The 72,089-nt window shown below is 34.4% G+C and overlaps 2 protein-coding genes across 2 annotated transcripts in view; both read left to right on the forward strand.

Moving 5' to 3' along the window:
• Positions 1 to 2,713, forward strand: part of LOC138319918 (uncharacterized) — a 7,586-nt gene extending 4,873 nt beyond the window's left edge. The window contains exons 4-5 of the mRNA XM_069263033.1: positions 755 to 889; positions 1,108 to 2,713. Of these exons, the coding sequence (XP_069119134.1) occupies positions 755 to 889; positions 1,108 to 1,413 (441 nt within the window). The 3' untranslated portion in view covers positions 1,414 to 2,713. The remainder of the gene's footprint in view (positions 1 to 754; positions 890 to 1,107) is intronic.
• Positions 2,714 to 4,479: 1,766 nt separating this feature from the next.
• On the forward strand, positions 4,480 to 35,038 carry LOC138317552 (uncharacterized). The gene is made up of 22 exons (XM_069259304.1): positions 4,480 to 4,806; positions 7,041 to 8,204; positions 24,278 to 24,340; positions 24,648 to 24,779; positions 25,497 to 25,628; positions 25,835 to 25,963; positions 26,315 to 26,443; positions 26,748 to 26,876; positions 26,986 to 27,114; positions 27,950 to 28,078; positions 28,512 to 28,643; positions 28,825 to 28,953; positions 29,144 to 29,272; positions 29,866 to 29,997; positions 30,497 to 30,628; positions 30,901 to 31,023; positions 31,375 to 31,500; positions 31,986 to 32,117; positions 32,390 to 32,518; positions 32,818 to 32,943; positions 33,914 to 34,039; positions 34,257 to 35,038. The coding sequence occupies exons 2-22, from the start codon at positions 7,088 to 7,090 to the stop codon at positions 34,358 to 34,360; spliced, it is 3,609 nt and encodes a 1,202-aa protein (XP_069115405.1). The 5' UTR covers positions 4,480 to 4,806; positions 7,041 to 7,087; the 3' UTR covers positions 34,361 to 35,038.
• Positions 35,039 to 72,089: the final 37,051 nt, after the last annotated feature.

Genomic DNA, 72,089 nt, shown 5'->3' on the forward strand with positions numbered 1-72,089 from the left:
ATATACAGCAGAGACAAATAAAAACTGTATCTATGGACGAGAGAGGCAAGAAAAAGGGGGAGATAAGTAGTCTGATTAGGATTCAGATCCTTATTCTGACATCCATTCGCAGGAAATCTGACAACCTTCCAATAAGGTCACGTTCTGGTGACCTTTCAAATTACATTTTACATATTTCATTTTAGGAGATGAAATAGCTTAGAACTGTCAGAACCATTGTCGTGTATGTAGTCAGCTCGGCGATAGTGCACAACATAGCTAAATGCATATCCATGCTGTGATCAAATATTTTTTAATTAGGGGAGTAAAAACGTCATAGATACGTGACTCGGAATTAGATGTGGTCATATCCTATGGAATGATGTAAGAATAAGAACATGTTTGCTAATCAGATATAGATATGAGGGTTGACGAGAGGAACGAATGAGGTCGCGAAATACAGGATAGGTCTGATGGGACGAGAATGATACGAGTTAAATCGGGAGGGAGGACAGAGAACAGACGGAATGAGAAAAAGGGTCTGAATAATATTCTTTATGACACGAGCCAGTACTGTTTCATTGGCGTTGCGTGTATTTCTTGACTATGAAATGCACATAAACTGGTAAACTACTCATATTGCACCTATAACATGAGTTATGAATATAAATTATACACGCCAATTAGACTTTAATGTTGATTGCTGATAAGAATATGGAAAGACGAAGCGAATAAAATATTACAATGTTTAACAACTTGCGTTTGTCTTATACAGAGACACACAATGGAGGCCGAGACGTATCGATGGCTGATCCCAATCCTGACAGCTTTCTTCTCCTTCAACGAGATCGCATTCGCTATATTGTCAGCTTCTATCTGCTGTTGTTGTTCCCCATTGAGAACAAATCGAGTGAGTCATACGGCATGACAGGAAAACAATTTCGAAATCATTTCGTGAAATATTAAGTATTCATCTAACTGAGTTTAATTATAAGTGTATGTTATACAGAGTATGTCTTTTTCGGGATTATTTAAAAAAACACTGTATGTGTGTCACTAAATACATGATTTATCTGTTCTGTGTTTTAATTTAGATGTAAATGACATAATATTTTTACTTTAATTCAGGTGAAAGTCCTTTTGGCTACACAAAGAGAAGATAGTAAATTGTTTACCGTTACCAACAAGTTTACTGAACCGGAACCGGAGCCGATCAGGAAGCCTCATAATGTCAACAAAAAAGCGGATCGGTGGCCGAAAAAAGAAAATAAGCCGATACAGGAGGAGCCCATGGTTATGGAGGAAGATCCGTATTTCCCCAATGACAATGTAACAAACCACAAAGATAGACCAACAACAAAGGATTCAGTGGCAAGCTACGTCAGGCTGAAGCGTCTAGCACTCCCATCCTCGGAGCCACTGGCTACATTCTAAGGGAGATAACTCCCTTTGAAGTAGATGATTGAACATTTAAACCATATACAAAAAGAGCGATAGGCTTGTCATTGCGTTTTTGAGTTTGAACGGAGTTATTCGTTGTGTTTTGAAATCAATATGAACATACTGACAAAAACGACGACTGATCAAATCGGAATACATTTCTACTTTGTATTACTGTTACATAGAATAACGAGCTGAAGTATTTGTGAATCATGCATCATTATATAATTAACCAACCACTATTCGAGTATCCCCTGTGCCATTTTGGTTTAATTTAAAAGGGTAATGGTTTCGAATGCCATCATGACCATAAAGACTAACGAAAGTAATTAAATCGTTGGTGCCGTTGATGAAGGTAACATCTAACCCTAGTTCATATGAAATAACCAATAAAGCAGCAAGCTATTATTAAAATTATAAATGTTCTCCAACAAGTGACTTGTTTATTATGTTTATAAAACTTGAGTTTGATTAACTAAATGGAATTTAGATGAACATAATAGATAGCAGTCACTTGTTGGGGAACTTGTTTATACCATAACTGTAATGTGTCGATTATTTTGTTTTCCATTTCCATTCATGCATGCAACTACCACATATTGCGTCATATATATCTTTCTACTATAACATGTCTCCTGTAAAGAGAGATTCAATATTTTTTTTAGATAAGCAACAACCTGTTATAAATGCACTTTAAACGAAATTGTTCTATGAAATGCAGTCCGAAGACGAAATATACATCCAAAACGGAAACATGATATATGAGATGGCCAACGAAGAGTGTCGAAGGTGTTTACACACCGGGTTGCCAATCATAAACAGTAATGAACTGTTATATAATTCATCTCATTTTCATTGTGAAACATACATAGTAATATAGGACAAATAACATGTCTCTTATCTTGTTACTTTGATACCTTCAATCTTTACCAATATGTGTGACTTTTTTTTCAAAAGAAACTTGAATATATCCTTCTGATACATTAAATGCCTCTTAGGATTAAACGTGGCCATGTTACCTTAATTTGAACTCAATTTTAATGGAATTATGAATAGATATCTAAGCAATATAAGCTTCGTCAACATCTGAACAATGTGTTTTTATATGAACATTTTCAAATAACATTTAAAGAATTGTTTGTATAGGCCGTTTATTTGCTATTGAGGAAAGCCAGATAATGTTCACATCTGCCGACAAAGGACCTTTATCCTACAATTAAATCTAATGTGGATCACAATTTTACAATTTTACTTTGTCATTGATTGTAATTAATAAAAGATATTACTTTTCGTATGTTTGACTTTTGCATTGTTTAATCATCTCAAGGTTTTCTTTTTTTCAAATTTAAATAATCCAAGACCACTGAATATAGTTTATGTGCTCTTTTTACAGTTTTTTTATTCAGTTTTATCCAATGGATTATGACTGCCTTAAATGAAAAACAAATTAGTTGTTTAACATGTTTCCGGCATCAAATCAATTGTCCTATGAAGAATTCCGATTGCATATGCAATTTAGCGACCCGTCAAAACAATAGCGAGATGATACATTCAATTCAAGTCCAATAAACAACATTTCTACTTACCTTCCCATGTGACTTGGACACGCAGTCTCCCAATACACACACCCGTACTTGATACACACAACACACCGCATACATAGAAGGCCGTCCTTACATGACCCTTGCTATTTGTATGACGTTAATTTAATCAAATAAACAAACAAATAAATTGTGCCGTCATCAACATTCACTAGATTCAACAGTTGTTACAAATATACCGCTGATCACACCTACAACTAGATGACAATCTAACATTTATATTTTGTATCAAGCAAAGTCAAAACGGCGACCATTTTCAAATCGCCAGTTTGACAGGAGGGCATTAGAACGACCACCAAAAAGATGACGAAACGTGGGCTGTTTTAATTTCAACTCCAGTCCAGAAGTGAGGCGGTATTAACGAAGGTAAAAGTCAGTTAGGAAGAAAAATAAAGATTCTATCTTAAATTAAATTGCCATTTGCAACCATGAAGGAAACTCCTCACCTGTGGAAGACAGCAATCGATTACAGAACACTTACATCGATTCCATAACACTACCTGATTATAATACGAGCGTCTTATGGATCGCGTCGTCAAACCAGTATCGGTCCGATCTGTTCATATACATTACTGTCATTTTGTTATCGGTTTTGAAGAATCCGTTCTTGGCCATTGTGTTAACGATTTAAAACTATGTGCATTGTATCTCTGGAAAACATTGAAGTCGACAACCACCCATATATTTACTTTGTACGGTCAATTAAGGAATGCTGTTATGTTGGTTTGAAGGGAGATAACGCTGGCACACTACAAGGACCAACGGATATAAGGGAAGGTAGTACAAGCAATTGAAACACCTCAGTTTTATGCAGTGATTCTTTGGTATCAATAAAAATGTTTATTAATTCATGATGTAAATATGTGTTATATATTCCTTTGAATAGATATTAGAAAATTGAAAACCTTACAATATAAATTTCACAAGATTAAACATCTATAATTTTAAAACAAATTTATTTTTACATGGATAGGAAAAGGATTCAGATTTAAGACTATTTTCACACGTAAGTTTTTGTCCTGGTAAAACGGTATTGTATTGGAATCATTTGAATATGTAAAGCTATGTCGATTATGAAATCTTACATTCGATAATGTTTTATTTACGAGTTATGCAAAATACATTTAATATGACAGTGTTATCGCAATTGTTTGGTCAATTTTACACTTGTCGTATAATTTATAATTACGTTACATACTTCGCTCGGGTTCAACAATATATTTCGACTATATGAACAGGATATGTGAGCGATTAACATACGTACATACTTTTTTGTATATCTACATAAATTATATCTATCTTGAGCGACAGATCAGGCAGCTATCACATAGAAACGATTCCTTTGACAAGGATACTGATACCTATAGTGTCATTCTGTCATAGTTTATTGTCCTTCTATTACTCTTCATTGTGTAGTATGATCTTACCTTACTATATAAGTGTGATACTCAACCCCACATCTCGCTCTACTGTGATAAATCTTCTGAAGTGGTGTTTCTCGGTGGTCTGTTGTGATCGTAATGATTTAACGAGCATACACAACTCCAAGTTTCACTTTGATGTGATAAAACGTTTCGTGACTGTCCGCTGTGATATAACTGCTCCGACCATACTCACTCTGACATTTTCTTTCGTCTTATTTCGCCAGTGTTTTTTACCTTTGCAAACTTCATTTTTTTCTTTATTGAACAATTTTCATCTTGAGATAAATATACAGAAATAGTTACTTTTCATCAGACAACAAATGTGTCACTTCTCATGTCAGCAGGATTGATGAAGTTTCGCTGTAAGTATGTGACAAAAAATATACTATTAACCTTCCCAACATACGTAAATGCAGTCGTTTTCGATGTTATTACGACTGCAAAGGCACCAATTGTCCAAAGATTTTAGGTTACGGTACAGTTTCTCTGGTTTGGTTTGTTGTGGTTTAAGGATTTACATCCTGTTGACAGTGAGTGCCGTTTAAGGACAGTTTCTATAATGTGTAATATGTTGCAGCGTGCGGGGGTATGCTTTAAGAGGCTGCGGTATCTGGTAAAATTTGTCAAAAATGTAGTCTATTAGTCTTTTTTTGCGTAGCAAATACCTACATTATCTTATTTAAAAAAAACTATTCGCGCATGAACTGAACCAAGGAAAAAATGCATATGCATATCCATAATAAAAGATAACGGAGGTATATCTAAGTGAACAGCCAGACTCATTTATTGTACCATGAAATAACCGTTATGTGTTCCTTTATTTCTTTGTTTTATTTTATATGGGATTAAACAACTTTAATTTCTGTGTTAATTTCAACAACAAATTGTAAGTGACGTTACCCGTAACATAGGTCCAAATATATTTAAATATTAGTCATTTTGATTTTATCCCTATTTGATCACATTAATATTTATAACTTGATCAAATTGATTCATAGTTACGATTCTATTGAAAAATATTTTCTATTTTAGTGTGTCACGTGTGTTGTAAATATAAAGTTTTAAATATTACCTCACCGCTCTTACCGAAACAATATTTGTAAGTCTGGGGTTCAATACACTTGTATTGCTAACTGACTAAAGTTCTAAGACCATGACCCTTGCTGTTAATAGGACTTTAATATAATAAAACAAACCAAACTAATATCTTTCGTAAGATAGTACTTCATTGCCTCCTGGGGCGACATCGTGACGTCACATCCTCTCCATCATGATCTTTTGGCCTTTATAAAACGTTCAAGTATCTTCATGATATAAGGGTAGAAGAACCTTGGTTGTTTTATCATTTTGAAACTGGCTTAGCGAGTATAATATACAGGTATGTTGAAATATTGTTAAGATATAAAACGTTTTATTCATGATTTTATTGTTTGTATGTAAACGATTAAATGTAAAAAAATGCATTTCATTTAGAATATATATAAAGTGGAAGAAAAAGTCTATTTACACAATGTATCATCCCTTTTTCCCCGAATTAGTTATTTAAGGATTAACTTGAATAGATTTTTTATGTTATGGAGATATAACACAAAAATCTGAGTGTACTCTAAATAAACCGCGAAGCGGTTTATGATGAGAGTACACTCAGATTTTTGTGTTATATCTCCATAACATAAAAAAATATATTCAAATTAATCCTTATAATTCAATTTACTAAAGATAATCTCTTCAATATTCAAAATTCATTTTGGGACTCTTTTGTCTATGAAATCATTACGCCGTCATCTCAGCCAATCAGAAGCAACGTTACAAACGGCCACGACATTTTTTCCTTTATGGGCTGATAAAGTAAATTTTCAAGCCAATGAAATTACTCGTAACAAGCAAAATTGAATTATATGTGCTTATATGATAATTTACGTCTGACTTAGTACTATTTTGATAGAAAATAGGGTAATGAATGCAATGCTCGATAGGCGATTGTATAGCTTTAAAGTCTCTTGTAACATTTGTTTGATTTCTTTAAAATATCAAAAATAGTTTTAAGAGTTATATGCTAAGAGGTACGTTTTAGTTGGCGATATGGCATAATCTGTTTCCGTAAATGTTAGATAGATTTGGAAGCAAAAACCAAAGGGTTGAGCCTTAAGTCATCACATATGTATGTATGTCGCCTCCGATTTATAAGCTATACTTTTGCAGTTATCAGTAAGGATAATAAATGTATTTTTTTAGAAATGTATATCTACAAACACAATTACTCAATCACGAAATTACTAGTGTGTAATGTTTTTTTTTTAAATTTGTTTTCTATATATTTTTTTAGATAGGGGGTTGTATAGCCTACAGTCACAATATTTTGTTAATAATTCAATCATAGCTGTTTTGAAATAAGATTTTTTTATCAATTTGCGCCGATATACTATAGACACATTTAGGTATGAATCAGAAACCCTACTACATGTATATCAAACGTCTAGATATGTGCAGCTATTTTAGCCTTATAAAGCATTAGACTTTTAATCTGGTGTAATGTTTACGAGACACTATAACAATGTTGTCTAATTTAACACACTGCTCTTTTGATAATTGACAGCTAAGGACCACGCCGGATTATCATAGTAAAGCTGTGACGTGGTAGCTATGGACTCCAGACCATACATTCATGACAGTCCGTATACGTCATCCGGACTCAGTCAGAAAGACATGACGAATGTCGCTACGGGATATCAAATTTCTGTCCAGGGCCGGGCCAAAACACCTAGTGAGGAGGAATTCACACAGCGGATACAGGTTTATCAAGAACAGGGTTCTGATGTATTGGATGTCGATTCTTTGAATCATACCTTTGTAGGCGAGCGTGTCGACAGTCTAAAACAAAATGCTAGCCGATCTGTCGCTGGTTCTCATACGGGAGAGTTAGTAAATACCGAAAAATCAGGTCTAAAGTCCGATTATAAAGTAAATCTGTCCTTGCCAGATAGTCAGGACACCAACTTTAAATCAGAACTTTTTAATTTGGACGACATGGATCGTATGAAATTGTTGCATGACAATTGCGCGGTTATATCCGAAACGGAAGAAATGGAAGACGTCAATCTAATCTCAAAAGAATCTTCGTACAGCAATGGATATACTGGATGTAGTATTGTCTCGTCAACAGAACGGAGGAAAACGTGTGGATTGCTGGAAAACCTTCCACGTGAATTTAATGTAAAACGGGACAACCACGATGGGAGTGAGCGGATGACAATGAGGAGAAATTCGATGATGTCTTTCAGCAGACAGAGAGAAAGTCGTGATTCAGTGGAATCGCTGGAGTCCCGTAAAACATCTGTGGCTAGTAGCAGAAAATGTTCGTATGACCGCAATTCTGGGCCATCACTTCGCCGTGCCAGTTTTGTTGTGCCTCAGTTTCTAAAACGAGATAACAGTGTGGCAGAAAGTGATTTTAATCGAAGGACAAGCCATACTCCTGAGGTACTAGAATCGAATAAAGATCAACAGGGGATTTTGAATCTTATGAAAGATGCTTCAGCCCGTTGGAAAAAAGTTGATGTTAAATTGAACATACCTATCCAAGAAATTCGGGGTGAATCAGAAGCGGTCAGGTTTACATATCTAGAGGACGTTCAAACTGCTCTTCAGGATCTGCTAGGAACGCGAGATCCTGTTGTCATTCTCAGGTCAAGGAAAAAGACCGAGGTTCTAACATCTTCAACGGATGAAAAGTACGGGCAAGGATTAAGGGAAAGTGAAGGTAAGTATTCCCTGCCAATTCTGACAAAATTAGAATAATGATATGCAAAATAGTGAGTCTAAGTTATGATAGAAACAAATGGGACATTAGATCCCTTAAATTTAGAAAACATTTTGCCATACATAATAAGGTATGTTGTCGATAGAGCGGAGACGTGATATGCTTGTCCATCTCTAGACTTTGTTCCAGTGCAGATGACTCTGGGTTCTGTCTCCTGGCCGAGACACGTCATAGTCTGTATCAATAGAAGTGTCTGCCCCTGCTTATCGCTCCGCATAAATGTACTTGGACAATTGGTTGTGTTCGTTGTCGGTATAATGTGATAGTAGAAGTTGTGCTATTTTAAAGTCCCCACTATTTCTACGAGATAGAACACAAATGTACTACAGCCTCCCAAAACATGGACACTCACATGCAACACATTGCATACAAGGGAGGCCGTTTTTAACTGGCCTTAACTTTTAATAGACCATGATGCCTGATAAGTCAAAATGAGTCTTTACCTATACCACGTATACGCTATGTTTAATATAACGTTTGGTCGTTTGTTTGATTAATCAACGTCCTATTTATAGTAATGGTAAGACCATGTAAGGTCTGCTTCCTATTTATGTAGAATGTAGAATGTGTGAAGTGCGAGGTGCGTGTTTTAGGAGACGGCGGTATGTTCGTGTAATATGACGCAAGATATGCATGTGTATAAGAAAACGGAAATAACAGCTCATACGCGAAACACGTTCCGGCAATCTGCAAAATATAAACATTGTCCAGGTAAAGGTAAATAACACACCGTGACACTTATGCTACTTTTAACAGCATTACATATGGATTGTGAAAATGACGATAGGAGTAAACAACATTCCCTCGACTAATTTGAAATCTTTTAATTACAAATTAAACGCATATAGTGTATGCAATTATATTATAATTAAGATAAACTATAATTCAGCATTTCTGTGCTAAAATCATATTCCAATGTAGATAATATATTTTACCTAAATAAGTACCTAAACCTACGTATTCAGTGTTTTTGTATTTGAAATACAAATTATACAGACTTTATAATCATGAGCCATTTTTCAATGATGTGATATTACTATTTATAAACAGATACTCACTAAACTCGTAGTTACTTAAAAAGCGTCTATTTATATACGTTATCAGCTTTAAAGACACCTGTCATTTATACCTTTTCCTACCATTGTGTCTTTATCTACTTGTCAGATAATACAAGGAAGGTGACGTTGTTCCATACTTTGGTCGAAATATCTGACGTCATTTCCTGTTCTCTAGCGATAGGCGTTTGTGATAAATACATATGATTTCTAAAAATAATCTGACTTCTCAGACTTAGGTTTATCGATTGTTGTTCTATTATCCGGACTACCTTCTGGTGGGGAAAACCCGATAAAAATATCTTAAAAGTTTTATACAAAGCATTTAAAACATCATAAGTTAAATCACCATTGCAAAAGTCCTGTGAACCTAATTGAGATATTTAAAGACATGGCAATTTAAGTTCATGGGGAAAAAATTGAGCATACAAATAGGGTATCATTAATCTTGCACTGTTCCTCCATTTTGTTTCTTGACAAGAATATAATCCATCATGGTGCCTATGCATTGTGTATTAAGATGCATTACATGTAGAGTTCTATAGAAGATTTGAATGATAGTCTAGACATGTACAGATTGACAGCTCCAACATATATCTACTTTTTATTAGCAGTAGACAAAGATGGATGACCAATGTGTATTCAGCATGTTACCGTAGACAACCTGTCACATGTTGACGATTTACCGTAAATTCGTGTGTGGTACAGAGATACCTGAATACAATGTCCTATTGGTATGGCTATGTATCATTCGGGCACTTCTTAAAGGGGTAGTTATGTTCCCCGAAACGAAGTTTGAGGGACATCTGTAATTGTTCTTCATTACAATCATTACTTGTTATTATCGTTATAGTTTAATGATATGTCTACTTTAACACTGAGATGAGATATGTAATGAAATTAACACATACGGGGGCGTGTCTATAAATTACCAGCCTATCCGATCTCTAATAGGCCGAGACGGTCTTGATCATCATGCCGTGTTCATCTGAACAAACAATGAATATTTAGAAGAAGAAAATTCAATGCTATTATGCTCTTCTCTTGTCAGATATAAATGCTGTGAAGTAGTTTTAAACATGTTCATAACGCACTGCAATAGACATAAACCATAATTGAAACATACAAATACAATTTAATTGAATATATATAGTATTTCTTAGTAGACACAGAACGAATATACCACTGTATCCTAAAACATACAAACGATCACACAAACATTCAGATGATGCCGTCTTTGAATTGCCTTACCTGATAACAGGACGTAAGCCTTGTCAACCAATTCAAAGATGACAACAGTCCCGAATTACATCCAGACATGGTGTACATAGGGATTACTAAGGGAGATAACTACCTGTTTATGTACACCAGGAGTTATTTATCTCAATACCAAAGACATAATAGCATGATTAATAACCTAACTTCACACCGGCGTGTTTACACCAAGCCTGTCGGATATTTCGCCTACTTGGGAGTGATAAGGACTTTACGGGGTAGTCTTGACATACATGTTTCTCGTTACAATAAAATAAACATCTAAACTATTGGAACGGACAATTAAATTAAAAAAGCATGAAAAAACAAACATACCGTTCGAAAACCACATACATGTTGCATGGGAACATAAAGCCGACAAAACTATTTACATTTTGTATTTAATTCTATATATTTGCTTTGTTCCCGATCATTTGTAAAAGAGAATCTCACAACGCAGGTTTCTTTCCCTGCTCAGTGCTCATCATGCAGGTAGTAGACCAACCATTAAGCTTTGATTGTCTGCAAATGTGTACAGTAACTTTTGACTTTATTGCAATTGTGAAAGGCGACTAAATCTGGGATCTTGTTTTGATATTTTTTCTACATGCTATGTGTCCTACATCACCTCGCTGCTGCTGTACGATAGACACGTAACTATGTTGAATTCTCCTCCTGCTTTTACGCTCATGTTCGTTATGAGTAAGGTGTAACCTGGTGTGTTGTTTTGTTGACACTATGCTTATTAGAGATAACCCTGTGACAAAAAGACAAAACATTAACATACTCTTGTATATCTAAAACACACATACTCTCCACTTGCAATATATCTTAGATGTTGATTGGACTGAAGCATAATATAATTAACAAACCTACCGACTAATTAAAACTGAGGAGTCGCTGCAAGTTTTTGTATATATATATATATAGAATGTATATTTTTATCAATTCGCTATATCATATTCATAAACGATTATCAAAACATAACAATGATTGATCCTAAAAGCTGCATACAAAAACTAAATGTCATTTATCATATTAGCTACGTACTTTTATAAATAAAAAAAATCGTGAATAACAACAAATATGCCTCCATTTTGTTCATTTTCTAGAGTGACTTTTTAGCAGGTGAACCCCTATTATATACAGACACAACATAATGGAGGCTTCAAACAAACACTATTTAATCAATGTAAGGAACAAAACAAAAAATATAATCCCTCATTTGGCACATTTAAGTGACCTTATATTTATAGTATCTACGGAAGCATTGCTATCCATAATGGCATTGGTTTATTGGAGATATCATCTCCGATTAAAATAAATTGTAGTTATCACTCATTTATATTAATCGGTGTTTTAAGCTTGAATACTGTCGATGAATGTCGACACAATTAATGCGAACCGATAATATCAATTATTTGAATCAGTGAAATCATTTGTAATTTTGTCTCACGTATAGCCATCCTTTAGGGTCAATACCCTGAGTCAAGGGAGCTAACTCGTACAATCTTATCTCCTATAAACTAAACTTGTCCTCGTATGCATGTATCTTACATTCAGCCTGTACGTCTTTGGTTATATTTCCGTGGAGATCAGACATATCTTTACTCTCTATTCCTTCTGTAGAGGATCTAACATCATTCTATTCGAGTTCAAATAAACAACAATTCTAATAACTCTTGCAAACTATCTCGTTTCCGTCAAGAAATATGAAGGTACATTTATTGGTTAATTTGAAATGTAATATTATAAGACTCTTTCATATGTGGATATGAAGGATAGGGATATTCTACCAGAGGGTCACAAAATGTAGTAAAACCCGAGGCTTGCCGAGGGTTTTGCAACATTTTGTGATCCCGAGGGTAGAATATCCCTATCCTTCATAGCCACTTATGAAAGAGTATTTTTCTTTCATACCTCGACGTTTTATTGCAATTTTACAACTATAATATCCCGCCATTTTGAAATAAATTCGAAGAAATCCACGACTGGAAGTCAATTTTCCATACATGAAAAATTGTGTGATATTTTCAACACAAATTTCATTGTGTGCATCTTTTATAGTAAAACCAGTCATATTTGTGAAAAAAAATGTTTAAATTTTACCGAGGAAATAGAGATTTTGTTGACGCCGTGACGTCACGAGGCTTTATTGCATGGGTAGCCATGCAATACAGCCTCAGCCGACATGAGTGTATTGCCCTGGACCAGCCAGTATTACACTTGTAGGTATGAAAGAATATAATTATATCAGTATAACTTCAAACTCATTACATATATTAAAACAGATGCAGATATAACAAACACTGTTATCGAGGAGTAATGGTTGTAATTACAGATGGATTGGAATGGAGGCAGGGGGTTTTACTGTAAGAGTATTTGTCAAAATATAAATTCCTTCTAATTTGTAAGATAGTATTGATAGATGGCATTGTGGTGCGCTTTTTTGTAGATTAAGAATCAATATACCAACACATGCTGATGACGTAAGTGTGTACCAAGTATGTTTTATGTATGTGAATAAAAGAGTAACACTTGTCTTCTTCACTCTATTTGTTCTACACTAAAATATAAGAAACGAAATGATGTTGGGAAAACTTTCTCCTTTTAGTTATCGACAAACCACATGTTCTTATAGTGTTAAATGATACGTTTAGAACGGGACGTACTCGTGATAAGCTCAAGTGCGATGTGTTATGAGGTGAATCTGTGTTGTCTTAAATCGGTTGGTTGTGAATTGTGGTGCTTTGTAAAATGTGAACTTATAAAATTAGAAAGAACAAAAATATTTATTTCAAAATCAATGCAGAGTTTTAATAGAAGACCTCGAATTGATACCATTCATTCGGGTCTGATGAAGTAATCCAGTCATATATTTTACGATCAATGCTGTTTTGGGTAGACAATTAACCTCGAGAAAAGCTAATATCACATCATACATTTTACATTTGTGTGTCAGATGTGAAGACACTTATGTACATGTATGGCTTCACATGTGATACACATACGTAATAACAATTCTTAAGAAATGCAATTCCTACAAATACTTAAAAGTATATTTAAAAGATGGTGTTTCCAGCGAAAACAAAAGTACAAAAGTAAAGTATTATATTCATATAAAAGGAATGGGAAGAGAGAATGCTTCGTTATCGTGGTTGTGTTAGATTTATTGACAATAATTCCTACCTATCGAGAATCAGGTGTTTTCTGGAGACACGTGCTCCGGTGATTTAAAATAGTTCAAACATGTATTTTTGTGTTGGTTTCAGTAAACAAGTCATGTACCATACTATTTTGATATCTTATAAAACAACCAGAATAACAAATTCAGACATAATATACATTCAAATGTCCGTAAACCACATTATAATAGACCAATTTGTATGTACTATTAGATAGTCATATCCCGAATCCTACTTATCACGTGTGGGTTTCAGTTTCTATTTATGACATCGTAATTGTTGTGTTTACTACTTGTCCACAAGACAAAGTACATGTAAGCTGTCACCTATATTCTCACGTTGATAATGTGTTGCCTTCAGATACCTTGGCATCCCAAAACTTTCTACAAATTTAAAATACAAAAATGGCGCCAGTGGCACTTTACGATATGCAGCGGTTTAGACACTTTGATAAAATAAATCACTCAATTTCATTACTGTCTTACAGGTAGGGCGTTAGAATTTTACCGGATGGTTCTATTGCAAAGGTCGACTGATAGGAACTTATCTTACATCTCCCTTGACATCGTCTTACATTTGGCCTTTTTTGACCGTTCGCCCCCATGAGGTAGGCTCTGGGTTCTGTCCCCTGGCCGAGACACACCAAAGTCTATAAAAGTGGTTATGTTTGTTCTGATCAGTGCTCAGCATTAAGGAAGCGGGACGACTGCTTCGCCTGTTGTCAGTATAATGCGACGGATAGATAGGACACAGTAACATACATTTATTTGATTGTTTGTTTGAATTTTAAGGCACATCGACTACTAAGATCATTTAAAGTATCGCATTAGATTTAAAGATCAAAATAGAAAATAAATAATTACTGCATCTAAAATAACAGGATGAGTCATAGACATTTAAGACCTAAAACACAGATGGTACATTTTATTTTTATAAAAAAAACAGTTTTGGATAAAATAGATTTGACTTGAACATATGAGAAACTAGTGCACAATGTTGCATATCGCAAAACTTAGTATCAAACAGTTTGATAACAGTAAACTTAATTTTACTTTTGAGTTTTAAAGACAACTTGGTTCAAAATTTACAACTTGGTTCAATATATATATATTATATATATATATGGTGTGCGTATGAATAAAATGAACAAATCCAATAATACAAAGGAGAAAACTCTGAGTTCCACTATACACGAAGACAGAACACTAATATACCGGAGTCTCTCAATACACACTACTAAACTACATACATGCTTCACATCGCATTCATAGGAGGCTGTCCTTATTGACCCTGGCTATTATTAGGACGTTAATTTAATTAAACAAAAAACCACACTATGGCAATAATCAATACATTGATAAAAACTAAGTATAAAAAGTTCCAACGCTTGAAATAGACAGATTCAGATAACAAAAAAAAACTTTGTACGGAACGTCTTGGTTGAACTAATACCTTACGGTATGTCTGCTATCTGTATATGATGAAGCACTTGCCACTAATTGTTATAGCGGCAATGAGATTTATTGCTCGATTATTAATAGACGACCCTCGAAACGTGTTGTGTTTATAATTTGTTCGAGACAAAGTGTGTAGCATCGTTATAGAATTCGGCACTATGCCTTGATAACGGTACAAAAATATACCAGAAGTGTTCATTGAGTTATTAGGGTAAAAAGATAACAAAAAATGAAACACTGTGTTTTGGAAAATCTGTCATTCATTATTCCTCGTATTATTATTGAACGTTATTTAGGATGTTGAGCTCTGGGCAGAGAAAAGACAAGTTTGTGAAAGACCGATGATACGGACGTAGAATTTAGACAATAATAGCCGGCGACAGAGGTGACCTTCAACATTGACATGCGATAGGCAATGTTGCAATTGATTACCTCTTGACTGAGTGGATACAGAGCAGGTGGATGCTGGACAGATCGACAATATAGGATATAATTGGCTGCTTAATAATCCCTGTTGACCACGTGACATTCTTACTTCGATATAGCATTTGTTTAGATTAGTAAGAGGATTAGTGTGATTATAGTAAACTTTCAGAATACTGTTTCCGACTAGTTCTATGAGCAAGGACATCAACGATGAGTGAACAGGCGCGACATTGCACGCGGATATATATCGGAAACGACGTCGTGAATTATATAACGCGTCTAAACTACATAAACGGTAACGGTAGGTGTTTCATCTTATTGACGAATGTATATTAATTATTTATGTAAGAATCTCTGGGTATCGTGAAATGTATGTGTTGGTGTTGATTTCGTTATATATGTTTATATATTAGTATTTCCGATATATGTTGTATAACATTATTTTCTGTTAATATGTATTTGAATTGGCATTGCAGTCTCGGATAGTTTTCAGACTTTTGCGACTGATGTTAAAACGTCTTCTACAAAATAATTTCAGTTCATTTCGGATAAAATGATGTTGGATTCTTATGCTGGATCATTGTGCTATTTTTGCATGCTCACTTGTGAAAACCAAAATCTAATGTTCGCTTTTACTAGGAAAAATACACGTAAAAGCACAAAACGTAGGAGACAATCAGACTATCTACACCTTTGTTTTTTCGCCTTTCAAACGCATGTTTTTGTTTTTATAGTCACGCATATTATAACAAACAAAACTGCAATACAGAGCTAACGATTACATGATTTCAAGTCATTGGTAAAAGGTATTTCAATGTAATATTGATGTGGTATTGTGTATTTTATCATCCATAAATGCTGTATTGATGTACTGAAGTATGTTGCCCGTTTATGCATTGAGCAATAGTTAATCATCGTAAACTATAATTTGTATTACATCAGTATGCAGGTTATCCATTTCACTCCGTCGACTAAAATTTAACCAATCAATCATTCGTCAAAATTGCATATCTATTCATTATATATTTTCATAAAAATATGTCGGGCCTACCTTCTAATACCTTTGATGCCTAGGCTGTGGTTCACTGTGAAGGGGAAAAAAACCAGACAGAGTATGTCCTGGTATAACGTTCAGTAATGAATTCAGTAAGTTTAACACAACATAAGACATGCCGAATAGTAAACAATTGTAAATTAACTATACGTACACATACGGCCGGTAAGTAATTCTGGCTTCTTATATATAGCTAACGTGTGTATACATTCATTTATAAGTTATGCCAGCCTTGTATTTATAAGCATATATTGTATAGGATGATTCCATAGCTTATAAATTTAGACAACCGATGTTGGACATACCTATATGGATGTTTATGTAGATATATATATAGATATAAATGCTATCTTCAATAGTAACCCCTAGGGTATATTTCAAACGTCCTAGTTTTTAGATGGCGTTCTGGCGGTAGATTACTTAGTATGATTTTTATTTATTTACTCTTAACGGAGATTGATAACATCACTAGATCGCATATCCTTATATAAAAACTAATTTGGTTTGATTGATTTGGACTGCGAATTTTTATTTTCATGTGATTAAGTATGAGGGAGTCTTATCACTTCAGAAAATTCATAGACGACGGTATAAAATTATACTTTTAATTCGTTAGTAAAATTCCACACATTATTAAATGGATATTGTTGATAGACTGTTTATATCAGGAAATTAAGGATAAAAATAGACCATATTTGTAGACAATCTGACTACTTTTGGTCGCATTCAGTTGGGACAAACAATAAATGACATCACAACGTTCTAAAACTGGAACACTTATATTATACATATGTACTCTTGCTCCACTGTTTTACTAAACGTGCTTTCCACAGTTTGTATTTACGTTACAAACTTGTGACAAATGATGATCGGCGGATAATGATAGTTTAGGATTGATTTTCGGAAATGTGTGATTTAACCCCTGACTCGAATACATTGGAGTGATATCAAATATAACAATGTATCACATGAAATCTTTCTTGTTTTCACACATGCTGCAGAACTTAAGACTTTATTGTATATGATAAATGTGAAATTGGTAAAAATTACCAGCAACTAATATTTCTATACACGACAACATTTGAAAAGTCAGAAAACGAAAGAAAGCACTCCTAGAAATTAAATATTATAATATAAAGAGGCTAACGGTCATTAGTGTTGTTATAACTCGCCTTTCACCTAGCCGGCCGAGGTTCGATTCCCGGCACGGACGTGAAAAGGTTAGGGGTCACCTACCCTTTCCATGGGTTTTCTCCGGGCACTCCGGTTTCCTCCCATACTAATATCCCTTGCGCGCTTACATCCGAGCCATCGAGAGTGATTTACATAAGTTGTATAACTTGTTTCGTAATCGATGTAAAATAAATAAAGTTTATATTTAACTGCTATATGTACATAATTGTTAAAGGTACGTTGTGCATTTAGCAGTTGATGTTTGGATGATGACTATTCACATAATGAGCACTGTTGTTGCCTTTGCGATATAGCAAAGGTACATTAAGTAAATGTTTGATATGTTAAGTCATCGCAAGGCTCCTTTACATACGATTTAGGTAAATATATACTTCTATACTGTCTCACATAGAACTGTTACGTTTGATGTGAGCTTGTTTGTACTTACTGCAAGATGTCGGTGAAATCATAAAAATCCCATGAATTGTACAAATACTTCGGTATCTATATATATCTATCTATGATAGACGTATCGGCTTTGAGGGGAATCATTCTTTTAAGATATGCGGGGGAGGGAAACGAAAGCTAAAGTGAGGACGAACATATTTCATCGTTTAATCGAATTTAGATGTGGTATGCTAGATGAATGTTCTATCAGTTTAGGTTTAGCTCAATGGAGTAACAAATTAGATAAATGAAAATAAATCAATGAATTAACCTCTTTCCAAAATTAGATATTTTAAGTTATTCAAGTTATTAAGCAGTTAATTTGATGCATCTATATAGCCATTTTTTTGGATTCCAATATACATTTATTATACTAATGTATGTCAATACGTTCATGTGTTGAAGTATTACTACCTAGATATAGGGTATAATATACATTTACTAAATACTATATGAAACATTAATGTTTGTAATATAAATGTTAATATCAATGTTTTCCGATTGGGACGTACATATATATAGTCAGTAACAGCCATTCATAAATACATAGAGAACGTGTGTGTCGACCTGGTATAAGGAGCTTAACATACAGGTAGGGTGCTGTTAATCTCATTTTTTCTTGCTAACGTCTTCCTTGACACAACCTCACTTTTAGCCTTTAGTTGAGCGCTCACCTGTCATCTGAGACTGAGACTCACCATGACCGTTGAAAGTGGTAGTTTCTGTTGCTTAGCATTCAGCATAAAATGAGTGGGACGACTGGTTTGCCCGGTATCATTTGAATGTGACCGGGTGGGTTGTGACGGCCTGCTTCAGACTCACTGAGCCATTTAACTTTTCTATTTTGATAATTTGAGATTGATATATATCACCTTAAACACGTTAGATAAACAGGTCGATGTACATGTACTGTGTATGCATTTCCTGACTCGTACAGGAAATGAAAATATCGATGTAAAAAGAAAAAGGGGAGAACAGCATTGATAAAATATAAACATGATGAACAAAAATGCAAATCAATCATTCAATTAGTTATTCAGTATTCAAAGCCTCCAGAGTACATACCGGACACACATAAAATATGTATCACATTTACAAAATATACATGCAATTGTTCATAATATGTCATCGTCAAATATTAACTTAATGTTATAAATGTTATTGCTATCAGTCCAATATCCAATAGATACATTAATATATAATTTCATTTTTTCATATTTTCAAGCGTTCAGTAATATGTCTCTGATATTGTTTGTACACAAAATGTAACTAAGGTAACAACAAAATAATATACCACTACAATGTTGTGCCATACAATAGATACAATGTACTGTGCACTAAAACACAAAAAGATATTTCGTTGAAAACAGTTTGATTCTTATTTCCTGTTTTCGCTATCTGCATTATTTATTCTCTGTACAATACATTCAAACAATCTGCTGCAGGTACGGTAATACATGGTTACTTAGGATAACTACTGTAATGTAGACATCAATCTACCTGATGTTAACAATCAACATGTCTATTTTGAGTTAGGTTGCTATTTGTGTCCGCACATAACATATATTTATCTCATCGTATGCTCTGTTTTTATTCATTTAAATTAATTAGAATATTACACAGAACAATTAATCATGCAGACATACGACTTCATCGATCGACGAAGGCAGAAATACTTTAAATACTTTTGCATAAATTTCTGAATATAGATACAGTCACAAAGTATTATTAATATAGCCACGCCCACCCAGCGTTGGTATAGCGATAGCAAACATGACACGCCCACATGTGCACAAGTGTATATTTACAAGTATTTACTAGCAGGGTGGGTATTCTCTACAGTCTGAGCATGTGACATCTATCCTATTCATATACCGACACGGGGACTTGCTTCTCTACGATATAGTTTTTACAGTGAGTATTATCTGCAATATTCTTGTAATAAAAGATTCACGAATACATACTTAGAATTTTAGAGCTATTATGACTACGTGAGATGTAATGTTATTAAAAAAAATGAGGAAAACATGAAAACCGACGGTACAAACTCACAAAATAGAAAATGTCATTTTTTTAAATTCACGCGTTGAATCACATTTCCGTGATATATGTTGGCAATCACATTACCAAAATGTATTATTGGAATATATACTCACCATTGTTGATATGTTTATCGTTAGCCTTCTAAATATAGATGGTGGTGTACAAAGATTTGTTGTAGTATTTCATAATTTTGATACCCGGTATTCTGTTTTCTATAACTAACCCAAGAAAACTTAGATTCGGTCAGGGACGCTTATTAACAGGAATATTTATTATCGTTCTATGCGATTCTCCAGCAAACATTCTTTTAAACAATGATTCCAAAACACCAGTATTTGATTTTAACTATTTTATATCGACAAGTATTTTAACACACATAATTGCATGCATCATATTATTCTTTGAATACAAACAAAGGATTACAGTTACTAATAATCTAAGAAGAACTGTAGACATAATTTGTTCATATGCGCATTTCCGAGCCGAGTGATGTTTATAAGGTTATTCAAATGAACACAATAAATACTTATTAAATATTTGGCAAAACACTCAATGCAATGTATAGTTGTAATAAATATGAGACTTGTTGGAATCGACGTCAAATTAAGCGATTGTATGATAATAATTCTGGCACCATTGTAAAGCTCTGCTGTGTATCTAAGTGTTTTTTAACATCAACAAGACGCCTACGTGATAGAGGTGACTCTAAAACACCCAAACGATCATGATGTGAATGCATTTTTTTAATATTTGTAACACGCTTGTAATTATTTTTCCGAGGCTCTGTGATTCTGTAAAATCGCTTTGTAATTTCTGAATAACAACCAATTATTCTGGTGTAAAGAGAGCATTCTATCTATCCTGCTGGGTAATGTACCAAACATTTAAGGGTTGGTAGGAATTGTTGTTATGTAATTACAGGTACACGACTATGTGTTCAGACATAATTGTACTTATATCTCCCATCCTGTCTTCGTGTGTGTTGTCAGGATACTGTAAAAATGCAATCCTTTTTATTTGTTAAGGACTGGAGATAATTTGTTTTATTGTTCTTCAAACCAAACAAAATGTTGGGATTGTTTTTGTTATTCTTTATATTTTTGTTTGTTTGTGTGTATTACTTCAATTCCGAATAAAGAGATTCGTAAAGTGTTCCTCGATTTCCGAGGTACGAGGTGTTTCGCTAGCATTCACCAATTTACCCAGTGTATGGGCGTTTATATAGTTCGAATACTCGGATACCATTTTACTGGTCCTGTAGAAAATGATCAAAGTAATATTTGTTTACCTATATGTTTACATCCCAACTTTACCTTTTAACGATTTTTTCGTTCTGTTATTATTAAAGATGCTTTAGTCAGTAGATTGGCTGGTATGGGAAGTCTTGTGAATCATTTCATATCACGCGTTCCCACTTAAGCTCCAACAATATAAAAGTTCATACCTATTTATCCAAACACATCTGTACCTGTAATATTCCGTGTAGTTTATTAGTGTTGTGCTCCATGTATTTGATCTGTAGAGATAATGGCTAGTCTCAGCTGTTTAAAGACACGGCTCTAACATAAAGCACTGGCTTTAGGAGCTTACCCGTTTAATGTTATCTAGGGTTAAAAGTTCTTCTAATTTTAAACCAGTTTGTTTCAATTATAAATATTTGAAAACTACAAGAGAGCACAGAGAGATATGCTAGGTATTACACCTGAGCTTTTTGTCTGCTCTGACACTCAGTAATCTGTGAATTTATGACCAACCTGCTTTACATACTAATGTAACAGATTACCAGTTCATGTGCTTATTTAGTAAATGCATTTATTGTACTATCATTTTAAGCATAACATTCATTCCGTAAATATACATGTATTATAGACAGGACGATACATGTGTATTTCATACAGTTATACTTGAATACATCATGAATGGTTTTCTTTGAACGGGATCTAGATTTCCTCATTATCTAACGCAGTGCAAAGTCTTGCTCTAAATACTTAATAAAGGTCGCCTTTTGTATATTGATATAAATCATAAAGGTCGCCTTTTGTATATTGATATAAATTCATATACATCAGCTAAATTTGTATGAGTGATTACATCTATATTTATTACTTCAAAAAAGCCATGTATTGAGTACATGTAGGTTATATATGTTAGTTATATTGTAATTAGATACAGTGTATCGCAATGAATGGATCATCTATTAAGGATTAACTTTAATAGATTTTTAATGTTATGGAGATATAACACAAAAAATCTGAGTGTACTCTAAATAAACCGCGAAGCGGTTTATGATGAGAGTACACGCAGGTTTTTGTTTTATATCTCCATAACATAAAAAATATATTCAAATTAATCCTTATAATTCAATTTATTAAAGGTAATTCTTCAATTCTAGAAATTCATTTTGGGACTATTTTGTATATGCAGTCATAACGCCGTCATCTCAGCCAATCAGAAGCAACGTCGCAAACGGCGACGCCATTTTTTCCTTTATGGGTTGATAAAGTAAATATTGAAGCCAATGAAAATGCCCGCAACAAGCAAAATTGAATTATTACTAAATAAAGCAAGTTGCATGTACCTATATAAATCCTCTTTTTTGTACCTGCGAAATTCAAACTCCCAGTTACGTGCCGTTCCAAGGGTCATTAAGTGCTTACTTTCAGCAATTTAAGTTAAATTCAGCATATTCATACATTCATAGATTGCAAATTATATACGTAGCTGCATTAAGTGTAATTTGGGATATTTTGTAACAACATTATACAACCATACTAAGTACCTGCAGAATTTATAGAACTAAACACAAATACTTCTTTAATGTTCCATTTTTATTTATGTATATAAGCTTTAGGCAATATAACAATATAAAGTACCATCTTTATCTGTGAAAGACTTTTGATATAAATATTTTGTCTAATAAATTCTAAACTTAGATCATTGTGCTTAAAATTCACTTTACTGGGTATTAAGGCCAGAGTGTATGTTAATTTAGAGTATCTGGACCTAGATTTACCAGATCAGTCGGATAAAAATCTAATATCAAAGCGAGCTATATGTGATATGAGATTCTAGAACTTACCTTTTCTACATTTATTACCTGCTGGTGCACAAAATTGTGTCGGCAATGTCTGATATTAGATTCCAAAGAATTAATGCAATACTTTGGAGGTTATTAGCAGCAAAACAAGCATTTAATATATCATTTCAATAACTAATAACTAGGCATTTTTTGCATCGAGTTAGAACTAAGAAAACGCAACGTAAACAGTGGTAATTAAATGTGGAAGATAGGATAAAATCCAGTCGTTTAAGGTCGCAGATACAGGGACAAGAGGGGAGGACTTTAACGTAGAGTTCACCCATTTTATTTCGGAGCTAACCTCATTTAAAAAGACTTCCTGACTATACATGATTAGCTCATCGACATAACATAATTAGATTATAATGCATTACATTGAAAAAAAATCACCGTTATATTTCATTTGGCGTGATTAAAAAGACAAGATAACATATAATTTATTTCGGGTCTAGTCGGTATGTTCTGACAAATGCACTTTTTATCTGAGTTTTTACAGAAAAAGAGAGAAGTGTACACGTAGCAAAATTTTTATACATGCTTCTCATGACAATGTGATAACGCTTCTAAACAGGTTTTCAACCTTTCCTAAAATAAAACATAGAATAGCACGGTACATTGCGATGCGCTATGTATGACGTCAATTACAAAATTGTATAGATACCCAGATATTTGACACAGACAAATCCAAAGATTTTAGTGTGAAGGTAACACAGGAATACTATCTGAGGTAATATCAATATCACGATAATTTTTATTATTTTTGTTTTATTCCAGCCATATATTACATGATTTTTTACGACCTCAAATATTTATTAATTAAGATTTTATATTTAATTTCAGTTGACGATTCCAATTCATTGGATACTGGAAAACGACGATTAAAAGAGAAAATGGCTCCGCAAAGTAAGTAAATGAAAAAATCCTTGCTCATCCAATGTTCCAAGAGTAATTACAATAAATTCATAATCATAATTTTGGTTGATCACGGATTTTTATGTTTTTTTTTTCGAAAGCATGAAGTATAACTTTCGGTACTTGCTTTTGATGTTTTGTGTTAACATCTATTCTGCCCCCAAATGGGATACTATATGGGTGTTAAAGTTTTATATTTTCTCCCTTTTTTCTTGGTTATTCTGTTCATTATACTATTAGGATGGTTTCTTAATATTATTTTTTGTAACGGTATATCATTTTATATTTTATTTTTCAGACGAAATATCCAACAACAATGGTATGAGACGCCTGTCAATCAGTGACGTCATTAATACTATGAAGTCACAACCTGACAACTACCAGAGACAAATAGAGGCCTGTGTAGACATGGCCAGGTTCGCTGATGATGGTCAGTACAGTTTTACTGTTCGTATCGTGTTTATTTAAGGATTAACTTGAATAGATTTTTTATGTTATGGAGCGAAGCGGTTTATTATGAGAGTACACTCAGATTTGTGTGTTATATCTCCATAACATAAAAAATCTATATAAATTAATCCTTATAATTCAATTTACTAAAGATAATCTCTTTAATATTCAAAATTCATTTTGGGACTCTTTTGTCTATGAAATCATTACGCCGTCATCTCAGCCAATCAGAAGCAACGTTACAAACGGCCACGCCATTTTTTTCCTTTATGGGCTGATAAAGTAAATTTTAAGCCAATGAACATGCTCGTAACAATCAAAATTGAATAATTGTTCGATCACGATAAGTTATAGCTACACTATCTTATAAACAGTGTCATGGAAGAGTGGTATACTCTTGCCATTACTCCGTGACGGCAACATAAAAATTAGCATTTACATATAATTTGATCATTTGACAATATGATATTTTGAAATACTGTAGCAATACCTAATACCGTAGCAAGTATACGACATATTTTGATGTTTATTACGGTTTGTCCCTATCAGTGTCTATGGGACATTTGGGGTGTTTGTCTAGGGAAGTTCATTTATAGCGCTTTTTATCTAAACTTCTAAATAGGGTTGCTTGTGTTAGGGTTTGTATCGAATAATTCTCAGAATAATACGAACTTTATTTTTATGTGTACAATTACAGATGACATCGAAGTTTTGATAAAGAAACAGGAAGCTATATCCTTTATAATGACAGCCATGTCTAAGTTTATGGACAAAACGGAACTCCTCCTTGCTGCTTGCAAAACACTTGTTGCTTTGTCTGCAAATTCAGGTAAGCATGGAAAATGTTAGCATTTATAATAGAATTTAAACACGTTTGTTCCAATTTAATGTAGACAGTAGCTAGAGTTGGGTGTTTTTTCTTTGGGGTAAATCCGGGTGTCCTCCACCTGCCGAGTACGTTCACAAATGAAGTTGCGTTAACGTATTATTATCATTCTTTGCACTTGTTGTGTCAATATGTTCCGTCTTTTACAGAGGCTAGTTGTGTACAAATGTGTCGAGAAAACGGGACCACTATCCTACTACAGGTGGTACACACCCACGGAGACAACACTCCATTATTAATATTTGTCCTGGAAATTCTCGGTAACATCTCACTCACAGGTAAATAAACATAGACAGATTTTTTTCGAAACCTTCATAGTTTTAACCCACATATTTTCTTATTCATATTCTGCTGCGGAAGTATCAAGGTCTGTTTTCTACATATACTTTGTTCTTCAAACGCTTTGGCCATAAATGACCTTAAATGTCGATGAGTCATAAAACTCAAACAAAAAAAATTCAAATACTTAGAATATATCGATAGGCTTGGAGGGTAATACAAATTCCCTTACCACAATATTTTACAAAGTAGAACTACTTAATTTTAGATATTTCGACTTTGTTTATTAGTGTTCATATATTCGTTCATTTAATTGCATCCCCTAACAAAACCTGGGTTTCTTGTTACAGAGGAACTTTCAGAAGAAATTGTCAGCAAAGCTGGTCATTCCGAAATCCTTGCAAAGATGTCATGCCAAAGAAATGATTACAACGTAGCCAGGCTTTGCTGTTTTATTCTTGGCAATCTTGTCAATAAAGGTGAGTAACAAATATTTATCATAATTATGTTAAAATTGGAAAGTTATAGTTGTTCATATGAATTTTTTTTTCAATTTGACGGAATGACGGAATATCTATATATCACTGAGTATTCCGTCGAACGGAACTACTAATCTCAATTTCGTTGTAGTTTGTAGTTCCAAGTTCCATTTTTCCAGATTGTGAAACTGATGTCTGGTTTTAAAGTCTCCATATTTTAAAAAGAAAATAGTGTTTTGCCCTTTCAAGGTGCAGTGAATATAAATTTTTCAAATAATTATTTATATATCTATTTATTTTTCAGTTGACGTTGCACAATCCATCATGTTTGTCGGTGGGGTCCACTGCATCATAGAAGCTCTCCGAATTTTCCCGAGAAATGCCGAAGTGTTGGAGAACGGCTGTCGTGCACTCGGCTGTTTTTCTGCCCACGGTAATTAGCGAATATTGTGAAAAGTGAATGAACCTTGTTGTTGACATTGACATTTAGCATTTCACTATCCGGCGATTGGGTTATATATTTCACATCTGTTTCTTTCCAGACGAAATTTGCATGGATGTTGTTAACGCTGGCGCGGTGGAAGCAGTTTTAGTTGCCATGGCATCGGCACCTGAAGTTGATACACTACAGGAATGTGGATGCTGGGCCCTAGCATGCCTTACCAAATTTGGTATATATACATTAACTGATGTCTACCCATTGTCCATCTTAATTTCTTTAAAATTTAATCTTACAAAGAATTTTACACCCTATTTGCGATTAAAAATTTCACATTTTTACTGCTGGATGTTGAATATTTTCATTTTGAATAGTAGTTGCAAATACTTAACTACCGTAACAAAATATTTAGGTTTTGTCACAAAACAAATGTCGTTTGTTACATCATTGGAATATGAGTTTGCACTACTTTTCAATGTCGTCGATAAAGCGTCATATCCCCAACTATGGTATACGATCATTTATTGGCGGACTACTGCACAATTCTGATCGAGTTACGTAGATATGGTCTTACTTTATCCTTATCTAAGCAGATATAATGCAACATGATTTGTACATAGCATGTACTTGAGTCACATTATCTCTAACTACATTTAAATTCCTAGAGATTAAACTACCAATGTCTTAAATCCCCATAGGTTTACCTGGTGTAGCTATATGTCTTACTCATAAAGATAAACAGTTCATGAGGATAAATATGATTTATCATTAACAAATAAAATGATTGTGGGGTTGATACTGTTGCTATCTGCATTACGTGATTGAGAAACAGTCCTTAGGATTTAAGTCAGTTACGTCATACTAAAGGTACAAATTGTGCGATGGGCCTACATAGATTTATGTCCATAACGTGTTTGTGTATCTAGGAAACAAGATCAATTTTCCACGGAGCACCATATTGATTTTTATTAAGATAGATATTTGTTGAATAAGTCATCAGCTTGACTGATATTTGCTATTTTAATGTTTATTAAGTTTTAAATGATATGTCCCCAATATTATTTTAGAGGAGTCTTGCGTGAACGTTTGCAAAGTCGATGGTATAAACACTATAGCGACAACTCTAGAGAGGTTCCCCAATGAGGAGGCATTACAGGAATACGGCTGCTGGATACTTAGTAACATAGCCGCCCACGGTAAGTTTGGTCAGACTAAAGGAGAGTGTGTCTCATTGTGATATGTGGAAAATTTCTAATTTCTAATCTATTTCCTAATGAGTGAATTTCATGCGTGCCTAGTATGCTAAAAACGTGTCAACCTGTCGCTGTATCTATGTAAATCGAGCTTATTTGAAAAACCAACTACTATTTTATAGACTTAACATTACGCAACGAAAAACCGTCGTTACTGACAGAGACAGACATGAAGCTGCGACTTCCATGAAGTTTACCACACAGAAAACTGTTGTATTCTTTGCAATTCCATAATCCCGTCGACATGATTGGTAGTACTCGTTCTAATTTGATGAAAATACTGCTTATATTATTGAAAATGACGCACAATGAATTGTTTTCATGATATATGTGCCATTCAAATATCTTATAATACACGCATGTATCTATATTACAGAACAAACACTCCATCACGTTGTGAAGCACCGGGTTCTCCGTGTTGTCACGGATATGATTGACCATTTCCCGGACAACTTAGAGATACAGCAGCAGGTCTTCTTCGCCATTGGTCAAATCGTAATGACATCAGGTAAGTGTTTATGTTCCAAACTGATAGCATTCAAGCTCTTATAATATAACCGATCCGATCCATGTTTTGCGTTTTTTTTTTTTTTGAGAATCGAATTTTAAATAAGTGTGATAATTCTTATAATTCCTTATCTATCAAAATATTCACATTACATTTATGTTTCATTGCTTTTATTATGCAGGTGAAATGCAGGAACGCCTCGTAAAAAGTGGAGGTGTTCGATCTGTTGTGAATATCATGACGTCTTTTCCGGATAGTCCCGAACTACAAGAACATGGTTGTCGCATCCTGGGCAATGTGGCAGTGAATGGTACGGAATACATTATCATAGTAATCAATGTACTTATTGTAGAATTTCTTTTTATTGCAAACATTTAAATTCAAACTATGGAATTATTGTTGAAAGCATATTATATCAGAATTGTATATTGCATCTCTTGTTCCATACCTTTTTACATAAAAATTATGATGGATATCATCAGTATTAATTTATTTTGTAGAGCAACTTCGGAAATTGATAGAGACGGATGGGGGATCGAAGGCTGTAGTGTCCGCCATGCTTACACACGACCGTCACGAACAGATACAAACCTACGGGTGTATGGCGTTAACGAATATCACAGCAGACGGTAGGTCAGCCTTGTTAATGACGAAATAATAAGCAGACCATTGTATACATTACCTAGTCATGGCGCTGCGCACTAAAGCTGTTTTAGAGAAAATTGTTTCAACATGTTCACACAAATAAACGAAATGAAAACAATTTTAAGTAACGGAAAACGTCATACTTAAATGAGATAGCGCAATAAAAAGTATAAAAGGAACAGGATTTCCTGTATTGCAAGTAGACACAGCTCGAATATACCACAGCCTCCCAAAGACATTAAGACATCCACACACCACAATACGTTGCACACATGAGAGACCGTCCTAAAATAACCCTGAATGTTAAAAGGACGTGAAACCTAATAAACAAATCCATCTATACACACCCACGAATTTTCGGATATTTTGCAACATTGATTGGTAACTTAACATGTTACGTTTAGTTATCAATTCGCATTTAATTACGCTGAATTATATATCTAGATAATAGGAAAAGCTGAAAGGTTCATTTAAATATATAAACTATCTAAACAATGGCTTGTTTATAGGTGTCTTTCATATGAGAAAAACATTTCTGGTCGATTTCTGTAATAATTTGTGGTGATTGTTTCTACAGTGCCTGAAAATAAGAATAGGGTAGCTGCTAATTCCGGCTTGTCAGCAGTGTTGGCAGCCTTGACAGAGATGATAACCAATACAGACATAATACTGTGTGGGCTGAAGACTTTATGTAATCTGATTGGTGGAGGTGAGTCATGTGTCTTTATTTCAAATCGCAATGTCCAGTGTTTGCTTGCCCATCTATAAAATCTGACTAGACAGGACAAAGCTGGCTATATTATTTTAATTTCATTATTTCAGCAAGTACCGTATCGTACAAAATAACCCTACATTTAATTAATACATATACAACGATATACTGGGGACTCAATTATAAGAACAAAGAAATTATGTAAAGTATTATATAAAAGAATGCACATTCGGCACTGACACCGTTATTTAGACGTACCTGAAACATTCGGGTCAGAACATATTCGCAAAGGTAGAAATTTGTAGCAATGTACCAACCTGAAACCAATAACCAATTATGATGTAATCTTAATTACGATATCTTTCTTGCTTTTGTTGCTACACATATGTTAATGTCTGCTATTCAGCCATTTTAATACTGGACGGTAGTTTTTAGAAATAATTGTATAAACGCGAATTCATTATTTGATACATCATACATTACTTTCATGTTGTAGATGATTCTAGTTACTATTTCATTGAGGAGGACGGTTTGGAGATTATGGAAACTGTTATATCTCGCTACAGTAAGCGAACAGATATCAACAACTATGTCTGTCGTATTCTTGCCAACGTCCCGCTGGCTCCCGGTACGTAACGGTATTTGAATCAACACTCATTCACCAGAAAATATTCAATCAAAAAAAAAAAATATCAAACCACACACATTAAATTGAAAATATCAATTAAAATTAATTGATTTAGCTTAAATGCACTCTTGTCGTAATATTTTTTCGTTGATGCTGTGCTGTCGCAATTGTATTCCTTATACCGTTTGTTACATACAAATGTACAATTCTGGTCTTAAATAACAATTGATTTACGTGTTTCATGGTAATAACAATGGCTTTACATGTTTCAGGGTTAGCTGAAACATATTTAGACGCGACGTTGGACGTCATTAACACGGCGATAGTCCGATTTCCTGGATACAGTGATCTGCGTCTTTCACTTTGTCACTTTTACGAAAACCTTGTCCTGACAGGTGTGTGTCATTATATATTGGAAAGCGCTTGGTAGATAATTGGCTCAGACGATTTTAGAGGTGTCAATAATATTAAAAGACGTAATATGAAAACTGTATATCAGGGAACTTTCGTTGTTTTCTTCGTTTCTAGTTTTTATGTGAATTTTATTTTTTCATTTTATTTAACATGCCATTATAATCATTGTTGCCTTAGCGTACGTACGTTTCTACCAACAAAATGACCAATCAATTCAATCTCGAAAGAAAGTATCCGACTGAATCATTCATACAAGTACATATGTAGATCCTTCAAAGATGTATATAGCCTAATAAACACGCTGATTGTGTGTTGATTGGTACTATTTACAGATGGCGGTCGGCTAAAGTTTTACAAAGGAAAGCATTTAGACAGGTTGTCGGATACCATGACAGTATTTAAAGATGACAAGGCAGTACAGATGTCGGGCTGTAAAATCATAGCTGCTATCTCCATGGGTAAGTTCAGTAAAACATGCATATGCATATAAGATTTGCTTGTGTGTGACAAATGATTAAGAACAGTTATTTGCATTAATTCATTAAAGTACACACTAACAGACAACGTACCACGTTAAGTCATATTAATTTTACCATCATATTATCTTGCCGACAGACGTTATTTTCACGGGTCAAGTTTGCCGAGATTTCACGGACCAAGATTGTCGATATTTCATGGGTCAAGTTTGGCGAGATTTGACAGGACAAAAGTTTGTCGACATTTCACGGGTCAAAAATGCCGAAATTTAGACCTAAATCTAGACAATTAGTTAATAATGAATATCAAATTCTTTCCACTATCAAACTTCTGCGATCGTGGCGATGATCCGAAAAATTACTAAAATTACATACCCGCGATAATAACAGACAATGTTGTATACAAATTTGTGTATGTGATACTCAGAAGCATAATTTGTATAATGTATTTAAATGTGTTCTTGTAGACAAAGGTACTTCAGATCAAGAGGGTGAATTCTGTGCACGACTTGTTCTTGATGTGATGAGAATATTCCACGGATGTAGCAGTATTCAAACGGTGTGCTGTGGCGCTATTTCTTACCTCGTGGAGCACAACGGTGAGTTGTATGTCACAAATACGAAATCACTAATCTTTATATATAAAAGAACGGTAAATTACATATAAATATGATATAAAACAGAATATTCCTTAGAAAACATTTAATACATAGATGGAAGAAGAGTATGGAATCATTTATTTTTATTACTTCCCCTGTTACATTAACTAACTTAAAGTAATGGCTATATGACAAACAATTATCTGTCTAAAATTATCCAGTATTTTGATAAAAGATTCCGCCATTTCAATAGCTGATTTTATCGTTAATAGATCACCTACGGGATTATATTCTGAGGAAAGGAGGCATGGAAGTTATGATGGAGAACCTCCGCGAACACCCAACAGACGAGGGCCTAGCAGTAGTGGGCCTGATGGCACTAGATAGCATCACGCATAAAGGTAAGTCAAGATGATCTGGTTTACATTTGTTTCCGTTTCTACTAACACAGTAAGTAAGGAAAACCCATCCAATGTGTGTGGTGCTTGTATTCGAATGTATGTATGAAGTGTATCGTAGATGTTATGAGAGTTCTCGATCTTTCTTAAGAAACATTAGACTGTGGAATACATTATCATATCCTCTCGACAAGGCAAACAATGGTGTTGACAGTTTCATAATGTGTATAAATGATAAGATTTATTATCTTAGTACTTGCGTAACAATAGTGAATAAAATATTTGTTTCACCATAAATTCAGGTATGTCCGATTCCAATCGACTACAGAATGAGATATCATACGTAAGCAGTATGATGACCCGGTATTCAGACAACATGGAACTACAGACCTATAGCTGTAATATCCTCTCAGCTGTGGGGAAAGAAGGTGAGTAGTCAAGCCTTAAGACATTTTCCCGTGGGTTTGTACGTAGAATGCTGATGAAGGTTTCACGTTCACCCATTACTATACAAGGGTAAATAAAGAAGACAATCTGTTCACCGTTCTTTATGTTAAACACGGTGGTTCTTCCTTTTAAATCGTAGAATATTTCTTTTTATTCCCCCGAAGTTTAGGGAGTATACTGGAATAGGGATGCCCGTCGGTCTGTCTGTCTGTCTTTAGACACAACTTTGGCAGGTGAACCCCTCCTAAACTACTATCAACTTGACTTAATTGATTTAAAGGGAGGCTGAGTAAAATAGATGGGCTTCTGCAATGTCCCCTATTAAGATAGTTATTACTTAATTTGTGCAGAGGGTGTTTTACTTTTTTTAATAAATCATGTCCATCTAGAAAGGCTCTCGCATCAATTTCCATATTTGATTATTTTACTTTTAAAAACAAACTTACATTACTCCTACTTGACTACAGATATATTTAGCATTTGCGCTTGTATATATATCACATCCGTTCAAAATAATTTTATAGTTAATTTAATAAAAATTTGATTTAAAACTGTTTACAATGAATATATAGATATCAAGGGAGGCAACTTTTATGCATAATAATCTGAAAGGCTACAACTCTGTTTCATATATTCAGTCTGATATTCATTAAAACATAGTTTGCCCTTGTCATAAGAAACTAATGTAATATTAGTATCGCTTGAATCTACGTAAAGGCCAAACACTAACAAATCACGTGTGTTCATAAGATGTATTCATTTTCCTTGAACGATCATTGCTGGGAAGTCCTGCGATATTTGGAAAACCTATCAGAATGTGTCAGAACACAGTTTATAATTGTAAAAACATTTACGAATATCGTATGGTTTGCCAGATATATGCAGTTGATTATTCACCTTCGGGCTTAAGTGTTATTGTAGCATCTTATTGTATTGTTTATTATGACCCAGGCATTCAATGGGACGGATCAAGGAAGTCAGAAGCGTTAGAACCTGTTACCTGCCTTTTGAAACGAAGACGATCGAATTCTGGGCTGTCCGCCACTGCTTTAGAGGTTCTTGCAATGCTATTGAGCGGTGAGTGTAACTGTATATTATATTTTAAACTTGTGCAAAAGAACATGATAAAAATACTCTTGATAATGGAATACACACATTTTAACATGTCGTTTCATCATATTGTTCAAAGTCATTTTGAAAAAGAAAAAATGTATATTTGCGCTATATGAATTCCAAAGACAAGTTTCGCCATTCTTTTGAATAATAATTAGAAAATTATTATTTTCTTCTGCAGGTGAAACTGAAGACACCATAAGGAAAACAAAAGATAGACTGCCCTTTCTAGACGAAGAATTTTGGGAAAATTGTTATCGAAATGATTTACATATTGACATTTGAAGTAGAACCTTTTGATCGGAATGATCGATGTGTAGGTATGAAGAACGCATTTTGGTATGTCGTTAAATCACGCAAACGCCGATAACGGCGTTACCCACCAGTGAAATGTCTACAGAGAACATGGACGACCTAGCGACCAAACGTGTCTAAAACCAAACGTTAGAGACTAGATTTCATAGGATCCTATTTCATAATATAACTAACAACTTCAAAGGGAAGTCCATTGATGATGCCTCGCAAATATGTGTCATCGTTAAAGGGCATATCATATAATGTTTTCGGAATCACAATATTAAAAAGGATACCTGTATGCGGTATACCTCTTGTGATTGATAACTCGGACAACTCCGTCACAGTCCTATCATTGACGATGGCATTCCCTATAACACTCTGATCTATTGATTGTATATGCAGGGAATGGGTACTCTGTGATACTAGTAAAAAGGGAAGACAGCGATTATGCAATTACATTGGATTTGAAAGTGTATGTTTGTCCATGCCGGACAACCGGAGAGTAAAAACGATTCAATTATTTTTATACATGTATATTGCTGTCCCGACAATGAGCTGTTAAATGTAAAATGATATCTGTTTTCACTTATACATTTTCAATGTTGGCGACGACATAAATTATGCCTTCGTGTATTCATTATTTTGTGTTATGAAATAAACAATGCAACCCCAAAGCATCAGTTTTTATTTGTTTTGTTCAAGTCGTGAATAACTCAAAATGATACGGGTATGATAACTCCATGTTAGGATGAGGATTTCCACTGATAGAACAATTATCACTTCTTATGGATCAGTTATGATTTCTATTGATACAACAATTATCAACTCCTTATGGAGCTGTTAAGCTTCCATTTAATATCAATCAATCGTCTCCCATTATCAGTAGCTATGAGTGATCGACAATCACAACAGCGATAAAAATAATGCTACTGAATGTATATCATGAAGTGAAAATATATGTGATTATAATATTTTGTATCTCATTGAATCAAAAGTTAATTCTTATAGCAATAATTATCGAGTCAAACTCACAGATAATCTATACCTTATTGTCAAGTTAATGGCAATATTGTAATTACGGATGCTGGTTAAAATGCTATTTCCTTTTGTTTGATATTCCGTTATATTACCAATGAGGAGGTGATTCTAAAAATGTGTTTTTGTGTGTGTTGTAATCTGTGTCTCCTTGTTAGAGCATAAATGTTAGCCCATGTGATATAACAATCTTATATACTCAGGTGCGAGGACCACTGGTTGCTGTTGAATTCAAAAGAGTTCCAGTACTAATTCAGCGCAAACGTATTCCACTAACTCAACCTTTTAAAAAATTGCTGATAGGAGAGGCCGTCATGAAATGGCCTCAAATGTTAGAAGAAGTTGGCATATTCAATCTACCAATGCAATGTTTATCTTCGAGGTCCTTATATTCCGTTGAGGCATTGATATTTCATGATTAAAATATCAAAAACAAACAATTAGTTAGACAACGTGTTACATAATATACTGTATTTTGTAACAAGTCATTGTGCAGAAAATGTATTTGATTTTGCCTGTCAAAACCGAACCCTTATATACATTTTCTTATGTTCCTATGTTAACGTCACAGAAAAAGGGAAAATAGCATAAATAAACATTACGGATATGCCTTAAAAGGACATTCAGTGGGGCTATTTCTGTAACATAACCACTAAGCAAACTATGGCATAATATTATCGACAACTGTAACTTAGTCCCTAATACACAATTAAGTGCAAGTACAAGACTCAACGTAAGATAAGATACATGTATAGAATGGTAGAGGGAAACTTAATTATGATGTTTCATTTTACCTTTTACTGAACGTTAAGCAGACGAAGGAACTAATATCGTAATGAAACGGTGTTATATATCAATAAAATAAAGCAATTTGATTTTTCACATTAGTTAATCTGGTCGGTCATCGCACATCAGTGTCTTCGACAATAATCTTAAAAATCGCATGATCTGTTGAACCCTAATTCAAAACAATGATTTTTTTAGGAACTCTTTTTTTAGGAAATTCAACACTTCAAGTTAAAACATGCGTATATAGAAGCACAAATATAACAGATGCAAGTTTGAATGTGCTATCCTCATATCATCTTAGATACACTTTATTCTAATGTATACACAACATCAGTCATGTTTTATTAATCTAATAGACCATAAAAATAATCCAATCAAAAAAGACGTTATATCAACATCGTTTCAGATTTTGGATTAGACAGGATTTATAAATTTGAAATATCATACTATATATTTCTCCCATACTTGACGGGGTTGTTACGCGGTTGCTAGGAAAAGATAAATCTGTCTTTTATCGGATTAGGGAAAATACAGCTCACACGCGCTGGACAGTGACGTCTCAATTTATGTGGTAACCATTTTAAACACAATGACGTTCATGTCGACTGAATTTTTACCATTTCTCGTTAGAGTATGGGAGAAAAAGAATCTTACATTGACCAGTCATGTGGACAGGGAAATCTCAACCCTCGTAAAAGATTTTGACCATCAACCCTCGGCAAGGCTCGGGTTGATTAGCCAAAACCTTTCACCTTGGTTGAGATATCCCTGTCCGCTTGGCAGACCCATGTAATATTCTATTAATCTTGTATTCTAAAAGCTTACAATTACTGAATGATGCCACCAAAGAACAGAACACCAAATACAGTCACATATGTACCTACACGGGACTATTAATTAGAGCGACAAACTACACGACCCGAAAGATCTTCCTTTAAATTGCGTGGCAAACTTTATTCCAACGTAGTAAAATAAGTATGGCCTCATAAACTTCTCAAATCATCTTTACAAATATATCTGCATTCTTCACCATTCATTGCTGCCTCTCTCTCTTTCTACCAGTGTTGAAGAGTTCTCTAAGGCGCGAAAACACCATAAGCGTGTTTACGTTCAAAGGGAAATCATTCTTTGACAAATGAACAACTTTCAGCGCAACTGTACAACATATAATGACATGAAAACAAGTTACAACCCCTTTTGCTGCTGAACGATTAGCAAAAGCAAAATACTTGTACAGTGTATAGACAAAAGTGTGTTTCGGTCAGAGGACAGAACCAAAGCCTTCCTCACTGGACAAACGCTCCACCCATGATCAAAAGTGAAGTTACCATCAAGGAAGACGTTAGGCAGAAGACGTTTCGGTTAAAAACGTGATTAATAAAGTATAAATCATTTTACAACGAACATTACACGGGACTAAAATGCGCCCGTTGTTCTGAATTATTAGGTAATAGCTAGGTAACAATACTTTACAAGGGCGTTCAGGCAACATAAGTAGAATTAGGTAAATGCAATTATATATGATTTAAAATAAAAGAAAATTTGAGAAAATGTATCTTTATTTTTTATTTTATTTTTTTTTTGTGTAAATGTATCCTTATGTATAATTAACATTAAAAATACAAAATATGCTGTAATATAGTAGCTGCATTTATTGTGTTTACAACGATAATTACTTAGACTTTATTGTTCTTTTTTAACGAAACATTCAGACTTTAAAAAATTATTTTACCAAGAGTACACAGCAATGGATAATAAAAAACACCGAACACTGTGACGTAAGGACCGAAAACTATTCATTATCTTGATTATATCACAGTTTGGGGTGTTTCTCAAACGTACACTAGTATATTGGAATATTGTTGCAGTGCACAAGTACCTCCAATCGTCTTTGACTTGAATATAATTAGCACAACGGCGTCCGATATGTGCAAGGTGTTGAGGTCAATGAATGTCTGTACGTGTTGAGAGGCTGCGATATATTCGTTTTATGTCTCCTTTTTACAGACTTTGATGTGTCACAGCCAGGGAACTAAACCCAGAGCACTTCTCGCAAGGGTGTAAGATGAACTCTAAGTAGTAGTATAGCTATCACTGAAATAGACTATGGTGTGTCAGACTCCTGAAATGACCTCACGGGTTCAAACGCTAAATATAGGTTAGTCGTGATGCGTTAGGAAAAGTATATCGGAGTGTTAAGATGAGCTCTTAGTTCTAGTTTAAACTATCACTATTATAGACTATGGTGTGTCAGACACCCAAAAAGACTTCACAGGGTCAAACGCTATTACTGTAGTCGTGATGCGTTAGGAAAGAAATATCTAAGAAAAACAACATTCCAAGTTTAGGTGCCCTTTAGAACCATGAGCAGATCCATGAAGGTCTTACTAAAGGGCAGTAAATCATGACAAATGTGGATAATTCAATACCGTTACATCTAGATTCTCGAAACCACGGCATTGAATTATCACTGAGACCATAATGTACTAACAAACTTGAACAAAAGATAAGGTAGACATATATAGATATATATTGGGAAATGTTTGCAATTGATAATCAAAATATAAATTTTTAGTGAGTACTTATATATTACAGGAGCTGAATGTCCGTAGCTTAATCCTGATTAGTCCATACAATCCAGCAGAAAATGTCTACACGTCCATTGAACTACAGAAGATACTATTGAGATAAAAGTACCATGGTTTTACATTCACGTGTTTTAATTACTCCATCTCTGATAATAACTTTATCGATTTTCAGCGAGTAACTGCATGTCATAATGAATGAGATATATGCTCTGTCGACACAATATCATGTTGACTAGTGTATTGTCAATGGATATACTAGATCCAAAAAGAACCCAATTGGTCTGGGGACTTAGCAAGGTAAACTGTAATAAAAATAAAAACATTTAACTTGTAATAAAAACACCCGCCAGACGACTAGCTATAACATTGCTCTCCTGTTTAGTTGTATGATACGATATATCTTTAAATTTTACAGTATGGTTAACGTCAACGATTCCCCATAGAAAATCAATTTCATCTGGAAAAAAAAGAAAATGTTCATTTAGAAAAATCGTGCTTCAGTAAGATTCAATTGATTTGGTTTCGGAAAAAAACATATTACACCATTGAAAGAATATATAAAATATGTAGAGTGACTTTTCCGACTATTTCATACGGTATTGACTATACGTTGTCCATTTTCACTGTATATGTAGGGTGATTGTTACACGTTCAACTCAGTTCCTTTTCAAAGTACAAGCTATTGAGAATTCTAATGTATCTATTTGTCTGCATGAATGTACATGTTATCCAGTATGTGTAAAAACAACTTATGTATAAGTATGCCTGCCCATCATTATATTTCTTAACCTAAATATTTTATGAATTTATTTTTGTTGTTGTGTTTATAAAAGGCAAAGGGAAATAACTTTAGTTTCCTTAACTCGCCTTATTAATACACAAGAACGCTGATATGTGACTCACATTTGGATATAAACGGAGATATAGGGTAAAATACCGCTCAATATACGATACCAATACAATATAGATCACCAATAACTACCAGAGTAAATCTTTAAAAAAGTGTTCGACGATAACGCACCAGGTCTAGACAACTTAAGATTCGCAGGTTTTAAAGTTATATGGGCCGTAACTGGAGAAAAAGTTGACATGCTATTTTTTTCTTCAGTAATCTATTGAAAACCATAAAGTTTGATGAAATAAGCGGTGAAAATCACTCAAATGGACAGACAACCGTATACGATGCCTTGTAAACATTAGTTATAAAACAGACATAATGCATTATGAATAAGGCCACCATCACTGAGAGAAACATGGTATTTATGAATTTAACAAAGACTGTTACTCCCTTTTTAATACATGGCAAACCTTACAGGAAATACGTATCAAACATATGAATCTGAAAAGACAATATGGAGTTAACAAAAGTGATATTTTAAATGTAAGCTCATCAAAGTTACTGAATTTATTCCTACCGTTAAAACGCGTGTACGGTTTTGTATAAGTATGTTGTTTCAGAAGCGATCTGATGTCATGATAAAAATGCTATCCATGACGGATCGTCTTGACATTAGAGTAATTTTATATAAATTATACAGTTAGAGATACTACGGTACATTAATTGAAAGTCAATGTCATTATCGTCATATTTAATTGAGTTTGAAATAACCAGTAACGGTTCATACCGATTGATTGGTAAACTCCATTACGTTTTGGCATGAATGGAATATACAGTTGATCATTATTGTGTTAAAGCCACTTTCCGCTGTATGATCAATTCGAAATATACAATATATCAATGGATATAACCACTAACTTGTTACAGATTAATATAGCAATTAGGATAGTTCTATAACCTATAACACGAGTAGTCTAAACCTGGAACACGACAACAAAAACTTTTTGTGGAAAAAAACCCCAATAAAACGTACTTGACATACATCAACTATAAATTATATATTAGTTAAACTTGTATATACTTTATGAATGCTTTAATCTTTATAAAAAGCAGAAAGAAAGTAATTACCTTTTGTATATTAAAAATTATTTATTTGAAAGTAAGCAAATATATAGTGTTTTACCTTATTTGAATTTAGAACATATCGGCAGAAGTGTAATGAAACAAGGAATGTCTTTAATTATCAATCTGAACTTCCCACTCCTAAATATAAACATGTTTGATATAAAATTTACTTAATTTAACCTTTGTATCAAGGAGTCGCACTCCAATACGATTGATACGTCAATGGATTTCGGTCGTGTGATCACATTTAATTTAAACTCTCGATGTCAATACAAGATTTAGGGACAGAGATACGTTACAATATATTATACATTTGTATACGCAGTGTTACAGTAAAGTTTCCGCTCGATTTAACCGGAAATGAAAGTGGTTTCCAGAAGATAGAAAACTGAAAATTTTAATAGAAACTGATTGGTATAGGATTACGACGGTATATCCCAATTGATATTTAATATTTCACAATGTCATTCGTATTGGAATTTGATCTGCTTATTTCTGTGTGGTGAATAGTTAGATACAACAATACGTTTAATAAGTCACGTTTTAACTCCCGTGCCTGTAAGATAGCTGTCGGTGACGATGGTAAAATCAATTTAGAATCGGTGAGTAACGCACCACTGCAGCTGTGAGCTGAACATATTTTTTCTCAAAAACGTATGTTAAATTGACATACTTTAATGTTTTTTATTGATTGTGATTTATCTATTTCCGCATCCGTTTCATTATTCATTTATGATTTTCTTTCTTCATAATTTGCACCGCCAACAATTATCCGTCTATCCTTACCATTTCCATTGTCTTTGGCATGCTTCAGTGAGATAGTACTACATGTATAAAAGTGAAAGAGTCCAACTATTACAAGGAGACGTAACACGAAAATAAATACAGACATTCACACAAATACATGTTGCAGACAAGGGGAAAAAATTATTAAATGAGACTATTAACATATTTTATATAAAAAAAAATCACGTGAATTTCACGTGAAGAAATATTGCCTGTGTACGATGTAAGTCAAGCGAACCAATCATTCATCAGTGTTAATCCTTCTATCCTCACTAAAGAGGTACGGGCCTAAATACTAAACAAAACGCAGGGTTGACAGTCTTTCCAATCCCGTCTTATACCAATGGTCCCGTTAAAAAACGAGGAGCGGTGAGCTGAATGAAAAGGGGTCAGAATTAATTATCTACAGCTTAATCATGTTTTTCGATCATCCGACTGTCAGGCGATGAAGTTTTTATAAAACTGTGATAATCATATTTAGATTAACAGCTGATGACTTATCTTCATCCATTCAGAGACAGTTTAAATATTCCTAAAAGACGCTTCCGGGACAATTGTGAGGATTATGAAAAACCTGACGTATCTTTACCCATGTATATACCTTATTTCTGGATCCCTCGCATTAGGCATCTTTTAAAACACATATAAGTGTCGCGCCCGACAATGTCGAACAACCTCGAACGGAGGAAATATAAACCAACATTATCGCGCTTCACATCATGTTGAAAGGAAGACAACAACTCAAATCTTGATCATTGTTGATGGTTTTCTACTAGCCATATGCAATAGTGTCGTACAATTCTTGATGACGTAAATACGTAAATAAAACACCCGAAATATCTATGATAATAATGATCAAAATTAAAATGTATTTGATTTGAAAGTCTATATATCTATTAAGATTCCTTGTTCTGTTTTGATTAAGCATTATGTTAACCTTACCGGGGTATGATATATTTTTTGTTTGCAAACCGTGTAAATCCGCGTAGCGGATTCTCACAAAAGTTTCCGAACACAATTTATTTCATAACTTAATGAAGTTAAAGAATAGTGACATCATTGTTTATGATTAATTTTTCTGACTACTTGATAAAAATAAAATACGTTTAAACGTACGTTTCATTTGGTTTTCCAATAATTTTTTTTTTTAATAAATCAATACATAGCGTCAACGTATCGATTGTGACGTCATGATAACTTCAGGATTTCGCGTCATTCTCGGATTGTTTTCTTCATACAATGTAGTAGTTTGAAGAAATAAAATCTGCCATTTAGAAATTCGGATTTAGTATGAAAACAAATACAAATTAATTATTGAAAGATCGTTTCTAATTTCGTAGTTATGTCTCATATTTAGAAATATTGTTCAATATTACACGAAATAAAAATAATCTTACGTTTCATATTTATTTTTCCAGCGAGAATATAATACATCCCTTCTCTGATTTTACATGTAACTAATCAATACCGTGGTTTCTCACTTCTAGAGTACTGATATGTACAGGAAAATATCAAAAATTTCTAAAATGCGAAAGTTAACTGACAGACGGAACGAACAGGGAAATTAATGTTACAAAATCTCGCACGAAATGATGATTGATTTTTTTTTTTTTTTTCAATACCTTTGGTGAATCTAAATTATATCCATGTTATTTTGTAACTATACAAAATCATATTGATGAAGTAGGATCATGGCCGCCTTTTGGTTTTAGATATAAAGATAAGATTTTCAAATAAGAAATAGACCATAAGGCTACACATGACGAACTCCAAGTAAATTAATGCATTGAAAGGGAGCATGCAACGAAGAGATAAAAAGCAAGCGGCGTTCCATGCAAATTAGTGTATGTCATCTGGCAAATGGGCTGATCTCACCATAAACTTGCACATTTTGTAATTGAATGCGAAAGAATAAAAACTTGAACACATTGATATCAACTAATACACCAACCATTACGAGGTACAGAAGCATTGACGATGACATATTTAACGTCGAAACGTATTACAAACTGTCACAGGAACACCAGACCAACACATTACTGCTGACAAAGGTAGACGAATCGTCTTAACTTTCTCCTAGACTGGTGTTAGTTCAACACAGATCCGAGGGACTTGATTGAGGACATGCACAGAAATAGTTATGTATGTGATTATCCGAGAAAAATGAGCATCTGTTAGTATACTCCTCATGAAACACTCTTGATAAATCCAATGATACTTTTTCCATTGTTCTCGTTTCCATATTGTGGTTGTCATGACTACTATTGTTTATTTCACCGCGACATGCAAATTTGCATATCAGCCGTGACAATGTACCCATTGACGTTTTTGTAAAAAGGCAGTAGAATTCTGAATGCAAAATATAACGCCATGAAATATGTCCTCAACTAATGGGGTTTGGATTTTAAATAGTCGCATCCATTAACGACGACAGCGAATAACTGAAATTATCGTGGAAAGCAGATGAGACGGGGCTGGCAATTTGCCTGAAAGTTGTATAAGCTATTTCAAAAGGGAGCATCGAAATAGTTTGTCTTATCCTTAATGTTTATTCTGATATGCTTAAATCATGTATCATTTTCTTTGATGATCTATAGTTACTGTAATTAAAAACCTGAAAAACTGTCAATACCGGTCAAATATGTTGGTTCCGGTGGTATCCGGTCCAGACAATTAAAAATGTATAGTTTTAGAAACAAAGAATCTGACGTCAATAAAGCATAAATCTATGCTAGTAAAACTCAAAGACGGCCAATCAGTTATGTCGTGATCATTCTTTAGCGAAAAATGAACATAGAGCAAATGATATCAACGAACTTGATATTACTCACCTGTCACCACTGACATTGGTGTGTTCGATTAGAGTTACGATAGAGATATTTGGACAATATTTCAATTTATACACTTTCTGTGTATTTCAATGGGTGTGTGTTATTTGCCTCAGACACACATACCCCGATACCATATTCCACACTGAAAATAAACACTGCACTAGCATATAATCTACATCAATCATACAGTTATTGTAATATTTTGATGTAAAACCTACATTTGTTTCAATTTGATTTTATAAGAAGAGAATAGGAAAAGGACTATTTTTCCAAGAGATGAATGGTCTTCAATAAAATTCGCAGATACCATACCAGCTTAATAGATACAGAAAATTGTGTGGAATTTCGTTGTTCAACGTTATAGTTCTTGGCCTATCACATAAACACGATGGCATTGAATTTTGTTGAATGGTTGGGAATTATAACCTGGAAAAGCAAACTAATGATACATTTTCGCTAATGACTATTTTTCAATAACAGCAGAGCAGAGCCAAGGGCCTAACTTCGATCTTAATTCATTGAAATGTCATGCGAGTGCAGTGTTTATTTTCAATTTGGTAATATATGATATCGGGGTAGTTGTGACCGAGAGCAGCTATACTTCCTTTGCTTTGAATTGGTGTTTGTCAGAGTATCCATAGTGCAACACAATATATTTTATGTACTTCACTTCATTGGATACAGTACTGATTTAACAAACAATTTTTTTTTAAATATTACGGTGATATTACATTTTTTCTTATACCGATGTCAGAAATCATGTGACGTTTACAACAGCACGCACGCCGAAAAACAATGGGCACCCTTGTTAGAGATTGATACAGGTATATCCTTCAGGTATATATGTGTTAAATGTTCAATACGCAAGTCATGACAACACCTTGCCAAACAGAATCAATATACGTCGCGTATCTATAGTATAATACTTTAGGCGTAGAGACACATGCATATTTTGAATTCTTGCACTAATTCTTAACCATCTGGAACATATTTCAGTAGTAAAATTAACGCTTTGGTATTTGGCCACCAAGATAAACATTATGTTATGGCGATGAAAATGCGAATATTGCAATATGTAGTTCAACATGAGGGTAGCGATGTAAACCGTCAGTCTGTTAACCCAACAGGTCTGCTACATACACTCAATAGGGAAGATCGCTCATTTACGGCCGTCGATCGGGAGACACACTTAAAGATGAACTTGATTAGGTGAGTGTCTTTGTATGTAATTATTACAGACAATTATGCCTACCAAAACATTGATATTGAGGTAAATAATGTGATTTGTTCCTTTTTATTTCTTTCTGGAAGGATGTGTTTTAAGATTCGTTACATGAATACATAAAGCATGAATTATTTCCGTAATTGAAGAATGATTCCTTATATGTATGTGGGATCGTTACCCAACAAAGTATCTATATTTATATTGGTTTAAATTCTTAGTGGCATATACAATGTATACATATATCACTCAGAGAGCTATTGCTACATATGTTGTATCGCCTGGGTATTCCCCTTGCTTGCATTTAACCAGTTTTGTATTTCTATTAGTCCTGTTTGAATACAACTTTTTGATGTCGGTTTTGTTTATATTTATATTGGTGTTATTCATAAATATGTACTCTGACGAAAACATCAATGCATGTATAAGCCATTTTTATTTCCGTTATGCAGAGATGAAAACTGACGACATCCATTAAAATTACTACATTATTAAAAGGATAATTAATATTGTGGATCATTTTGCCGGTCATATTTACATCTCTCATATAGTGGTCTCCTATGTCACTAGTGATATCATCAATCCCGCTGGTCCATTTGTTAAAGCACTACTGAGATACAACAAAAGCTGAGAGAGAACCCTGTGTAAATGACACCGTTCTTGCGTTGCCGTAACGAATTTTCCTTTATATACTATGATTAACAATAGGAACTGCTTGGCTGAAAACATGATACTAGATTCATGATAGCATCATAAACACGTCTTTGTAATTCAGCATACTCAGCCGCCATCATTAGACAATGGAATCCAAAGTTAAAAGTTCGGGGTTATTGGAAATTATAAAATACACATATGACATGCGGTGTAACATACTAAAGTATTTCCAGAAATATTTCAACAAAAATTGATAATCATTAGCATCTTTTATATAAACGACATGCAGCCATCTTGGATTTTCTATGAAAGTACTGAACTTCAATTCCCTATTTTTCAAAATACACTGTAGGTCCAATTTAATTTCAGATGTGTAGTAATGAATATCACAATTTGGGACTGATTAACCATCAATATGATCACTAGTTAATCATCTAGTTAATTATATTGGACATTGATAATTGGTACTATGTGTCACAACGTTGACATTATATAGGTTCCCCCCAGTTGTTAAATAGGGGGGGAAAGAAACCAGAGAAACGATCATTCCTTCCTTTCATCTGCATATAACATTCAAAGCTGCGCGACAGGATCCGAATGAGATTTCTTTTTATAGTTCATCCTAGCCATCGACCATCCTTCATTGAAATGTCTAATCAGTTCATTTTCAATTCTAGCTTTCCTCATTATGTGTCACAGAGGAAATAAGTCAGTTTTATAAAACTTATCAATTATATAGATCTTCGTAACATACATACTAACTTTATTTCACTTCATTTCGAAATGCAAAACGTTGTGTTTATCGAGCATTTATAGCAGTAAACTAGGGTTCAGTTGACCAAGACTGTTAAAACGCGATTCTCAGTTAAATCACCAGCATGTTTAGTCTACGATCGGCGTTTGGTGTATTCCAACCAAACCAGGAAATTAAGTCTTATTTGCACTGATGGTACATGTACTTTCATGGGTGAATGTTGAACACGCATCGATACGCTATCCGCTTATGCAGGTGAAAAGATTTGATGCAATTAAAATCTTAGTAGGTCACATATATATATTGCCTTGGGCATACCTATATAAAGATATAACAAACAAAGAATTCATGGGAAATATTTTCAACCGTTCTTTCTTCCACTCTTCGTAATTCAATTCATAATCAATGTAATGTATACAGATATATACATATGTGTACAATCAATACCTGCTTGTTACCACAACACCCACCACCACCACTAGTACCACTTATCATCCCATTAACTATACAACATTTTATAAACTATAACAAAGTTATATTTTTATTTGGCCGAACTTTGTTTCGCACCTTCGTACTGTTTGGACCTTTATATGCTTTGTGTATGTGTTGTAATTCTCTCTTGTGACTGGCGTTGACCTGATGTACAATAAATCGCGGATAATATCTGTTTTAGTATCTCTGCCTTGCGTGCTGTTCATCAACACATCCATGATATATTTCTTTGGCTTGGTTACCTGGGTTACGTAATGAATTTTAGATGACTATGACGGCATGCCCACTCTTCGTAATGACTGCCGACAATGCTACCTCACATCGCCTTCTAGTCCTAGTCTATCACATAACACGATTCAGGGTAAGTAGGATAAAGAGAGTTTGATTATACATACCAACAAACCAGTAGGCCTATTAGTGGAGAGACCGTGTTTTGTAGTAACATAAATCCTAGATTTGCTATGGAAACAACCAGAGCAGGAGTGAGGAATGCAAGATTCAGTTTATGAGCTATTTTTGTAAATCTATGATTTAAAATAATGAATTTGAAATTATATTTTTCTTATATTAGGTCAGAAACGTAATGTAGTGTCATCACGACATCGTGCATTTTGCAGGTTTCTTTGTTAGAGGTCCGATTTAAGACTGATGAAGTGGTAGTGATACAGGTATTATCTAAGACAGATTGGGTGTATGTATACAGTACCAGGGTAATTTGAAAGTACATGTATGTGTATAAGTTTATTACACAGTATATGTCTTCCAATGATTGAGTTCGTATCAATATCAATTAATGAGCTAGAAAAATTGACATAATTCACATTAATGAAAGTTAAGTAAGTGAAGCAATCTTATAATCTATTAAAGCTATCTTGATTGCAAAAAAAAAACGAAGAAAACTTCTTGCGGATTACAAACTGGCAAAATTTATCATCTAAATCGGGTATAAAAATAGGTGAAATATTAGGCGGTGTCTACATGTGTACTTTGAGGATTCCACTGGTTTTGTGCCAATTAAACGATCTTTGAAGAACCCCTTGCATGTATGTCAGCAATTTATGTCTCAATTTGTACGGCTTTCAAAGCATTTACAGACTTTACGGGGATAGGCAGGCAATTATATCAGATCTCAGGTGAGCCGCACAATTAATGTGTTCTGGTGGATATCTTAATGAATAAATTAGTGAATGAATGAATGAATGAATGAATGAATGAATGAATGAATGAATGAATGAATGAATGAATGAATGAATGAATGAATGAATGAATGAATGAATGAATGAATGAATGAATGAATGAATGAATGAATGAATGGGAGAGAGAGGATGGATGGAAACAAATCAATGAATAGAAAAGGAAAGTATTTAAACATTCTGATATTTTGTCTATTTTACCAATAGACTAAGTCCTTATATAACTATCCGTTTTGAAAATATGAATATGTTTTACCCAATAGATAAAGCGAATACTTGTAAAGAGCCGTACTTCTGTTGAGTATTTAACACGGTCGCCCAGACATCATTGTAAGTGAATAACTTCAAACAGATGCGCTACATCTTGGTAAATGAGCCCGCCGCAGTATAAACGCCCCCTTCAAATATGAAGGTTTAGAATATTTTGATTAGCAATTTGTTTTTGGATTCTTTTCATTTTCTTTTAATATCACTAAGACATAAAATGGTAATTGACGTATATCCGATTTACTGTTTAATCAATTTTACTGCGAAAACATAAATTGCAAAATTTTGGTTCAGATTAAAGGTACATATAACCTACGTTTTGTTCCTCTCTGTAGAGATATAGCCCTTTACACGCCGAGGTATGTTACGATTTAGTATCAAATTGTATTTATTTCTGTTGTTTTGTATGAAATAAATATATATATGTTTTGCATTTCTGAATTTAAACCATACTTTAAAAAAAACGTTTGCAATCTCCCGTAAGGCGAATCATTGTAGTCGAACATTAATAGGCGGCTTGTTTAGATATATGGTAAAGTGATATGTGTAAACCATGAAATGTCATTTGCTATGTACAGAAAAAATACTGTCTCGGCAAGGTTTTAAAATACTTCATATATGTATATTGTGTCTGTGTGTGGTAATTTTTGTCCGTATCCTGAAGCAAGCAGCTAAGGACGCAACTGTGTACACTATTCCGGGAAACTTGTATTGGCGATGCGTGAACGAGGATTACAGGTTTATGGCAGGAGACCGAACTTAACGCCTTCTGTGAATGTCAAACGTCTAAGGTAAAGAAAGTATACGAGGCGTTGTCAGACGAGAAATAAAGTATTATCATAACTTATGTAGTCTGTTTATTATGTCCACACCATTGGATCCACTGGTTCATTTCCTACGCCCAAACCTTTTGAATAGTTGTTTCTATGAACCCATGCCTGCTATAGAGAGTGTTTTACCTAAAATAAAATAAAATGTGTTGTCGGCAACGCAACACCTATGTAGCTCCTTTCAGTCTAATTACTTGCTTTTCAGTCTAAAGGTGTTGAATAACGATATAGAGTTGAGTATGTAAGGAAAGATGTTAACACTTAGGAACCGCCTAAATATATCATATCAAGCAGTTTATACGAAGATTGTTGCGGATGTCTGATATAGAGGATTAGGACCAATTTGCAGGGAAAAAAAATGTTTTAAGAAGAATACTTCTCACGTAAATAAACCATTTTAGAATAATTCGTATCGAATTCCCACTTAGGAAATAGTTCCATACCACATCCAAGGAATTATGTCTGCACGAAACAATATGCTGGTATATCACGGACACGAATAGTGAGACGTGGCAAACAGTATTAGTATTGCAGATGACAAACTGCTATTGCTCTTATAAGAATCATATGACGATAACATTTTCTACCACAGTCTGATATATCATGATTATTTCCTTTAGGTTCACACACTTAAAAAGTGGACGGGCTGAAATGGAAGGAAGTACCTCTGATAGATCAGATTTTTTTTAATATCACTGCGTTCAAACGCTATTGCGTCTCTCGATACAGTTTAGTGATACTATGATAAGGCTATACTGCTGTATCAAATCACCTAATAATTGTATTACCAAACCAAAAAACACTTCATTTTTGTTTATAAATGACAGACTGGAATAGTAATCACAGCAACATCCTGTTAAAATGGGTAGGTGATCATTCCATTTAGGCCGATATGTAGCTAGTATGCATTAGTCAGTGTTGTATTTCTATTTTTGCCAGTTTGGAAGGTGTGATTTGGATACTAAATACTCCACTAATCAGTGTTCTATCTCTTTTGCACCAGTTCGGAAGGCGTGATTTTGATACTATATACTCGACTAATTTTGCGTCGCCTGCAATGAAATCTCGGTATTTTCGCGAAATACAATAGACTTAAACATTAATTGTCGCTAAATATTCTTCTAACGACGTTAGTTTACAGAAGCTGTTTCAGTATGTTAAATGTTCTCTTTATCAGTGAATCATTGTGAACCCCATTGGATTACTCGTGTTGTCTCGATTCGGCATTACATTTAAACTGTTCATTGCATACTGAATGTATTTTTAAATAACATGTAACTCGGAAAATGTGCAGGTGTCAAAAGTATGCTGTATACGTATAGATGTAACAAAGATTAACCAACTCAATGTAGCAATGCATCCAGATGTGTCTTTACGTAGCCAACTGAGGCGGATTGTCAGTTAAAACGCACGATCGTCTGGGATTCAAAACAAATATCAAAATTATACCTGACACTTGAACATCATCAGACAAAGATACGCAATATCCAATGTCTTGTTAGATTTCCACGGAACTCTAATTCAATACTTCTGCAAAACACATGAACATTTAAATAGTTTAACCCTGCAACGTCATACTTCATGGCGTTCGTGTGACTTACACTATGGTATTTGTTTTGGTTTAGTTTGATATTAGAGTTAGTGTTTTGATTTACTCTAGACAGGCTGTTGACAGCTTGACGTGTTGCATTGTTCAAAGTCATAAAAATAAATGTAAGGAATGTTGCTGGATGTCTTTCTTTTATGATACCATTTTGTTTTCTTGTCAGTACAAAATACACTCTGTATACATATTTTTATCAAATGTAGTATCGATATATCATTACTTACCAGCTCGTAAAAACAACTTTTTAAATTGGGAGGATTACAGCATTCGGTAGAAAAAGCGAGTCCTAATGTGTTTTAAATCATGAAAGTGTCACGCCCTGACACAAGACAGATGTTTACACCATTACCAATTCTGGGGTAATTTATCGGTAAACAGTTGAACGAAGCATACGTACGTTGGCATGCCTTTCGCCTAAAAGCCACAAAGGACCCATGATTCTGCTCACAATAACTCAAGACCATGAGATTAAGTGACAATCTTGTGTATGATTGTTTTTCCAACTCAGATGAAAATATATCAATTCAATGAATCGGAAACATATATTGTAGAATGGTTATAACACCACAACATTAGACAATAAATCGAAAGATTCAATCTGCATCCTCGAGCTCCTGTCTCTTAAATTTTAAATACAAATAGACATTACATAAGGGAGTTGTGTGTATCTTGTCTAGATTTAAAATTCTGGAAATATCTTTTTAGGTATTCTGTTTACCTAGTGTACAGTATATGGAGAGAAATCCATATACCATTTTGTTATGACATTATATCATAATGTTTGCAAGAAAACAAGGGATGTTTGTTTGACGTGAAATGCTCCCACATACATATCAAAGCGGGGCCAGACGGGATATGATGGACGCGGATACCAATAAAAGTTCTTCATCTTCATAAAGATGCAAGTGTAATTTTGGCGCTACCATACAGACTTTACCCATCTTACATCCTTATTGGTTTTGTTTCATTCTTATCTGTTTAATGATAAATCACAACCAAATCCATTTAAGGACGTTCTTCCGTGTCTGCATTCCTTTGTTTATTTTTTGTTTGTTTTTTATTTAACGGGTCTGCTGTCCGTTTGATTGTGGAAGCTAGGTCGATATGTAAATAAATATGGTGATGCTATTTGTGTTTATTTGCTGGTTTTTGTTAAATGTTTACTCCGGAAATCGTTGCTTTCCTTCTTCTAAACATTAAGTACCCCGATCTCCGAAATTAAATACTAATGAGATAGTCGGTACTCCCAGACGTTACGTTACGACGATGTAGGAAACGTTACATGTACATTAGCTCCCTCCCCAATACCATATATTACACTAAATAACGCTGCTTAAATGGAGAATGAACCCAAATCAGCAGGATTATCTTAGATAATGTTAGGTTATGGAGATTGTTATGTAGTCGTTACTGACATGTTTACTAGGACTTTATAACAGTACATTTAGGTCAACCGTACTTTAGATTAGATTGAGCCAAATGCTGACTGGTTTTGACATGTTCTATTATGTTCCATCGTTTTTATGATTACACTGAGGAATATTGAGGTAGAATAATTGCTTTTGATACAAATCATCAATAATATTTTTGAATAATGAATCGTCGTACAAAGCGCTGTGTTTTCGTGTAAAATACTATAAGAATTTTTAATGCATGTATATGGATATAAAGGATAGGGATAATCTATCCGAGGGTCAAAGAAAACCCGAGGTTTGCTGAGAGGTTTTAGAATTTTATGTGATCCGGAGGGTAGAATACCTCACCGCCTCACGTTTGACCTTCTGTTGATCGCTTCCCCCTGTGAGGTAGGCTCTGGGTTCTGTCCCCTGGCCGAGACAAACCACAGTTTATTAAAGTGGTAGTTTATGTTCCTACTTAGCGCTCAACATACAGGGAGTGGAACGACTGGTTGACCCGTTGTCAGTAAAATGTGTCCGGATGGGAGGTGTTGCTTCGTGTCTTTGACGGCATGCTTCAGTGATACAGCACTATAAAAAGGACAAGAGTTCCACTATACAAGACACAACACGATTATACCGCAGTCATACAAAACACACACAGCAGACTACATACACGATACACACAGCATACATTGAAAGCCGGTCTAATATGACATCGACTGTTTATAGGACTATGATTAATCAAACAAACAAACAAATAAGTATATGACAAACTATGTATATGTCGAAGTGATTCCATCGGTCCCCCAAGGTTCGTTATAACCGTGTTTTACTGTATGGAGAAATCATGTTCTTGCATGCATATTTACTCGTCTATTTGGTGTATGAATAAAACAGACACACACCAAAGAATCCCATCAAAACATTCAACAGGGAAGGCAGTACCTAAACAATACTCGCACGTAACACTTTCATAGCTATTTTGCAATACTAGTATTCGTAGAGATGGAAATAAGATCACTGTACACGTGAAATGTTATTCATTATAGATGAAGCAGTTTCCATCTGAGCTTTGATTTGAAATCGATGAAGCGAACAAATAGGAAATTCCGCCATCACCTTAACTTTGCATCCTGTCTGTTCTGATTTTATTTCCTGATTCTCCTAAATTAAGTTTGTGTCGTGATAATTCAGTTGACATAGTAACCAAATTGTATATAGGACACGGGTACAAGGATGTCCTAGTTCATTTAGGTATCGTGTAAAGCATGCGGTAAATTCAAAGACAAAGATTCCTGGCGTGGTTTTTTTAACAGGGTACTTACCGTGCGTTCCATTTGCAGATACGACTGGTACGAACCCGCTGTATCTGTAATGGAACGCGTTGTACCAACCGAACCGAACCGGTACAAGTGGTTCGTTTTCAGAAGTTTACCACTTGTATCCAAGATGGCGGACCCGAGATTCTTCATTTGTCACCGGAATGTTTTCTTTGTTGAAAACAAGGCAGAGCGTATTTATATCCGATAAAATTACATGGATCGTTTATTTCAATGTGTGCTGAAACTATTTAGGTATCATTTTTATATCCATTTCATTGTTAGCACCGAAAATACATAGCTTTTATATTCGAAGTGTATCTTTCATATGGGTGCCTCCATCATGGAAAAATCAAAACGCGTTCCATTTGGCGGTGCCGTATCACTTTAGTGTAACTGGTACGAATCCACAAATGAAACGCACGGACAATTTTATTATTTTTAGAATTAGTTATTTGAATCACGTATGTACATTTCAATATGTATACGTCAGCACTCTCGTTATCAATAGGCCATCGCTTCTGTATATAACATTATCTTTTCTCTAAATATGCAAACCGGTCATTTCACGTTCAGACTAACAATAGGAACAGGTGCATGTAACAAAATTCCTTTGGTCATGTTAATATCTGGACATTTCAAAATTCAACGTAATGACTCTATAATTCAATTTTGCCTGTTACCAGCATTTTCATTGGCTTAAAAAATTACTTTATCAGCCCATAAAGGAAAAAATGGCGTCGCCGTTTGTGACGTTGCTTCTGATTGGCTGAGATGACGGCGTAATGATTTCATAGACAAAAGAGTCCCAAAATGAATTTTGAGTAGTGAAGAGATTATCTATAGTAAATTGAATTATAAGGATTAATTTGAATATATTTTTTATGTTATGGAGATATAACACAAAAATCTGAGTGTATTCTCATCATAAACCGCTTCGCGGTTTATTTAGAGTACACTCAGATTTTTGTGTTATATCTCCATAACAAAAAATCTATTCAAGTTAATCCTTAAATATTTCGAATTACTAACTACTTTTATGATTTTACAATTTTGATGGTCACATTTTAAGAAAATATTATATTGTGTATCTTACAGACAATAGTTCCATTGTTTACATATTTGTATGGTTCTGATTCTACTGTACTCTAATTCCATCAAATCTAAAAGATCAATTTGACGTAGAATTGCGAAATGTTCATTTTTTCGTGATTTAAAAAGACTGTTTCTGTTATTAAGAAGGATATAAAACGATCGTCAGTCAATCTGCGTATTATTTGTTTTATGTCTGTATTACAATTCTAGGGGCCGCGGTGGCCGAGTGGTTAAGATGTCCCGACATATTACCACAAGCCCTCCACCTCTGGGATGCGGGTTCGAATCCCATGTGGGGCAGTTGCCAGGTACTGACCGCTGGTCGGTGGTTTTTCTCCGGGTACTCCGGCTTTCCTCTACCAACAAACCTGGCACGTCCTTACATGACCCTGGCTGTTAATAGGACGTAAAAATAAATAAACCAAACCAAAGTATTACAATTCTACAATGTATCTTATAACTGGCGCATACCGTCAACAGTCAAGCACTATCTTCGTTCATTTTTGTATTTTTCTTTTGGACGAAATGTGTCTTAGACACTTAATAAAAATTCCTCAAAACAACGTCCATGTAATATAAAATATACATGTTTAACAATTGTTTGGTATTATACAATCAGTATGCTGTTAAATTAACCAATACTTTTTTCAAATTGTACGAGTATCACTGCGTCAGAAACATGCTTACATTGTCTGTACAATAGAGTTATTGTAGTCAACATTACGAGTTAGCAACATGACAAAAGATTTGGACTAATGCCACTCCGTATTAGATAGAATCGTTTCATTTAAACGCAAAAAAAAATCGGATTATCGTATTTTTATCAATTAAACAACACATATCCGTCATAGTTGGTGTCAATACCAGTTTGTACGTCAAACTGCACAACAACATTTGTACATTACGTTGAAAAATGCCAATGAATATTTTAAAATATGCACGATAAGGTATATTTTATACGCTGCATCCAATTTGCCGAAAGCAATTCATTTTCAAGCAAATGGTATTATATTGTTCTCATATCAACGAATATGTCCCTGCAGGTAGGGCGTAAGAATTGTACCTGCTGTCCCTATTGCATGATCGTAAGAGGCAACTAAATTTAGGATCTTATCTTTTCTCTTCTTCCTACATGACTTTATCTTTCCTAATGCCTCCCTTGGCACCGCCTCACTTTTGGCCTTGAATTGAGCGTTCGCCCCTGTGAGGAAGGCTCTGGGTTCTGTCCCCTGGCCGAGACACACCAAAGTCTATAAAAGTGGTAGTTTCTGTTCCTGCTTAGCGCTCAGCGTACAGGGAATGGAACGACTGGTTCGCCCGTTGTCAGTATAATGTGACCGGGTGGGGTGTGTTGCTTGGTGTCTTCGGCGGCATGCTTCAGTGATATAGCACTATAAAAAGGGCAACAGTTCCACTATACAAGAAGACACAACATGAACATACACGCATCACACCGCATACATGGGAGGCCGTCCTTACATGACCATAGCTGTTAATAGGACGTTAATTAATCAAACAAACAAACAAAAAATGTCAACGAATATAATTATTTTATTCAATGAATTACACTTCCAAGATATTGATATCGACGGATACCCCGCGAGCAATCTTCAAATGCGGGATACATAAAACTATTTTACGTACATATAACGATACTTAATTTGGCTTCCTTTACCCCAATACGGGTAATACGTAGCAAATCATAGCAGTCAAAGTTCAGTATGTCAACCAATCAGGGGGTATTAACAGCTAATGCCACGTGTGGTTAATGTTATTTAATGTTTTGGCATCCCCAGTGTTAAATGATATCTCCTATCGTGGTAGAAATTTATAAATAGATATCACAAAAATGTCACATGTCAGCGTCATACGTCATTGATTAATTATCAATTCAAACATATTTATTCAAATTTAAACTTCCTTGCGCCCGACCCGATTCGTTGTTTGTTCACATCTGATGCCTGGTAAACAGGATGCCTACCATCGATTAAGTAACCAAAAATAATCTTCTAAATCAAATCGATTGTAGGTCAAAGATTGCTACAAAAAAAACTAGTTTCCTTTTTTAGGTTCGTCTGATACATGTACGATATAAATAATATATAATTATGTCTTCTTGCAATATCGATCGCAATTTTAATTGTGAAATGAGATTGATGCATATTTGTGGCCGCGCGTTTTGCCTGCTTATTTTTCAAGAAATACCGGAAATGTGCCTTGATTGTCTTTTGTATGACGGAAAGCATATACGGATTTATGCCAGATGGGGAATTCTCACTGGAGAGCGTATTATGAGGGTCATAATTTTGTAATCTTTTCGAATCTTATTCCCACATTGATAGCTAACAGTTAATGCCTAAATATACCAGGAATAAGCAATAGGTTATAATTAACATACCAATTAAAACATGACAACGGCAAAGCTAAGCTAGGTTCCGTGCGATAGAAACCGCTTCTGGCGAAAGTATCCCATAGCTAATGCAGACACTGTATGAAGAAGAGCGCAGATGGAGCTCGGTCAAATTACGCCCCCATAATTCTTGATCCTATTTAAGAAATGATTTGGTTTCATTTGGTAGACTTAGTTAGTATCACAATTAACAGCTAAGGTGATTTAAGGACGGGTTCCCCTGTGTGCAATGTGTTGTGTGTGAATGTCTGTATGTTTTTTAATGACGCGGTGTATTCCTGAATGCTGTGTCTCTTTGTAACAGTGGAAATCGTACCTTTTTATAATGTTATCTAGCTGCCAAAGAACAACAAATCCCATACTCAGTGACATTATAATGGCGACAGTAAGCACACCAGTTGTCCCATTCTCTTTATAATGCTAAATGCAAACCTGGAGCAACAACTACCACTTTCATGGGATATTGTGCGTCTCGGCCACAGACCAGTGCCCACAGCCGTCTTTACAAGTGTACATACAATGTACATGCTCAACTTAAAATGAAAACTGATGCTGTGTCAAGGGAGACATTAAAAGAAAACCAGTCGATTTTATGGAAGCTTAAGAAAGTTTGAGGTTATAGTCTCCGAAACATATACAATAAATCAAACAGATGTGTAAAAGGTGTTCTTACGACAATATTCTGTTATCAAACGAATGCATAATACTTTATTCGATAAGATGTTGATTCTCAGATGTAATCAGAGCTCATTAGTATACGTGTGCTTTACGTGCTATTGTACACTTAGACTGGACATACTTTGTATCAAATCTGGCATTTTGTTGTTATTTTAATTACAAATAGAATGTAAAGATGTTCGGTAATTGCTTACACGTCAATTTTACCGCCAAATACAGCCTGTATACAACACAACTATTTTTGGAGAAAGTTTACCTGTTTCATATCCAATATGTGTTATAACCATCTGTACGACTGCATTGCTCCGAGGTATCTCAGCAACCGATATTTCTTGATGTTACACTTGAGACAGACTACTGTGAGAAAATGCAAAACCTTATTTTAGCGACGAAGCAATTTCTAGAAGTGTTGCTAGGTAACGGAGAAATTATGAGTTGTCTGGAAATTCTGGTCTCGGAATATCTCATCTTAGTGGTGCTGATGACAATATAGTGTCTTCAACATGGACTACAAATTGATATCACATCTGAACATTTAGAACAAAATTAACAGCGTTGGCATGAAAATCGCTTGATATTGTGGCGATGTTAACATTTTAAAGATTGTTAACACTTTAAAAAGGTCAGCGATACACCGGTTTACGGTTAAGTTGTGGATAAGGTGTGATTTATCATGTTGTTAGAATCATCTTTGAATTGATTTGTACTTAAAATGTATTTCATGTACTCATTTCAATATATCTTCATGGATACAAAACGATTTTAATTTGCCTTCGTCTTCGATGAAGTAACTGAATGCACTTTTATTAAATGCCGGATATACCATATTCTAATGACGGGAGACACTTCATAGTGTATTTGTTATTTTTACGAAAGAGTGATAATGAAATCTTTTTCGAATGACTAGCCGATTAGCCTTTTTTATCTTGCGTGCAATTATCATGAAGATTCTGAAGGTTTGAGACTGGAGATTCCGAAGAAAACAAAAACTGGTAATTAAAACCCGAGTTTCGAACACGTTGCTTCGACTTGGCAGAGTACGTAATACGTGATATACACAGCGTCCACTCCTCCTCTTGATGGTCCTGTATGCATTGACGTTACACCAATAAAACATCCGATATAGCCATGTCAACTCTAAGACGATAACATGAATATTGTATATTGTGTCTGGGTCTTGAGATTATCTATATAAGATCGTGATTACATTACATGTTATAACATTTTCTTGTTTTAAATTATTTTTCATATCTTACGTAATCTGTACCTACCTTATTAGTGTTTAAATAGTTATTTGCAAGCCTTGCCATTTTTAGTTTCAATGTCTTTTATGATAACTTGGTGAGATAATTGTCCTTCTACTGGTATTCGTTTCCCTAGAGTGGTTCATTTGTTCCGTACATTGCTAACTCTACATCCGGGCAACGTGTTCGTAACTATCATGCTTCGCCCACCTTTTGCCCCCTTGTTATCATTAGAGAAACCATAATACAGTTTTTTTTTCTGTTTTGTTCACCGTACTTTCAGGAATATATCATTTTACATCGCCTACCATTATTTGAAGTTCCTTGCGACACACATTTGTGAATCGTGAATGGAACGATAATTTAACTTGCAATTAACCTTAATATACGTCTATTCTGATTAATTTGGTTCGAAATGCACACCCGTTTTGGGTGCAGATATATTGATTAACCTATTCTGGAATAATTTACAGCTAAATGTAAATAATTACGTTTTTTGTCGAATACAAATATTATACTATTGACAACTTATGGTTTGTTGACAGAAGAATCCATCCTGTATCACCAATTACTGCCACTAGGTTCGGATGTACCAACGCTCCATTAGGGTTTTAAGAAAAATATAATTAAACATATTTTAAAATAGCTTTTAGCACCAATTAAAATAGAATTAGTTCTATAGAGGTCTCGTGAATCATTAATAAGTACGTTATGATGTATTTTTTTGCCATTATAGGATGGGTTTTCTTAACTTATTTACCTATTTTCTGTGACATTTTCTAAGAAAAAATGATCTGATTTCAGACAAAAAATACATAAACACAAAGTTAATCTACTACAGTCATTAAATCTTCCTTCACCGTCTTCAAAGGTGTAACTAATCTCCTGTGTATCATCTAGATATATTAACCTGAGGCTTACAACCATGACGACGATATTCCTGAAATGATGCCAAGTTTATTGAGCAATTTATGTTTTGAAAGGGTCGTAAAGGACATTTTTGGAAAGTTTTCTTGAGTAAGCCTTACGATATATGCCTTACGACATCATAAAAAACTGATCATACTCAAGACATGTAGCGTGGATATTGAACTCGGGAAGATAAGGGGTCAGGTCTCAAGTCTGAGGTGACTGAGAGGATAGGGTCTCTGACAATCAACCGTCAGCTGTGTAGTTTAAGATCATGGCATCAAAGTCACCATCAGGTAGTTATAGGGTATTAATTGTCTATAGTATATGCTCGTTATATGCATTACTAGGCTATGAAATAAACAATAAATTGGCTGTTAACATACAAAAGCCAATTAGTTTATTGATAAGTATAGTACAGATATTACCCAGTCCATCGCTAAGCGTCCAACCTTTTCTCTACTAAAACTTTGTCAAACCACTAAACCGAAATTCGAGCTAAAGAAACGAAGTTATATGTAATCTTATATCTCTGCATCGTTTAATATTTGTTTTTGTAGTCTGTGGCAGGTTTGGATAATAGAATAGTAGACATTTTATATGGAAAGGTTTTGAAACAAACAAAAAATGAGACTTTAACCTATTCTAGTGTTTGTATGTTACGATGTCTGATTCGAATATCAGTCCCGCAGGTAAAACGTTAGAATTGTACCTGGTGCCGTATTGCATGTTATAAAATGTTGCTGATTTTAGAATCTTTTTTCCCAATTAACTTTCTTCGTAATGTCTACAACTTGTTCCGCGTCCGCAATTATTAAACTTATATAGGTCTTTATTTAATAATTTGCTCATGTGTTGATCCCAATAAAAATAACGCAATGTAAAATCCTCAGGTTTTCTCTTCAGATCCATTTTTGCCTTCAATGTAAAGTTTAGATGACAAGGAACATGTCATTCTGTTTTCCTAGACCATAAAAAGCATAATTCAACGCTTTACCAGCGGTACGGACTATGTATATATAGCAAGTAAAATACAAAAAAAATCAGCGTGCTATCTATAAATGACTTCACAGATCCTCTGCCGTCGGGGACACCTTTCTTGATCCCCGTTATTATAGTGTATATTACATCATAATTTTCTATTTACGCTTCCCGGTGTTAACAGGAAACGCCGATTTCTCTCTGTCAACACTAAAATCATTTATCGTGTCTTACCGCTGCAACATGACAAAATACTGGCAAATTTCTCACATAATAACATATAATCAGGTAACGTTTTTCCGGTGATTATTATTAGAACTGACTGGGAGGTTATTAGGTTAATTGACGTCAACGTTCTTTAAATAACAAGCGTAATTTAAGGATATTTTCACCGATATGGAATATGTGGTGTACTGCCCTGTCTCATGTTCGTGTTGTATCTCCTTATTATGGTGTTTCATCGTTTACTGTAAGTATATTGCGAAAGACACAGAACAACACACCCCATTTTAACATTATATTGAAAACCAGTCGTTCCACGTCCATTTTGCGGATTGTTAAGCAGGTCTAAAAACTACCACTATCACGCTTTGCTGTGTCTTTGGCAGACGTCTGTGACAGCTTCCAAAACTAGAGTAAATCCTCTGTATAAAGGCAACTCAAGGAACAAGTGTTCTTTATCGAGAGACGGCCTTTATATAGGGGTTCACTTCATTAATCACAAGTTATGTGCCTATAATTCAATTTTGCTTGTTACGAGCATTTTCATTGGCTTAAAAATTTACTTTATCAGCCCATAAAGGAAAAAATGGCGTCGCCGTTTATAACGTTGCTTCTGATTGGCTGAGATGACGGCGTAATGATTTCATAGACAAAAGAGTCCCAAAATGAATTTTGAATATTGAAGAGGTTATCTTTAGTAAATTGAATTATAAGGATTAATTTGAATATATTTTTTATGTTATGGAGATATAACACAAAAATCTGAGTGTACTCTCATCATAAACCGCTTCGCGGTTTATTTAGAGAACACTCAGATTTTTGTGTTATATCTCCATAACATAAAAAATATATTCAAGTTAATCCTTATTTCAAATGAAGCTTGAATACAGGTATATAAAATATAGTTAAATAATCCAGAATTCATCCTGTTGACGTAAACACACAGAAAACCAAAAAAAACCATATGCTTGTTATTCCCGTATAGAAACAAGATATAGACTTATATAGTTACATGTATTTGCAAGAATCACACCTTATAAAACCGTAAAGGTCGATGATTACTTTAAATGACTTCATTCGTGTCGCACTTGACAAACGTCACATTATCGGCTTTTTGCTTGGGCTAACGATCCTCTCGTGGGTTCTTGTCCACAATTTCCGAGCATGTACTCGTTTATCTTGCAAGATGTCACAATCCATTCTTACTTTAAATGGCTCTAATGTTGGGACATAGGCCGTGGACAAAACTGTACTCGCTGTAGCGAAGGGCATTAATGTTCATAACAGGATACGCATATTGTGGGAGTATGATCTAATGGAAAACCCATATCCGTGTTTTTCGATTTCTTAAAGAAATTCTTCATCCTTTTAAAATTTTTCCATACATTTTGGTTATTTACACTGAAAGGCTTAAAACATCACACGGCTTTCATTCTAAACAGCATTTTGATCCGCACATAAGACCGGGTTGTAATTACGTCACGTTATATTGGACCCCAAAGCCATTTCAAGCGAGATGCTCTGCAGAACCCGTAGTGTACATATACAAATGATGAGAGCGAGTACTGGCGTTCTTGTTAAAAGCCCGAATGTCGGGAATATCAACTGTAGTTTTGCCAACCATTGTAATGTTGCACGGCCTTTGTCAACGGCTTAACAGTCGTTATATATTTTCGATATATGCAAGTATATGCGGAGGCGGCCTGATAAAATTAACATTGCAATATTATATCTGAAATGGCTGTATTACTGTGACGGCTTTATTAATATTTTTATGTAGTTAATGTTATCAGCCAGTTGTATGAGGTAGTCGTGTCGTTAGAAATGCGATTACCTTGTACATTCTATAACTTAAATTTCTTTTTGATCATCGCTATTGAGAATTATTCCCCAGACAATATTACCTCCTTTTCACATTTCATTGCAAGATATTTATCAGGCAATTAACGACACCATATATATATATATTAATCAGAATCATTGTTTAATACCTTGCAGATATACTGACTTGGAACCCATTATTTACAACAGAGAATCCAGAATTAGAGATATATGTAGATATGTAGGGTTCATTTTGTAAGACAACAACAGAAATAGAACAAATTTACTCACCAAGGGGAAGATTGGAATTCTGGTGCGAGCACAGCGGTGTATATCTATATATGGGACGGGGTGCGCGACCAATCAAACGGCGCGTTATTAGAAAGTGACGCTATTATATATGTACAACATGCAAACCAGTGTAGATGCTCTTAATTAAAAGAGTATGTTTTCCGCGGAAATTTAAATGAAACTTTTGCCCTATGCGGCCTGGGCAACTTCAGTACCAAATCTACATTCGATTTGTAGATAAATGAAAGATTAAGACAGAATTGTACATAAGGTTCTATTGCCCTAGACTGCCCTATCTGTTACAGGAAGATACGACGGAAAATCAGGTGATAAAGCACAGAAATAGTATTATAACATGACGCCATTTATCTCTATGTGCATGTCCTTTATTTGTTCTATTTATCGTTTAGTATTTCGACAAGGCTTTGTAAAGTGAACATCTCCTTATCGGATCTGAATGATTTAAACCAAAGTATTTCATTAAACATTTATATCCGATAGAACGTCCGATGTTTTAATTTTCTGAATGGTAGAACGTGATTATTGAGTTATCGATATGAATGTCAATTGTATGAGATATTTCATAAAGACACTACAGAGACTTCACTGAAACACAAACAAAATTTGCTGATAATTTTTGTAGTAAATGTCAATTCTGTGAAATTGAAGCAAATTGTAAATCATAATCGTAAATTAAAATATCAGTATTTTTAACATCATAAACATTAGTTTTAAACCAAAGCGTATTTCACACTGTCCACAAACTAAAATACAGCTACAGCGTGTGGTTTTGTTATTCATTACAAAAGACGTATCTGTCAGCGGACCACCCGCGCTACAGTGATGGTAGTCATTCCGTATAATAGATAATGTCTCCGCTGTTGACATAGAGCGAAGATATGATTAGTTGTGGGGGTAAATAATTCACATTGATGTAATATAATTACAAATCTGGAGTCAGTGGCCATCTGTTTCTTACCTAATTAGATCGTAGTGTCGACGTCTACGTGAGAGAGAGACGGTTTTCGGAAAGTCATCGCAAATATTTCTGATGCTCTCTTGAGACTAATTATAGTTGTACAGATATATGAATATGAAATCACACCAGGCGATTTTTTTTATTTGGGTGATGTATGACATCGAGCCTGTTGTTTTCGGTGAAAAAGAAACTCATTATGGATCAAATGAAATCAAGGACATTCCAAAATATCGTAAAAATTAAATTATTATATCCATGAACAAAAAAGATACCCTATATAAATAACAATAACTCATGACATCTGGTTAATTCATTTGTTACAAGTGTTAATTTACATGAATAACAAAATATTTTATTATATATAATCAATGTGAAATAATGGTATATTCGACATATCTCGTTTCATATCCGACAATTTGCTGCACACATTGGAATATCCAATCTTACCGTGTTGCGTATACCAGCATAGATACGTGTGTAATAAGGTATGTAGTAATGACGTCATTATCAATGTGTTACATTTTTTTTTTATTATTATCGTACTTTAGTTTATCATTTATTTATTTATCAAGGTTGAAATTTAAAGGTTGATAATTGAGTTTTTTATTGTTGTCAAGTATGTAAAATGAAAATGAATTTTATTAAAACATTCAAATTGTGTTGGATACTACATATATTTTCATAGTTTTTTATACTTCGTAACAAATGGGTTTTTTAAAAATGTTTTGTAAATTTCATCAAACAAAATAGATATATTTTTAGCATAAAGATTTAGTTTTGAGCGTCAGAGTACATGTTGGTATTGAATTATTTTTATTCAAATTATGTTATCTATACTAACATTTAAGTTATTCAAACCAAACTCAACATTTGATGTTAAAATCTTGGAAGATCTTTTATATATTATTTGTGTGTGTGAGGGTGTGAGAGTGTGAGGGTGTGTGTGTATGTGTGTTTATTAATTGGGGTTACATTTCCTAACAGACTCTTATTGTCTAAACACTTCATTTAAAATGTTTTATTTCAACTTCTTTATGTTTGAAATTCGACTTTACATAAATAAAACCTGACCAGATTTTTGTTTAAGTTTTGGAAATAACTGAACATCTTATGGAACCATACAAGGTATATCAATCTAAAGCCATTAAATGCGACGACAGTGAAATAATAAGTGTCATTGTCTTGGTGTAATAGCACACGATTGCTGAGGTTTCTTTGGCGGCTACTTCTATGTTGTCGTACTATTTTAGGTAATATATATCTTTTTATTATTCGTCAGTCATCCAAATATCATCAACGTAATTGGTAATACTGTGGGTTGTAACAGAAGCTTTTTTACGTCTTTGACGTTTCAATCCAGCAATTACAGTCAGTGGCCATAATACAGCTTGCTAGAGATTTTCTTTAATACCGATTTCTTTGCTAATTGCACATGGTACTAGTTATAGTACAAAGACATACAATACAGGTTTGAATTTTCCCCGAGAAATCAATGGTGTCCGTCATGACCCCTCAAGGATGAAAATTTGAAAACAGACCTATTCCAATGCAAAATGATATACAAAGGTTTTTGGAAGTATTGACTATCACAGGAAAAGGAATATATCCATAATGCCACAGGACCCCTAAAGAATAAAAATAAAATCATCGTCCGAATTCTATAAAAAGTTGGTATACATTGGTTTCAGCGGACATTAATGGGCATAATTTTGGAGTGATTCGAAAATTCACGATAGACACAGTGGCCTTTAAAGGTATTTAAGGTATTTGAAAAAATATTTCTTTTTACAATATGTTTAATAGCAGTGTTTGTTTGGTTTCGTTTGGTTCGGTTTATTATATTTACGTCCTAATATCATCCAGGGTTATGTAAGGACGGCCTTCCATATATGTTGTGTGTAATTTGTATGAATTTCGTGGTAAATGTTTTCGGTATATTCATTGCCCTTTTATAGTGTTATATCACTGAAGCATGCCGCCGAAGATACCAAGCAACACACACCGTCCGGTCACATTTTACTGACAACGGGCGAATCACTTGTCCCACTCCCCTAATGCTGAGCGCTAAGCTGCAGTAGAAACGACTTCTTTTATAGGCTTTGGTGTGTCTCGACCAAGGGACTGAACGCAGAGCCTACCTTACAGAGGTGAGCGCTCAACAGAAGGCCAAAAGAAAGGTGGTGTCAAAGGAGATGTTAGGAAGAAGAAAGAAAAGAAATTTAATCATGCAGTAGGCCAGTGGGCCATAATTACCATAAACAGAAAAAAAAGATGCTAACAAAAAAGTATTCGTTTACACAAAACATTGTCCTAGTAAAACCAAATTTGAAACGAATGCCAATCACCAACCCCAATAGGAGCTATCAGAATGTTTTAAGGCACGTGTACCTCCTATTAACAGTCAGTTCACGCCAAGTTCTATGACCATCACGATTACAGTGATGTTGAAAGTGCAGTTAAGATATTGAAGTAAAACATTTGGTACATGGATGTGATTTCCTGAGCGCAATGATGTAAACAATTAAGAGTCTTTTCTGAAAACCGTAATGGTTTTGATGTTTACAGTTTTCCTAGAATGAGAATCTAGCACATCAACAAGAGCATGACTGACATTAAAATGCGTGGAGAGACACAAAGTCTCGGTATTTATGTGCGTTTTGTTCTTCATGGAATGTATTCGCCTGCTTAAAGTATTATAATATATCACATGTAAATGGTACTGCTACACGATCGTAGCATATTGAAGTAATATATTGCGGTTTGTACTTGGATCTATGCTTTGCAGTTGCATAAAACAGCAAGCACACAAAAGCAACATCTAGATGTACTTTAGAATTGACTGATAAATTACAATGGATGGATGAATAATCAGTATACATGATGGTCAAAGCATTTAGCGGCGAGTTTTGATAGCAATACAAAGCTAGATGATTTTCATGATCAATTTTAGTCAGTGACGAAAATAAACAGCGTTCATACTACAGATATACAGAGAAGAACTGATCACATATGACATCATATTGTAGTGCTGAATGTCTTTCTGTAGAATATTGAAGATGAATTTAAAGGTAATCAGCTGAAAAGAAATTTGGTGTCATCGGTCTTCCTGTATGGAATTTAAATAAAACATAAACCTTGAGTTGTTTTTTGTTGTTGTTAACTTTTTTATTATGTACCTCGATACTAATGAAACAAACACTAACTGTCCATTATTTTATTCTCCTGTTTTAAATGTTCATTTTGTTTAGATTTCGCTGAACATAAAAATCTCCAATCATAAATTGAAGTTTAAATTGGGCTGCAGTTGTCACTAGTAAAATTATTTTATAATGGGTTGATTTCACTCAAGATCAATGAATGAGTCACTTGATTCATTTATCAGCAAAGAGTCCCCAAATAATAGTACTATTTTTTTCAAGAACAGTTTTGAAGACAAAATGTGTGATTTTGTATAGTTTTCTAGCAGCAGCGGCACTCGTCTTATTTAAAGCAAGCTTTCACAATGTACAATCAAATTACCTGAAATCTAAATAATAGAAACCTACTAATATATTTGTGAAACAGTCATGTTTATTGACAAAATCGTTCTTAACAAACGTTGAGTGTATGAAATCGCATGTATAAGTTGTGTTATTTGGCATAATATATAACGAAAGGGTAGAAGTGTACGTGGATTGCCAATTAACGCAACTGTCTTCATACTTATAAAAATTATGAATATGTACTCTTAAATGAAGTCTGTCTCGTTGCAACCACACAAAATGTCCTCAAAATCGCATTTTTGTCCCAAAACGTATTTGAGATTTCTCTGTTGATAAATAAAAACATATGGTCAAAGTAAATGTGTGGCCCTATATAGATGAAATCGAAATATACCTGATTAAATAGCTAGCTTGTACTGTAGCATTTCCGTAACAATACTTCAGGTCTTTAGATTTCATGGAATGTGTTTGACACTTTATGACATAAATCTATGACGCATGATGTTATGTTGCTTTAGTTTCTCATGAATTATGACTATCTTCTACCCATTCAAACTCATACCCAACTTCATTATTCAAGTGTTAAACCCTAGTAAGATTTGGACTATGGAGAAAATAAATTGTATCTATATAACACTCAAAACTGTTTAGAAATTTCACCGTTTTTTAAGTAAAGTGTTTGTTCTATCAGCTAATCTGGTTGGCTGTGGTAAAAGGTCCCTCGTGAGCACGTTAGCTGTTCTTTTACGGTTTTACAGTTCCATGTGACGCCATACATCAAACCAAACCTATTACGATACCTTCTTTTGTCTACTTCTTAGACGATACAGTGGTCTGTGTTTACGGGTCGCAAACACGCGAGGTCTGGACACATTAACAACGATGGTATCACATTTTGACGTCAACTATACCACGTGACTTCAATATAAAAAGAATAGACTATAAGTAATGCAATCTTTGTATATTTTTTTACCACTGTGGTGCGATGATATTGCACGGAGGGCTGAAATTGGTGGTGGGTTTCTAGTTTTAACGGAACTAGGAAATCACAAGCAATTTCAGTATTCCACATTGTATTACATGAGTTCAGGTGATGTTTCAGTGACACCGATATCATGACAGTCGTTTTTTTGTTATGTGTAATGCCACAGTAGTATTTCTGAATTGTACATGGACGTTAATGTGTCTTAGTGCTACAGCATTAAATCAAGTACCCTCTATGCGAGTGTTTGGTTGCGATACTACGATGATCATGTAGGTGTACTTGTGATTGATGTGATGCGGTTCAGCTTTGTGATCGTAAATTAGCCACTGATTTATATCCGCTTTACTTTCACATCTGTGACGCCTTAGAAGAGTTGGAAAGACGAAACGCATCGATAAAACGTTGATGTGCAGTACTAGACTCAACAACTACTTCGTGCTATCCAAATGAAATCTTATTTCTTATTGTAAACTGATTGTTAAACGTTAGTCATGAAATAAACTTTTTCTATATTAATGATGATAAGGATATATTCCATTTAAAATGAGGGCAATCTCCACAGTGCATGATAGTGCATGTGAGCATCCATATACCTAACTTTATCAGTCAAGCCTACAGTGATGTTTTAGCTCGGTGCTTCTCATGTACGTCCATACATCACGATTTTAACTCCCCTCTTTGGTACAAGATTTTGTGTGATTCAGCGAGGAGAATTGAAATGGGAATGTGACAGATGACAATGCTTGTTGGAAGACAGATATGCCTGTCGCCGTTCAATACATTATCATGCTGAGGCAGTACATTACATGAAATGGATATCCATCTTCACATGACTGTTATAAAATCAGTAAACATGCACCATACTAAATATGCTTCGGTAAACAAATTGGATCGAGGTGGAATCTAACCACTCACGTCTTATATACATAGATCGTTGCAACATCCGGAAAAATATATTTACAAAAACAAGCATTGAAATGTCATCTTATTATCAGACCTATCGTAGATTCATCAATGTGATTTATTGAAAATACAGATACATTTAGGAGAACAATATTGTGCGTTTTGGAGCACTTTGGGCTTTTTTATATATTTATCCCACATGTCGGTATCTATTAACAAATCGGTGGCGAGTCCTGTAATACGAATAGTAACAAACCCCGACTATATTGAATTTTCCCTTTGTATTTTTATACTAGAATATTCTCTTCGGTATTTAAGTCTCGGAAAACACACATTTCAAATACTTTCCTAGCATATTTCGTTATCCTGTTTTCAGTTAATAAAAAACCTAGTATTTTCACGAGTGGATTGAGGGGAATTACTGTCTTGATAACAATATCGTTACCAGGATACCGTTCGTAGAAATACAAGTCATGCCTGTCTAATATATCATGATCATCTATATATAATTCAGTGGCACCAGATCTTATTATTTCTAAAGTACTATTATGCAACAAAATTGAAAGCCATGCATGAAAACTAATGCATTAGTTAGTATCTCAGTCAAAATATTTAGTTTTTGCTGTAGACTTGTGCTGGCGAACAAGCCAATTGCCATATAAATTATCGCCTTGGCCTTCACATCACGTACTTTCTCGGCAGACAGCCAACATTTCTTGGATGATCATATTCCCGATGAATGACTTTAACTTATCGTGACATCGTAAAATAAACACATATACCATTGAGAACAAGAAGTATCAACAACCAGCTTATACATTGGAGATAGCATCTTAATGACTTCTCTTCCCCGCGCTCGGAGAAATGGAAATGGCTCGGTCCTGGGTCCTACACAGTCAGATATCAAACATTAATATTGTAATCCAACAAGCAGAGGTCCTGAATTTGTATCAAGGTCGAACAACAATTGTTCTGTTAAAATTTTATAGGAGAAAATCTTCGGATCCTGACAAATAGATACCTTTCTATAAATCATACAACCAATTGTTAGTATTTCGGTATAATTAATATCATCGTTTCGCATTGATCTCTTATACATCGAACAGATTGATCATACAAAGTAAAATGACATGCTCCCTCCTTCGAAACTCGCAGAACGCCTCCCGTGAACTATTGCGATTCTCATCAAAACTCATGCTTGACGGAAAGGATATTGCTTCCCCAATATTTCATTGCATATGAATCATCCCAGCTAAATGCATATGACTATAATTCTATACATGGTGATAGTATTCGGTTTAAGTCCCGTAAAGAAATGAAATTGCTCTCCTCCAACGGATAAGTTATGATATAGCTTTAAGACTTGTTTTTTTTTTAAATAAAAACATGATTATCAAACGTTCATATACGATCTTAAAACAATTTTCATTTCGTTTGAGATTGCTGAAAAATTGTTTTTTTTTTTTTTAGTTGTTGTTTTTTTTTGAGAGTATTGGCGAGATTTAACAGAATTTCGTTTGAAATAAATACGTATTCCGATACGTTTTATCACATATGTACCAAACCTAAACTTTGAAGAATTCCAATACCTTGCTTCCGAAATCCTGCGAAGATGGCCATTTTGTCCCGCCGATCTCTCACCCTAACGTCAATTCTTCGTTTTTTGATTTCACATCTTTGTTTCTGCAATGACGGCAGAATTCTCTGCCTGGCACTGTATTCACCTCCAGGTATATCACACTAGTGACATTTGCAAAAATATTGCGGGGGCGATGTCACTGTATATTATGTGATGAAAATAATTCGTGTATAATCGTGCTTCATATAGCATATACCACTGTTCTTCTAAAACCCTGTACATAAGATTACCAAAACAATTACTTTAAAAGCCTGAAAATGTGAGATATTATCTGTTCTGTCAACTATTTCTGTTGATACCACCTAACTTTTGACATTTGAGTTTTCTGAGCGTTCTTCTCCCCAGAGAA

The sequence above is a fragment of the Argopecten irradians genome, chromosome 3, assembly GCF_041381155.1.
Source record: "Argopecten irradians isolate NY chromosome 3, Ai_NY, whole genome shotgun sequence".
Lineage (NCBI taxonomy): Eukaryota > Metazoa > Mollusca > Bivalvia > Pectinida > Pectinidae > Argopecten > Argopecten irradians.

Bases quoted from the DNA above. Each gene is read 5' to 3' on its own strand.
- LOC138317552 (XM_069259304.1), top strand. From the start codon at position 7,088: ATGGACTCCAGACCATACATTCATGACAGTCCGTATACGTCATCCGGA. The intron at 28,644-28,824 runs GTAAGTGTTTAT...TTTATTATGCAG, and splicing joins TCAAATCGTAATGACATCAG to GTGAAATGCAGGAACGCCTC. The intron at 31,024-31,374 runs GTGTGTGTCATT...TACTATTTACAG, and splicing joins CGAAAACCTTGTCCTGACAG to ATGGCGGTCGGCTAAAGTTT.